This window comes from Alosa alosa, chromosome 9, assembly GCF_017589495.1.
Source record: "Alosa alosa isolate M-15738 ecotype Scorff River chromosome 9, AALO_Geno_1.1, whole genome shotgun sequence".
NCBI classification, from domain to species: domain Eukaryota; kingdom Metazoa; phylum Chordata; class Actinopteri; order Clupeiformes; family Clupeidae; genus Alosa; species Alosa alosa.
This window is the reverse complement of record NC_063197.1, coordinates 16,746,404-16,814,435: the sequence shown is the minus strand read 5'-3', so window position 1 is coordinate 16,814,435 and position 68,032 is coordinate 16,746,404. Positions and strand designations below refer to the sequence as shown.

The 68,032-nt window shown below is 41.9% G+C and overlaps 4 protein-coding genes across 6 annotated transcripts; 1 reads left to right on the top strand and 3 right to left on the bottom strand.

Annotated features, from left to right (window-relative positions):
- Nucleotides 1-8,246: 8,246 nt before the first annotated feature.
- On the bottom strand, nt 8,247-30,487 carry LOC125300743 (low-density lipoprotein receptor-related protein 8-like). Of its 2 annotated transcripts, none has more exons than XM_048252875.1 (13): nt 30,404-30,487; nt 28,406-28,687; nt 27,591-27,710; nt 27,013-27,138; nt 26,650-26,821; nt 20,756-20,971; nt 18,690-18,808; nt 16,480-16,619; nt 11,790-11,931; nt 10,582-10,695; nt 10,160-10,234; nt 9,340-9,485; nt 8,247-9,081 (listed from the first exon to the last, which is right to left on the bottom strand). In XM_048252875.1, exons 2-13 carry the CDS (start codon nt 28,548-28,550, stop codon nt 9,070-9,072), a joined length of 1,527 nt encoding a protein of 508 aa, XP_048108832.1. In that variant the 5' UTR covers nt 28,551-28,687; nt 30,404-30,487; the 3' UTR covers nt 8,247-9,069. The 2 variants fall into 2 exon arrangements, with proteins under 2 accessions (XP_048108832.1, XP_048108831.1); XM_048252874.1 differs by lacking the exon at nt 30,404-30,487 and adding an exon at nt 30,164-30,374.
- An 89-nt stretch (nt 30,488-30,576) lies between these two features.
- ndufa7 (NADH:ubiquinone oxidoreductase subunit A7) lies at nt 30,577-36,221 on the bottom strand. Its single transcript, XM_048252876.1, has 4 exons — nt 36,011-36,221; nt 35,667-35,716; nt 33,703-33,840; nt 30,577-30,747 (listed from the first exon to the last, which is right to left on the bottom strand). The coding sequence occupies exons 1-4, from the start codon at nt 36,059-36,061 to the stop codon at nt 30,657-30,659; spliced, it is 330 nt and encodes a 109-aa protein (XP_048108833.1). The 5' UTR covers nt 36,062-36,221; the 3' UTR covers nt 30,577-30,656.
- Nucleotides 36,222-36,423: 202 nt separating this feature from the next.
- On the top strand, nt 36,424-37,766 carry LOC125300742 (40S ribosomal protein S28). Its single transcript, XM_048252873.1, has 4 exons — nt 36,424-36,509; nt 37,182-37,229; nt 37,348-37,473; nt 37,664-37,766. Exons 1-3 carry the CDS (start codon nt 36,471-36,473, stop codon nt 37,468-37,470), a joined length of 210 nt encoding a protein of 69 aa, XP_048108830.1. The 5' UTR covers nt 36,424-36,470; the 3' UTR covers nt 37,471-37,473; nt 37,664-37,766.
- Nucleotides 37,767-39,927: 2,161 nt separating this feature from the next.
- Nucleotides 39,928-59,749, bottom strand: kank3 (KN motif and ankyrin repeat domains 3). Of its 2 annotated transcripts, none has more exons than XM_048253251.1 (11): nt 59,622-59,749; nt 51,718-51,803; nt 49,372-51,267; nt 48,793-48,895; nt 47,380-47,598; nt 47,146-47,236; nt 46,672-46,891; nt 44,131-44,273; nt 42,610-42,810; nt 40,907-41,005; nt 39,928-40,383 (listed from the first exon to the last, which is right to left on the bottom strand). In XM_048253251.1, exons 2-11 carry the CDS (start codon nt 51,752-51,754, stop codon nt 40,324-40,326), a joined length of 3,069 nt encoding a protein of 1,022 aa, XP_048109208.1. In that variant the 5' UTR covers nt 51,755-51,803; nt 59,622-59,749; the 3' UTR covers nt 39,928-40,323. The 2 variants fall into 2 exon arrangements, with proteins under 2 accessions (XP_048109208.1, XP_048109207.1); XM_048253250.1 differs by lacking the exon at nt 59,622-59,749 and adding an exon at nt 56,591-56,703.
- Nucleotides 59,750-68,032: the final 8,283 nt, after the last annotated feature.

Genomic DNA, 68,032 nt, shown 5'->3' with positions numbered 1-68,032 from the left:
TAGCTTGATTGGCTGGGTTGTTAGGACATTTTGGCTTTATGTGTCCCTCCTGCCCACACTGATAACAAACTGGGACTTTGGGGCTGCTAGATCTGAAAACAGGGCTCTGTTTGGACGGACCACCCCTATCACTCACAGACTTACCCTCACTGCTGTTCTTGGGTGGCTGAGGCTGCCGGTGGGGCCTATATGCGTCTCTGTTCCCTCTCCACTGGTTGTATGTCCAGGGCTGGGCTTTACACCGGGCCGCCACAAAGATGTCAGCCAGAGAGGCAGCATCCGCCGCAGACACGGGGTCCCGTTCCTTTATCCACACTTGGAGATCGGGGGAAAGCATGCAAAGGAACTGTTCCAGTATGATTACCCCTGCGATCTCCTCCTTGGTGCGTCGTTGGGGCTGGACCCATCTCTGGTACAGGTCTCGCAGTCGAACATACAATTCCTTCGGTGTCTCATCCTCACCCACCTCGGAACTCCGAAACTGCATCCTGTAAGTCTCCTGGTTAATATCATACTTCTCTAATATGGCCTCTTTCATTCGATCATAATTGAGTGAATCATCCTGGTCCGTGTTAACATCATATAATTGAGGGGGATGGGTATACAGAGGATCCTGGGGAGTTTGAGCAGGTGGGGGTGTTGGGGTGGGGATGGTGATGGGAGATTGGGGGGTTTGGGTGGCCTGGGGAATTTGATAGGGTGGGGACGTGATTGAGTGTAGGTGGTGATGAGAAAACAAGAAAGATGGGGTTGAATATTGGGGGTTGTGCATATCTCTGTTTCAGCCTGTGCAGAGTGTTTTGGTTTAGCTGAGTTGTTGATGTCATCTGCTTGTTCTGTTTGTATGGCTACAGAGCGCTTATCAGAGGCTCGGCTCAAGGTTGGCAGAAAAAAATGTTGGGTGCAGGAGAGAGGTGATAGTTTTCAGTTAAGATCTTGGCCCCAGTCCAACTCAGCTCTGTGCTATCTGGACTGAAATATTCCCTGCAATAAAAGGTTAAAATTGTCAATAAAATTCATCCCAACTGAAAAGCATGTTTTTGCGAGCCAGGTGTTTAAACTGAATAGTCTGGTAAATATAAAGCTTCTCTCTACTGGGAGTGTGCCACTGACGAAAATTTGTATTCTAAGCTCATATAGGGCAGAGAAAAGTTACTTGAAATCTTCTTTGACATACAGCTGTTCTAAATGCCATTTGCTCCAACGTGCACAATGATGCGCTTGATAGTTGCATATTTTGACACCAGTTCTGCAATCTTGTTTTTTGTGTCAGACACTGAAGCATTTGAGAAACAACATACAATCATCCTTTCTCTATTTAAAAGTTTCACAGCAGAGTCACCTAGAACAAGGTTTGTGGGATAAATAGGTTCCGGGTGCTGCCTTTTGCCTGTGCCCATCTTCATATTGTGGTTTGATCGCTGCCTGCTTTGGGTCTGTTCCCTCGGAAATTCCTCTTTCAAGTCCTGGAGGCATTCAAATCTGTTCCATAGTTTTAAGGGCTGTGGGTTTCCCTTAGGACAACAAGCCCTGTAGTAGTTTGGTGATCTGTCTGTATTTCTGATACAAGGCCTGAAGAACATCTGCATTTCCAGTAGTTGCTGTACTCACTTCATGAGATGCCTCTTGTAGTTCATCTGTCTTTGGTGGAAAGGCATCAATCTTTGATTCCAAAGTAGAAATCCTCTGTTCTAGCTCAGTACATTTTTGGCATGATCTCCTGGGTCTCTGGCCGGAGGAGCGCATTTTGTTTTGATCCAACTTCAAGGTGACTTGCCATTCAAATTCTGCGCATTTACTTGGCTGGCTCATGTAAAGTACAAAAACTAACCACTAACTTTTCAGATTTATATGTACTGGTTTCACCCTTGCTAATCTAGTTTGTAAATGAAATAAAAGACTGAAAAAGAGTGAAAATTGCTAAAGGGGTAGGTGAAGCAGGAGCAGTGTGAAATGCGTCCTACTCGCTTGAGTAGGAGTAAAAAAGGTATAGAGATATTATTTATTATATTCATGGGCTTAGTTGAACTGAAATAAAACTGTTCCTATCTGAGCTTGGAATAGCCTACACATTTTCATCAGTGGCTCACTCCCTGCAGAGGGAAGCTTTGTATTTACCAGACTATTAAATTTAAACACACCTGGCTCACAAAAACATGCTTTTTAGTTGGGATTAATTTTATTGACAATTTTAACCTTTTCTGGAATTGCAGGGAATATTTCAGACCAAATAGCACAGAGCTGAGTTGGACAGGGACCAAGATCTTAACCAAAAATATCACCTCTCTCTCCTGCACCCAACCTTTTTTCTGCTAACTTTGAGCCAAGCCTCTGCTAAGCGTTCAGCAGCCATACAAACAGAACAAGTTGATAACATCAACAACTCTGCTAAACCAGAACACTCTTCACAAGCTGAAACAGAGATACGCCCAAAACCCAACCCCACCCCTGGAGATACATAAAGAACCTGCTCAACAATGCCCAGCCATGTCCACATGACTTAAAGTCAGTCACTGACGTCAAACTCCCCAGAATCGGAACAGTAGGCTAGATGACAGTACATACACAAACATGGAAAAGGTGAAGAGGCAGACAGACTATGCAGAGAAGTCGATCTCTCCTCTACCCTTAAATGAAGCACTGAACAGTTCAGTGGCCCTGGGGACAAATGACTTCCTCACTCTGTGCATGAGCGAAGTCTCCAGCTGATCAAGCTCTTCTGATTTGTAATAGTGCTGTGGAGTGGATGACATAGATAGCACCTATCAAAGCTGCTGAGAGGCTATCAGAAAGGAAGGGTCATGTTGCAACACCAGAACCAATACCCCTCCCCACCTCTGTCGACTCCTTGCCACCACAAAAGGCGTTTTCCCACCGACAGGATTTTTGCAGTTCCTAGAAGATAACATTCATAGAACCCTTTTTTTCTTGTGTTCCAATCCGACCAATGTGGGGATTATTAATTTCTTCTGACCGCAGTTCCTGTAACTCCGCAGCTCCTACTCCAGGGCAGGGTCTTTTCCCTTCTCCGTTTTCCGCATAGGGACCCTTGTGACCTAGGTTATGTTGATTGGTCCAACTTATACAGTACCCTCCAGAATTATTGGCACCTCTGCTAAAGTTGACTAAAAACCGGTATAAAAAACATCTGTTGGTGATTTACTGTAATCTCACAATGAAAAAAATAGGAAAAATCCAACCTTGAAGGGAAGCAAATTTATTTTGAGAAAAAGGAAAATCTCAAAGAAATAAACATTTTTAACTAAAACACGTTGCTCACAATTATTGGCATCCCTGTTTGTAACATTCATGGCTGAAGTGCCCTTGAGCAAGGCACCTAACCCCTCACTTGCTCCCCAAGCACAGCAGCACTGTGTCGGGATTAGTGTGTGCTTCACCACACTGTGTGCTGAGTGTGTTTCACTAATTCACAGATTGGGGTAAATGCAGAGACCAAATTTCCCTCACGAGATCAAAAGAGTATATATACTTATATATATATCAGTCAACATTTGGTGATTTTACATAATTTGAATACCTATATGCACACATTAAGTCTTCTCCTCAGATTTTATTACTGATTTATAGGCCCCCAAAACATTCAGCTAAAGTCTTCCTTGAAGAACTAGGTAAACTGCTGTCATTTGCATAGTTTGACTGTCTTATCATATCAGGGGAGGCCTATGCTTTGAGTATTTTTCACGCTTAAGTGTCAACGTGGTAGGTCAAATACCTGGCAGATGAGGTTCAACTAAACTAAACCTATACATGATATCACACATCATGTGAACGAGCGGAATCTAAGCTTTCCAATGATATTAGCGCCAAGTTGCTGTGATAAATGGTTCGCGAGAAGATTATCATTGAACCGACGTGCAATTTAGGCTAATCATATTTGCATTTTGCACACAGTGCACACCCATTACTCTCGGTTGTAATATCTCACTAACCCTTCACACAACATGTGGCAAACCTAATATCACAAAACACAGCAAACCGTACCGAATACGAGGATATAAAGCATGCCTCTGTTTTTGAAATTGCAACACATTTCTACATAGCCTCATGTGGGTGAAATTATAATGTATTCTAATGTAAACTATTTGTCAGTAGGCCTACATACATTTTTGTAAATTGCTCAGTAGATTATCCCACTATCATGGTTCTTATATTGTCAGGTTCCAGCCAATCCCACTTACACAGATAAATAAATATATTTATATTGCCGTGCTTTATAGTGACATTAATGCAAAAATATAAAGAAAATCAAATAAGGAGACACAAATATTAATATAAAGCTTGACATAAGCCATATGCAAACATTCACATCATGCAGATATGGGTACATCCTGAAAAAGGAATAGCCTGTAGGCTATGGCCATTACAATGACCAATATATTATCTTAAATGAACTAGCTGAAAAACACAGGTGACCACTTCTGCATAATTTCATGGAGTGCTGAACATTTCTGAACTGTGAAATGGACCATATGTTTTTGTGGTTGTGAACTTATTGCAATATCACCATAACTATTCCACCTGTGTATGCATGGTTATAATTCTGAAGTGCAAAATAGCTTAGGCTACAGCACAAATATTTCCATAAAAATAAGCAAGTCTGACCTCTGAATTTATTTTTAAAAGTGCACCAGATTGATGCATTTAAAAGTTAAAATATACAAACATTTCTTAAATTCTTACAAAACACCCACCCACTTTTTAAAATTGTTAGTTTGGACCCCCCCACTATTGCCGTGCAAAATACCAGTGCTGTTTGTACGCCAAATAAATAATAACCTATAGGTTTATGTAAAACTCCCCATTAACAGCATCACGTCACTAACCACAGCTAGACTGCACAATGATAGGCCTTCAAAAGCATGACATTTTCGCTTTAGTTTGATTTAGTTTACTTTATCCGCTTTCATGCGTTCATTGAACGTCCGCAGTGCTGTAATGGAAACCTTATAGCCAAGTAGCCTATACATTCAGTTATTTTTAAATTATGCATGATTTACTTTTTATTAATTTCGTAGGCTGGCTTTATTTTGTTATATAGAAGTATCTAAATAACCTGGTAAAATGTACCAGAATTCAGGAAATTGCATCTAGTCCAAAAAAGAATTCTGGGGGAGGACCCCCCTGAAATGTCCCACCCACTATCAGAATGCCTCCATCGCCCATGGTCCTATTAGGCTAGATCCCTTTGATACCAATGTTAATTTAACTCTGGGACCATGGTCCCTACACCTGAGAACCAATGTACTTTTTTTTTACTGTACGGTATAATGCTGAACGAGCCAAACAAAAATTTCCGACTAGATACAGAGGTAGTCCTTCTCAGGCGAGCGCAGAGCGAAAGCTTCCCAGTGGAAATCAACGCCCTGCAGCATTCTCACCCTGTCCGGCCTACCAGTTGTCTCAGTCCACTCTCACCAGAGTATGACCAGACTCTGGGCCTTATCCGAGTTGGGGGTCGTCTCCGTAAAGCGGAGGATCTGTCTGAGGACACTGTTCATCCTATTGTTCTTGCGCCTGATCACCCCATTACACAGCTGTTGGTGCAAGATTATGATGATCGCTTACTCCATGCAGGCCCTGAGCGAGTCTTCGCAGAGATCAGAAGGACCTATTGGATTCTCAGAGGCCGCCAAGCCATCAAGAAACACCAACGGCAGTGCGTGGAGTGTCGCAAGTGGCGCAGTAAGCCAGTGATACCTAAAATGGCAGACCTCCCAGCGGCTCGACTCAGACTCAACAAGCCCCCATTCTGGTCAACTGGTGTGGACCGTTTCGGTCCATATACGGTCAAGATAGGACGGCGACAGGAGAAACGATGGGGCATTGTGTTCAAGTGTCTCACTACTAGGTGTGTTCATCTTGACCTACTGCCTAGTATGGATACAGATTCATTTCTCTTGTCTCTCCGCCGCTTCATCGCTCGAAGAGGGAAAGACACGGTGCAACTCCAGATTTCTACTGCATTGGTTTCTGTTGATTCCCATTTCCGTTCAGCATTTTGGTTATTTGCACAGCAATTATTTATTGCATAGCAATTATGTATATTGCAGAGTGAATATTGTCGAGTGCTCATTAGACTGTATATTGTGTGCATACATATGTATATATTTATGTATATTTATGTATGCTATATTCTTTATGTACAATTTATATTTATATATTTTGTATTTCTTTATTTACAGAAAACCACACACACACACATACAAACACACCCCCACTTAAACACACAAAGAACACATACCATTGCAAGCAACAAGCACTTTATTCACCTGCTGGAACTGGATTTCAAGAAATCTGTTGAACGAAACCAAAGGTTGCAGCGACTCTCTTACCGGAGTACATAGCCAGTTCGGGTAGCGCCAGCGAATAATGCACACGGACTTCACACTACTATTGTCTGCTCCACATTTTCGTAGTCCAATTCTGCATAGAGATTTAATGATGGTAATGATTTAATGATGAAATGGTGGCACAGGCCTATCGGTTGTACTGACTCCTTCACATTTTCATGACCTAGCCTAATTATATAGATATTGTAATAATTTTTTATATCAGTCTTTGAAAACTGAAAAAAAATGTCAATGTCAAAAAATCATTTTCGAGAATGAGGATTAAATACTGGACATGGATTAAATATTGCTGTTTTTCCTTTGTCTCCCTTACAATTTCATCTGTTCTTACGACTAGTAAACAAAACCATATGATTTACTCAAATGTACAAGAATAGAATAGAATTGAGTTCAGACTTGAGTTCGGTATTTTGGGTCCGGCCCTCCTCAACAGTCCCAGTTTGTCATGTGGCCCCTTAGGGAAATTAGTTGCCCACCCCTGCTATAGGCCTAAAAACAAAAGTAGCCTGAGCAGCAGATCAGCCAGTCCCCCGCTGAAAATGATGAGCCCGAAATTAACTATGACTATAGGGAAAAGTAGAAAGGATAATAGAGTTAACCATATGAATTAAAGTTATTTTATGGAAGAAAGAACAGTAGGCTATGACAGCAGTAGGCTACATGATCAACCTATATGGCTTGTTTTGCTCAGAAGTGGGTGTAGTAAAGGAGCAAATCACCAAACAACAACATGATAGCTGACCCATGCAGAAAAAAACATGTAAACAATACAGTAGTTCAATATGCCTCTTAGTGGAATTGTGGGATACATTTCAAATGCTTTATTTCTTCCTTCCTGTTTTTGTTAACTTATCAACCTATCCTTGTGGAATAGTGGAATATTAGCCTATAATAAAAACTACAGGATAGTAAGAGCTGAAATGTTGCCTTTTTTATCCAATTTCCACCACCACTAAAAAAGTGGGCCGGTCTTGGGCCTGAAACTCCCGGGCTGAAAAGTGGCCCCACTCCGGCCCTGCCCCAGAGCCTCAGTATGTCAGTGATGGTGGTGAAGGGAACATGTCTGCCAATTGATTGCGGTTGATAGTGGTTAAGTGTCTGAGGACTTAGCCTGGCTACTTATGCCTATTTATTTTCGTTTTGCATATTTTTCATGCATGTTTGGCACTGTAAATATTTGCACGATTTTAAGAAAAGAGAAAAAAGAAGAAAAAAAAAATAAACAAAGCCTTTCGTTGAAATCTGTTTGATCTCCTCCATCTTCTCCACTGCTGTGGCTATCCTGCCACATTATCCCTGAAGTTGAATGTATGCAGCTTTGTTAATACATCAACAATGGGCATTTTTCAGCAGTTTATTTCAGTAAACAACTACAGCACAATTGCTTTATCTCACATCCTGAAAAATACTCATATACTACAAAATCTTTGATCAAAACCATTAAATAATACTATAACAATAAATATAACACTTTGTTTTCAAATGAAACAATCACATGCTGCAATCCTCTCCAGTCTGAAGGGTAACAATCTGACATCTCACAATTTCCATTCTATTCCATTTGTTGTAGCTTTAAAACAATCATTCCCGATTGTACAACTGAGAATTACAATGAAACCAATTTTTTTGTATTTGAGTATTAATAACCAGCCAAACAAGAAAAGTAGAAATCACCAACAGAAAAAAAAGTGCAAAATAAATTATAGCTCTACTCAATGTACAATCATTGCTCATAACCTTTTCCAGCAGGAAGTACAGTATTCACACCAGAGTACTGAAAAAAAAAAAAAAAAATATTAATAATATATATATATATATATATATATATATATATATATATATATATATATATATATATATATTTAATCATATTACTTTCAATAAATCAGCTAATTCCAGCCATTCAGGATATCTGAATAGGAAAACTTGTATAGCCATCAACTTAACAGTACCAGAGATAAACAAATTAGAGTAGTTAAGGCCAGAAAAAAGTGTGTTGCAAATACTGGAAAAACAGAGAACCACTTCGCCAACTAATTAGGTTAAAGCATAATAACTTAACTTCATGGCCATGTTGCCAAGTAATGGGCAGCTTGGTCCAAGTTGGATTAATCCTTAAATCAGGAAGTCACTCAAGCATGTGCTTACAGTATAGGGTGACTCAACACAGATTCTTTGTCAAGTAATTATTCACGAATGATTAGGCCAACTATTTGTACCAAATGGTGGCCCAACATTGAAATTTCTTCCTGGAAAGTTTTTAGAAAAAGAAGAAGGAAGTTAAACCTCTCTCACACACACACAGAGAGAAAGGCAATTAAACAAACATAATTCCTTAGTCCAAATAATCTGCTGATTAAAACTCTGACATTGAGTTAAATAACCTGTTCTAAATCCCCATTTAATCTGTCACTTCACCCTCACCCTCACCCTCACCCTCACCCTCCCACCTTCCCTTCCCTCCCCTCCCGCCAGAACTCATCTCTCAGGAATTACAGGTTGTGCAAGGGGCTGGCACCAGCACCATCACCCAGTGCTGCTCACTGGCCCCACAGCAGCACAGGGACTTGGTAGCCTTTAATAGTTAAGACAGGAGAGGACATGGCAGGAGAGGATGACTGGATGACGCTGACTCTTCTCAAATCACCCGACTCCTCGTCTTCAAGCAAGCACCTTCCGTCCCATCACCTCCGCAGGCTTAAGCAGTCTCCTGGGGGGGGGGGGGGGGGTTACACGGCAGCCATCTCAGTTGCCTATTAAGCCGGCTAATTAAGAGACTGTGGTGTCAACTCAGGTGAGGTGACAAGGCAGGTCAAGGCAGGTAGAGGACCATGTGCTGGCCTGCCTGCTAGGATGCAAGTGCAGTTGTGGTATGTGTGTGTGTGTGTGTGTGTGTGTGTGTGTGTGTGTGTGTGTGTGTGTGTGTGTGTGTGTGTGTGTGTGTGAGCGGGGGGTGGGGGGGACTCACGTTGAGGAGATGGCCATTAAGAGGGGCAGCAGGCATCAGGGGGTCACGGGACTCTCCGAGGAAGTCGTCAGCATGGAGGCTGGGGCTTCTTTGGGTGGAGCTGCTCCACCACCACAGCAGCCACACCAGCAGCAGGCTGAGCAGCACTACGTGACAGGAGAGAAGGGTGGAGGTTCAGGGAAAAAAGCTGATTGTTATTTCTAAGAAGACATGCAGGAGTCCCAAAGGGTCAAGTCCAATCTGGCCACTGCATAACTTAAAGGGTAGTTAGCACTTGACAGCGGTCATTATTTTTTTTCAGAGATCCTTTAGTCGAAAATAATGACCGCTAGAACTTTGGGAAATCCCATTCAAGTCAATGGAGCGTTCTACTTGCATTGTAAAGAGCCAGGTAATAACAGAAAATATAATAAGAAAAACAAAATAAATATGGATATTTAGTATGAACCATATAGATAGATATGTACAGTATGTGCAGCTATGTGCGACTAATAAGAATACATGTGTTAAATAGCCTGCGTAATTTCGTGCAAATATTACATCCAAAAAAAAATCGGATTTGGTGTGTACCTAAAGTTTTACTCTTGGTGACATTTTTTTTTGGTCACTATAAGTTAAAGCCAAACATGTTGGCTTTTAGAAACAGTACATCCTATGATTGTATAGGTTACAAGTATGTTTACCTCCTGCTTAGATAACAAGAAGCATAAACTCACTCATGTGCTTTCATTGTGATTTCATTGTGCATTCTGATACGAAGAAAGGTCCTGAACTGGGGAGCATAACAAACTGCTGAAGTCAGGCTGTATGTAAAACTTACCGATAAGTGACACTATCCATGCGAAGCTGGCCTCAGAAAGGTCCGACTTCAGCGGAGGCTGGTATGATGAAATCTCTGTAACACAGAGCAATTTCTTGAATTTCCCCTTGAGGATCAATAAAGTATCTATCTATCTATCTATCTATCTATCTATCTATCTATCTGTAACACAGTCAAAAGCAGCCTCTCACTGATCTGGATGGCAATGCATTACAATGCTCTCTAGATAACATACTGGAGGACTCCAACCCTGTGAACCCTATTATTTTTAATTAGATTGTTATTCTCTCCCTATCCCTCCATGTTTTTCGCCTTTTTGTCAATTGTTAAGAACTGGTTCCTGGTAAAAATATCAGCGTTGGACAGATATGTACACACATTCCAAGAGATAAAAGAAAGAAAAGAGAAGGAATGCATTTTACTTGGAGGATCTGTAGGAGACAAACAGGTGTAACCGGGCATTGCCTTCTCGGAGAAGAATTCCAGCACACACCCAGATGGACACACCTTCTCTAGGAAGCCACACGCTGCCTCACCTATAAGTTTATCAAAGCAGAACACAGAACCACACACAACGTAAATCTGGCAGACAAAACAATTGTGAATTCCATCATCAAAAGGTCTAACAGCAAAAAGGGCTGAACGCGAGTCAACAAACATGGATGGAAACTGCTGATCAAACACACACGCAACACACCTGCAGTACAACACATACACAGAAAGAGATAGTTATCGATGCATTTCTAAACCCCTATCACATATCAATGCATTGACTTAATAGCAAACGATGCAGTTGCATCAATGCGACTCATTAAGCATTGATGCATGTTTATTTTCGCACCAACATTTCTCCACATTTTCTCTCTTGCCATCCTAAACTGTAGATGCCGGTATGCAGGCTTGTTGTAAGTTATTTTCATGTAATTACCGCTGCAAACATATAATTACCGCTGTCAATGGCAACGGGTTTTGTGCTTCTGATTTAAGTCTTTCATATCACTCCGCAAGTAGTCCGGTCACTTCTTGCATTGGAACTTCATTCAAAAGTGAAAGCAGACAGTTGTGTTTTTAGAACTGTGTTCTAAAACATTTTTTGATTCAAGATCAGCCACAACGAAACGGTAACAATAAATGTTGAGAGATATCGTGGAGTTTATTATTTTGTTTTGGCAAGTAGCCGTATAATAAGCGGGATAATGTATAGAACACCGGTCATTATCTGAAACTGGCGCATCAGGGTCCTGTTCGCCCTGTCGGGACTTTTTAGATAATGACCGGCGTTCTATACATTTTCCCTTACTTAAATTCGAATGCATCTAGCTAGTGACAGGAAGTTTTAGGGGGAAAAGAACAAACTGTGTAGCCTACCTCATTCCAGAGTCAATGTTCAGTATTTGAACTATAATTTAGCCTATAATATTTGTCATTTTGTAATACATAAAAATTAACCAAAATCTATAATTTCCTATCAACAAAAGACCCCAGTATTGAATCGAATCACTGCAAATTTTTAAGTATAGAAAAGAATCAAATCGTTGGCTTAAAGAATCAATATCACACACACACGCACACACACACGAGACAGACAGACAGACACAGAGCAGCCAAAGGACAGGACTAAAACACCCACCATGCGGCTGCAGGACGGGGTGTACCACAGCTAACCCTCCCGGCGAGGACGTCTGGCCTAGGAGCACCAGAGTGGAGCTGCCATCGTGCTTGCTGGCACGGTTCACGGTGCCGCTGGCCTGGTCAGACCAGAACACATGCCCCTGTGACAGAACAGAACCTTCATCATCAGCAGCAGAACTCGACTCAGAGGCTTTACATGTTGTCTACATCAGTGGTTTTTAAACTTTATGTCTTGCAACCCCCAAAAAAACATTGGCCAAGTCTCGCGACCCCCTTCACTCCAACTGTCAAACATTTGTTTCACTTAGGAAAATGTTGCGAGATAGACATTGGTGACAGAGGCAGCTAGGCTATGTCAACACCAAAGGTACTGTCAATGGCAGCCTTTAACAATGTGATGTATTATTATGACCGCCCGCAGCTTAGCGGGCGGTCATATAGGTTTAGTCAGATTTTTTTTTTTTTTTTTTAAGCATGCCCAAATTTCCGTCAATGATTCCCGGACACTGAAAGACCGGGTACACCTAAACTTGGTGGACATGTAACCCCACATGGATAGCATGGAACCATCGTTTTTCGTTTTGATCTGTAGCCCCCCACTGAATTGGACCCCCAAAGGAGGGTAGGGCAGACACAGTTTTCTGTGAATATCTCAAAAACCGTGGGGTTTAGGAGGACCATTTTTTTTTTATGTTGATCTCAAGGGGCCATGTCAACCCATTCCATAACCACTCATTTCATGTATAGCCACCTAGTTAAACACAAAAAAAAAAAATGAGGTGGTGTAATTTAAGGTATCTGTGACCTAACAGTCAAAACTGCACGAAATTGGAAGTGTAGGATCATTATGACACCCTCTGTATGCACGCCAAGTTTTGTGGAATTCCGCTCATGGGGGCCACACAATAAATTAATTTATGTTACTATACACACCAACTGGCCTGTAGGTGGCCGGAGACAGTTTTCTGTGAATATCTCGAGAACCGTGGGGCCTAGGAGGTCCACCTTTTTCTGTATGTTGGTCTTAAGGGGCATGTCAACCCATCCCATTACCACTTATTTCATGTATAAGCCCACCTAGTTAAAAATTAAAAAGCAAAAATTAGGTGTTTTCATCTCAATATCTCTGGCTGACAAGGTCAAAACTGCACGAAATTAAAAGTGTAGGATCATTATGACACCCTCTGAATGCATGCCAAGTTTTGTGTACTTTCGTTCATGGGGGCCTTACAATAAAATAATTTATGTGTACATTTAGTGACGCATAACACCAACAAGGATTCCCGGACACTGAAAGACCGGGGTACACAAAACTTGGTGAGCATGTACCCCACATGGATAGCATGGAACCGTCATTTTTCGTTTTCATCTGCAGCCCCCGCTGGACTGGACCCCCGAAGGAGGGTAGGGCAGACACAGTTCTCTGTGAATCTTTTATGGTATGTTGGTCTCAAGGGCCCACATCAACCTGGCTCATAATCACTCATTTGTGATTTGCCCCGGTAAAAAATGAAAATCAGTAGGATTAAAAGAAAGCCAAAATAAATATTCATCACCATCATCATGGCTGCATTTTCAGTATTGGCGAGAAGTAGTCGCTTGTCCACTAGATGGCGCATCGTTGCAGTGAGGCGTAATTTTGTTGGAAGTTAAAAGTGGGTTGGAAAAAAAACAATGGGCCTTCATACAAGGACTGTAATTTACCGCAGCTTAACATCTAATAAGGATAGGGCGATGTTCACATGAAGTGTAATTCCCATTTCTTCTTGAAGCCGAAATAAATCTGAGGATGTTTATCGGACATGCTTGGTTTTTACTGCAGGTACGTTAATCTTGTAATATCAATAAGGACCTAGGTAATGTTACCGTTAAGCGTTGGTTGAGTGATGGAGGCATTTGATTTATTGCATTTGTAGAAAACTATAAATGCGGTTATACCAAACAAATGTATAGCAGCACTGTTTGTATCTTTTGACTGTCATTTATTGCACGTGCTACAAAATCATTCTGTGCAATGGAAGATTTACCAACGTTACACCGGTCTGATACAGTTTTGCCTATACATCGTGAGACTGAGGCGCCTGTTTATTTTGTTTTAAGTGCGTGCAGGGTGTGAGAGGGGAATCGATGTGCTTTGACTACAGCTTGGTAGTTGTAGTCTGTGAAATTAAAAAAGCACGGTGTTGTGAAGTATCCAAACAATGACACCTTCATTTCATTATGGCTGCTTTAGCAAAACACCTTAAGCTACTGTGTAGTGGGTCCCATTTAGAAGTGGCTACTTCATTCGCACTTTCCTTGACTCATGGAGCTGCGTGAATGTTATTACAACTTTTAAGCCCGCGATATGACAGTTTAAGTCCCGCTTGATACTGTAAGGCGTAAAGCCATTGGTTTCCAAAGGAGATTTTATTTGTGTCGCCAGCATAGCCTATTGACAATTTATGTTGTCAATAGGCCTACCTTATAATCCTACCTGTAGCTTAGGGAAGTTAGGGAAGAACTTTCTATTAGGATCTAGTTTGTTAGTTACCGTTTTGTCATAACTCCCTGATGCATTTTTGCATTTAGAATAGCCAGAGCGTGTATATCTCAATCGGAAAATTAAACAATATCGGGTGCCTATGGACTAGGCTGGGTGAACCCAGCCTGATCTGCCCGCTATTTATTTTTTGATTTCTTAAAAGATTGAGCTTGGTCTGATGAAAGCCAGACTAGCCATGGACCTCAGTTAAACAATGCAAGGGAACATGAATCAGCCTATATTTGCACTAACAATAACGGACAAAAGCTCTTCAACTTTGGCCCGTTAAAATGTGTGACGCATTTCATCAAGGCCCATTTGGACATGTCAGTTATTTGCACCACTGGTTAGATGTAAAACAGCATTTCGTTTCAGACTAGGCTACTGTTACTTAATTTGTGCATTAACAATAACGTTTCAGACTACTGTTACTTAATTTGTGCATTGACAATAAAGTATTACATGAACTAAAGATGACTAAAATCTTATGTAGAAGAAGAAACATTCACAAAAAATCCATCCATCCAAAAATGACCTTTGTTTTTTTTTTATAGCTGTTGAAAACGGCATGGAACTGACAGAGATGTTTTTGTTTATAAATACATAAAAAATAAATAAATAAATAAATAAATAAATAACATTATGCTGATACCTTTTGCTTTTCCCAAATACAATGTAGCCTACAGGTGTAAGTGACCTTTCATCAATCCAGTTGCAATGGATGAACTGTGATGAACTGCCCTACTTGTGATTGTTTAGAGATTTTAAAGGTTTTATAACAATTCTACATCTTCTTTGGCTATTCTACAATCTATTCACCTTTTCAGCACCAGTAGGGTACTTTCTGTGCAGCCGCACACACACACTCAGGCATGCCAAACAAGCATACACAAAAAGTTTCAAGAGTGGGGATGGAGTAAAATATGGAGACAAATTGAAGTGTGATTTATTTTCGCGGAACGGATGTACAGGACTGAGCGGCGGTCATATTTTGTACCGCTATGCGGTACATCTAGTTTTTCAATGGATAACTAGCACTCATTGAATGTATAACTGGCTCTGCCTTTGTTCTGTCACTGGTAAGCTCAGGTTAAGCGCCGGTTAAGATTTGCATAAACAAAGCATCCCCTTTGCATAAACAAGGCATCCACAAAGCATCCACATAAACATTACGGAAACACTGAGTTGTAAGCCTACATCAAGGGCTACTGAATATCCCAGATCCTGTAGAACACGTTTTTCAACAGTGTTATTTTGGTTACGTTGACATATCAACCAGAAAGGCTATGCTAGCCTACAAAAAAGATGAATCCTCCTTTTGAATGTATGTGTTCCTCTTTCCATTTACGCTTAGCGTCAGGGTTTTCCTGATTGCAACAGTATTATTACACCTGGCTAAAGAAACAAAGTGCTTCTTTTTGGGCTAGATTGCTCTCCATGACGGTAAAATTATTTTAATTTAAACATTGCACCCTAACTATTGGGTTGCAAAGTTCATATCAACTTATGAAAAGCATTTTCATTTACCAGAAATATAGGCTATTTAAAAAAAAAAAAAAACTCTAAATCCAAGGAGAAGTGAGAACATCAGTTGAGCAGCTACGAGCCGCACAAGAGGAGGCAAAGAGCCACAGGTTTGCCACCCCTGCTATAAAAGGCACATTCATTCAGGTACATGCACCTAAGGGTGAGGGCCTCCTTCATTATGCGCACCGCACCTAGGTGCCGACATGAGTGCGCTGACACTTACTATCACCTGCACAGGCACACAAGTGCTGATATCTTTAACTTATAAGCACTCACTACACAATGGATTTCATGGAGCGTCACTCCCAAAAATATGACTAATCTACACAGCAGTGGCGAAAGGGTGTGCAGGGTTGTATTGAAAACGATGTACTCACCGAAAGCAGTGTGTGCACACTAATGTTGGTGCCTATGTGCAAGGGCCTTTAGTTGATCAGTCAGTTTTAGCACGATGACGTCTGTTTTTGACATTTAGCTTGCAACAAGAAAAACAATGAAAGCCCTGTTTGCCCTGTTGTGCCAGGCTATAGTACTGCAGGGGTGATTCTCTTACCACAGAGCAAGTGACAGAAGACAGGAATTTGCAATGATATTAACAATTACATCATGTACAACGGGGGGTGGAGACATCGAGTACCTCGAACACAGCCAGTCCAAACGGTCGGTCCAGGTACCCGTTGGACTCCAGCACGGTCTTACGCTGCCTGCCGTCGAAGTTGACCCGTGATAATGAATGTCTCCCAGCATCGGCCCAGTACAGGAGCTTGCGCGGGAGATCTACACACACACACACACACACACACAAACTTTTCAAACATGTCCATTATTGATCAGTTTTTTATTATTGACCAGTTTTATTGACCAGTTTTGCCAGTCAATTATACATATATTTGCCAGTCAATTGTACAATAACTGCATTCAACAATATAATTGCAAAACAAACATCTAAAAGTACAGTCAACATTCTTAGCCAATCCTGATGAGTGACGTTATTAACTTACAAACCTGTGCAAAAACTGATATCTAACCAAGTGTTATAATCTTATATTAAAGATAGAAAGATCTAGTTGGCATTGTTTTTAGAGTAAAGATACTTCCTTTGAGCTTTCTCATTCAGTTATTTGACTTTAAGTTGAACTATGCAGGTTTTTAGCTTAATTTACCTTAACATTACAGCTTCGGAGTCATTGGAATGGTTATATGACTTTTTCGGGTTGAGGTTTTCACATGGATCTCTGATGACAAACTTGTCCTGAACATATCGAAAACCAAGAGCATTGCATTTGGAACAAAACACTCATTAAGCTCTAAACCCCAGCTGAATCTGGTACTGAACAATGTTGCTGTTGAGCAAGTACAAGAAACAAAGCTGCTGGGTGTAACTTTAGACTGTAAATTATCATGGTCAAGACATATAGATTTACTGGCGCAAAAGATGGGGAGGAATATATCTGTAGTCAAAAGATGCTCTTCTTTTTTAACACCTCATCTGACCATACAGGTCCATCCAGACCCTTGTACTGTCACACCTAGACTACTGCTCGGTGGTCTGGTCAGGTACCACAAAAATGAATCTAGGGAAGCTTCAACGGGTACAAAATAGAGCAGCTAGGCTTGCCCTTAAATGCACTCAGAGAGCCAACATCAATAACATGCATGACCAACTCTCCTGGCTAACAGTTGATGTGAGGTTGAAAGCATCCCTTCTTTCTTTCATAAAAAAACATTAATACATTAAACAAACCCGACTGTTTGTTTAGGCAGCTTACACTTAGCGCTAATGTGCACACATACCCTACCAGACATGCCACTAGTGGTAACTACATAATTCCAACAATCAAAACAAACTCAAAGCAACGCACAGTACTATGTAGAGCTATGGTTGAATGGAACTCCCTTCCAGATCAGATATCAAAATTTTCAGAATAAAGCTAGGTTCAAAACACAAGTAAAGCGACACCTCATGGCTGATTGCACTGAATCCTAGTATGTACTAATGAATTTTACTTTTGTTTACTCATTTATTCTTTTCCCTTTTTGTCATCTTATCTTTTGTTGTTGTTGTCTGTTTTTGTGTGTTAATGGTTTAGTTATTCATTCTTTCCTGTCTTTCTTTTGTTTGTTTTCATATCTGTTGTCTTATATGTTGATCTTTTGTTTGTTTTATGGAGTGTGTGGACCCCAGGAAAAGTATCTATTTATTTCCTGCTTTTATATCTGTTGTCTTGTATGTTGGTTTCTTGTTTGTTATATGTTGTGTGTGAACCCCAGGAAGAGTAGCTGATGTTTTCTGCATCAGCTAATGGGGATCCAAATAAAATAAAATAAAATCATAGCGCCTGTGAGCGGAAAAACCACCCTTGCAACTTTGGGCCGGCGGCGGTAACAAATTGCTTTACTGCATTTAAAATACACATACACGCAAGGCACCGGCTAGAACAAGGTAGCGATAGAGTTTCTCAGACATTCGTCATGACAGAGCCAGCGAAAAAGAAGAAAAAAGAATACTGAGAAAACAGCGAAGAAATTGCTAATACTGCATAGAAGTCAGAATCTTAAATTAAGACATAAAACACGTAAATTTATCTGCCCATGGGATAAGTAAATGTATCTTAATTTAAGATAAATTTACTTATCCCATGGACAGATCATTCTTAATTTAAGAAGATTTTGACTTACTTTGAGCTTTCTCATAAAATTATTTGACTTAAAATAAGTATCTTTATACTAAAAACATTTTTTGTAACATTTTATGTTAATATAAGATAACACTTCACTAGATGTCAGCTTTTGCAATGTATGATTATGTGCAGTAACACACAGAAAGAAGACATTGTTTTCACTGACCTACAGCAATGGCTACTGGGCTTTGTAACACAGAGGTGACCAGGGTTGTCCTCCCGCGTCCATCTAGCGATGCACGCTCAATCCTGGGAGTGGTACCGGCATCGGCCCAGAACAGCAGCCTAGCAAACACAAACAGCAGTGCATAACTATACAGAGATAGATAACCAAGAGATTGATAGGACAAAAGTGACATGATGTTCAGGAGACAATCTGGCTTCTAATTCTGTTTACATTTGACCTGTGGTGCCTGTTTGCATACGACAGAGAAAATTGGGTGGGAGAAAAAAGGCTGAGTGCGGTTGCAAACATAGACTACAACAAACTTGGTCCAGGATGGACTAGATAAAACAAACTTTCACCAATTCATTTGGACAGAGGTAATAGCTGATAGTATATTTTTACTACCAAGACTTAATCAGGACGATGAAAGGTCAAGATCCAGGCTTTATTCTTTTCAATGAGGGGCCAGTGCCCCTCAAGGGAGAAAAGTACATGTTTGTTTCACCCCATCATGGATTTCACCAGATTCTCAGTATTATCTGACTTCTCTGAACTCTCTGACTTCTCTGACTATACAGAAACAGTCTGACTATACAGAAACAGTCTAACATGAGGAGAGATATCATATATATCAGAAATATCACTTGTAGAATGTTCCAAACATTCTCACAATCAAATCATTACAATCCTTGTACTGAGACTATTACAATGATACCAAACATGAATACATTTACAGTTAATAACACAAACATATAATTCCGCTAAAGTTAACTATAAGGTCTTTGTTTAACCCAAAGACAGAACAGAGGAGATTGACAGATGGTAGGAGCCAGTGGGGAGCATTTCACACCTACATCTGCATTGAGAAAGAGAATACCCTCTAAATGTAAATGTGGCTAAGCCTCCACCAAGTCTGGGGCAAGAAACAGTCATATAAAATTATTTCCTTCATAGCTCACTGTTGCTATATCTGGATATTTATAGGACTTATAGGTCCAAATGGAAGCCAGAGAAGGACAGAGATCAGGAAATGAGTTAGCCTGGAAGCCAGTCCGAATTTAACCCTGCCCACAAAATTTGAGGTCGTGAAATTCTGGTCTGGAGTCGCTCTATTGAGAAGACTCTATGAAAACTTGAGAATTGTGCGGACCAATCCAATTGTCCGGGCAGGCTTTATACAATGGAGACAAGCAACGGTGCCTATTCATTCATGTGACCTGAGTGCACTTCGCATGATTTTGTTTACAGCAAAAAGCTTGTCACTAGACGTTTATGTCGCTATCGTGGCTGTTGCACAAAATAGTCTAGCCTATTGACAGCCCAATAACTTTAAAAAAGCAAATAAAAAACAGCATTTGCCAAGAAGAAGGATGTGTTGGTCATTATCACTGGGATTCAAGGTAGGCTATTTCATTGGTCTGATTGGTTAGGTCTTTTCAATTGGGTGCAGAGGCATTTTTCCCCTGTATTGGTTAAAACACGCCCCATAATCACGTCCCAATGCTCTGATTCCAGACTCAAATTCTGAAAAGAATTTTGAGTATGGCTACGTCAGGCTAGAAACACAAAGAAAAGCAACCCCTTCAATAGGAGATATCAAAAGCCAATAATTTCAGAATGGGACAAAACAACAGGGAAACCTCACCACAAAATCACAAGGAGTCTTTCTGAGGTTTATAGCAGTGTTCTAATGACATCTAATCTCGCTCTCTTCTATTCATATAGAGTTTGTATAGCAACGGCCATTTTAGCGGAACGCTGCAACTTACTAATGCCCGTGCAAACAGTCGTATTAAGTTGTTTTACATCCACTGGGTAAAACAGACATAGTTATATAAGCATAGAGATCCTTTCCATGTTGGCCAGCAGTTGTGAGTACGTGTTGAGCCTGTCAGTAGTGAAAAAAAGAGGTCTATTTGAAGTAAGTCTTGCCTACCCCATTGGATTTCTATTTGTACAGTAGCCGCCGATATCGCTATTCCCATAATTCTCAGCGGCTTTACGACACAATCCCAAACTCTATATAAACTTCTATCTATACAGCACTCTGGCAGCCTCATACCTACCCTTCCAGTGGCTCCACTGCTACTCCAGTCGGTTTGGACAGGCCTTCCACCAAAAGACGCCGCTGGGACCCATCCAGAGTGGCCACATTCACAGAATGTGTGTTGGTGTTGGTCCAGTAGAGCAGATGGTGGATCCAGTCCACAGCCAAACCCAGAATGGTGCCCTGGCTCCGCAACAGCAACACAGACTCATGAGCATTTCCCTCCAGTGACGTCCTAGAAGAGACCACACCCGGCACCCGCATTTTAATTTTAAAGTATGAAAATTGACACAACAACAAAACAACATTAAATGAAAACTGACAAACTACACACACACAAAGCAAAAACTGTACCTACTGCATTATTTAGTTGTGTGATTTAACCCCAAGGCAGCAGGTAAAATATGTAATGTACAAATTACAATTTGAAGAGGACTGAAGACCAGTAAAAAGTAATTAGTTACAGTTACTAGTTACTTCTTCCAAAAAGTAACTAAATTACTTACTCAGTTACAAATTATAAAAGTAACTAGTTTCTTCAGAAAGTAACTATTGCGTTACTTTCAAGTACATTTTTAAATGCTCAAATGTGACCCCACCTCCACCCCTCTTTAACGGACCATAAAATACATGTGCATGTTCAATAGGATAAATCTGAATATTATAATATAATGGACACTTAATACAATATATTATTAACAGAAACAATGTATACAAATCTAAACTATTTTAATGTTGCTATGGGACAAAGTGAGACTAGCCTCCAATCAAATGCCATGTATGTAGATATGTAGATAGGCCCTATATAGTGGATCAATGCAAATAACACAATAGATGTTTTGGAACTTTTGATATTTATTCCCCCTCAAGTAGGCTATATTAGGCATCTATATAGTTCGATAACGTCTACACGGTAGGGCTACCCCTCCTCTGACCGGTATTTTGGCAACTAGTGCCCTGAATGAGTCTAACTCGACCGTATATAAATGGCAGCATATCCTCCACCACATACCTGGCCACCAGTTTGACCAGGGGGGTATTCCATCAACCTCGCTAAAGGCCAAACCTGGCTTATTTCGATAAGTCTCGCTAATTTCAGTGAGAATTCCGTTACATTAATGAGGTTAACGTGAATCCCAGCTTGGTAACCATGGGAATTTATGCCACAGAACTAACCTGCTCCGTAGCAGCAGAGCCCGTTTACGGAGAGCCGGATCACTCCCTATTAACTCCATTGTACCTGCAATCTGTTGTAGTTCCGCTAGGGGCGATCACGAATAAGTGCAAAAACAATGGGGGTCTATGGAGCTAGACGGCTAAATGTGTCTCTTTCACCTGGTTGTCGTTGAAAAATCGAAGATTTGATTGTGGTTTCTGCAAGCTTAATATGGATTATAGGTCAAAAGTTGAATGAACGAGTACTTACGTCCTTTTGATTTCTTACAGGTTGGGTCATTGTTGCCCACAACACACTAGCTTTCTGCTAATGAATGACGTCATTGGCGCATTTGAAAGGCTTTTTAGATCAAATAAGTGACTCAAAAAATATAAATCTCAGCGGCCTGTATTTTCTCTGCCCCCTCTTTCGCATGCAACATTCACATTTCTGGGCAAACAATTACATCCAGAGAAAAGTGGATTTGAGGGGTATAGCTCCATAGACCTCCATTCATTCTGCACTTATTCATGAGCACCCTCATGTGGAACCAGAAAAGGAACTGCAACCAGTTCAGAAACCGGAAGTTTCCAGAGAGTGGCGGTTCTCCCCTTATTAGACATTGTCTTGTAGCAGGTTAACCAAAGATTGTTAAGGCGGAGCAAGATATTTCATCAGGAGCCACTTCCGGGAACCCGGATCGCACGAGGGGGTCAAAATCCCCCTTTATGCAGAGCAGAGGCAGCGACTGCTCCATTGAAGTCTATGGGCATGGACTTTATATCAGGTGTGCGCCGGTTATTTATGCCGCTGCTGTTGGCCGGTTGCAACGTACGCTCATCAATACGTCATCGACACGCCTCTTTATGCAAACAGGATTCGATCCCCATTTCGTGCCCATAGACATGAACTACGACGAAGTATCTTGCTCCGCCTTAACAATCTTTGGGTTAACCTTCAAGCTAAATCAAAGATTGTTAAGGTGGAGCAAGATATTTCATCAGGAGCCACTTCCAGGAACCCGGATCGCACGAGGGGGGGTCAAAATCCCCCTTTATGCAGAGCAGAGGCAGCGACTGCTCCATTGAAGTCTATGGGCATAGCTCAGAATTTTACCACATATGCTAAGGTCTTGGTTCTATAGAGTTAAGAATGTGAATTTTGGGCACGTTTTTATGATCCTCAAACCCTTCTGAAAATTTCAGGTACATTTTTAGCATTTTTGAGCATTCCAGTCTGGAGAAAATCGACTTTATATCAGGTGTGCGCCGGTTATTTATGCCGCTGCTGTTGGCCGGTTGCAACGTACGCTTATCAATACGTCATCGACATGCCTCTTTCTGCAGACAGGATTCGATCCCCATTTCGCGCTCATACACGGGTTTCCCGTTTACCAACAAAACTAGATGCGCACGCAGCCGTGAGGCAGAAGACGCTTGGTGGCCGTCCACAACGTTATAAACTTAACCTAAATAGTCAGCTGCTGTAAGCTACAATCGAATTTTATTGTATACCCCTGTTGTCTCAATGATAATAACATCTCATTTCAGACTATATTTCAAAGTTTGCCGTTCATTTGCATTATTAATATAACATCATATTTTGTCATTTTTGGCGAAGACATGCATTCCGTTAGGGATATTGAACATATTTAACATTCTCTAACCATCGTGATTTCGAATTGGTGCAGTTTTCAGCACAAAAACTCATTTTATTCTTTTGCATTGCTCTATACAAGGGTTTCCCGTTTACCAACAAAACTAAATGCGCGCGCAGCCGTGAGGCAAAAGACGCTTGGTGGCCGTCCACAACGTTTTAAACTTAACCTAAATAGTCGGCTGCTGTAAGCTACAATCGGATTTTTTTGTATACCCCTGTTGTCTCAATGATAATAACATCTCATTTCAGACTATATTTCAAAGTTTGATGTTCATTTGGATTATTAATATGACATCGTATTTTGTCATTTTTGGCGAAGACATGCATTCCGTTAGGGATATTGAACATATTTAACATTCTCTAGCCATCGTGATTTCGAATTGGTGCAGTTTTCAGCACAAAAACTCATTTTATTCTTTTGCATTGCTCTATGCTGTTCTATGGTGCTTTCTGCCTCTTGGTTGCGCATGCATGTTTTCGTGACGTTCCATAGAAATCCATGTATGCTGTTCTATGGTGCTTTCTGCCTCTTGGTTGCGCACGCATGTTTTCGTGACGTTGCATAGAAATCCATGTATAGACATGAACTACAACGAAGTATCTTGCTCCGCCTTAACAATCTTTGGCTAAATTAAGCTGTGTTGCAAAAAAAAAACAAGCAGTCGGAAAACGAGTCCAAAAAGATGGTTCCGTCAACCTGTGCTCTCGTCACCTGTAGCCTACAACTTCAAAAATAGAAGTAGGCCTATAGAAATGTTTTTTCCCGACAGTGCACCAAGCATGGATTTACACATTCACTACCTCCAAAGAATGTATGAAGATTATACGATTAAAAATGTTTTAACTTCACATGCGTCTGGTTCTAGGAATCGTGCTACTCTGCTTCACTTACGTTCAGTGGTGGTGTAACGTGCAGCGAGACGGTATAGGAAAGGAATTACATTCTTGCTTGTTCGCTTCCCATTAAGGCTACATTGTTTATCACCTTGATAATGGCATTTTTAGTTATAATCTTTGATGAAAGAAATATGTCTACTGCTGATAAAGGGTCGTGCACATTTGGTAGGCTGTTCAGTGACAGCTTTGCCAGTGGGCTATATTATATCTGATGCAAGCCAAAGAATAATTTTTCTGTAGCCTAGGCAGCTAATAATTAAAACTGCTTCATGTGTCGACGATTGTTCATGAATGTCAAATCAACTGTGTGCTACTGTAGTCGATTTCTATGACTTAAAGGATGCATGTATGTTTTTTTTATAAACTTTGATATTACTGCAATTATTATGAGACTTCAAGGCCTGTACACATCTTAAGCAGACCAGACCAGGTGTCAAAGAGTGGGGTGAATGAGTGCACAGTGACACTGGGCCTAGACGGTCAAGAGCAAGAGGATGAGGTGAAACAGAAAAAAACAGAATCAGACAGTTTTGCATATAATTTTTATGCATGATATGACAAGGGGTCCCACCAATATCCATAACCTTGGTGGATGCTGATAGGCCAACAGGTGTTTTTCGAGGGAGGCGAGAAGGCCCAACTTCAAGGTTAAGGAGTATAAAAAGATAAGCCGCAGCCATTTTGATTTCAGATCTCATCGGGGGCGCCAGCTGATGACATCTCACATCACCCTATTGCTTGACACCTGGTCTGGACATCGTTTAGGCTGGACTATCACTGCAATACGGTGAATAAAGATCAACAGTCTTCAGAGATCTCCTGTCTGCATTGTCTCCTTCGGACGCTTTGTTCCAGAGTGCTAATTAGTAAGTAGTTAAGTGATAAATTGTTCAGTGGATTCGGAAGTGGACCGGTTTTTCCACGACACTACACAGATCAAAAACTAGGCATAAATTGAATTGAAAGCCATTGAAATTTAGATAATTTTATTTCAAACACTTTGGGACTTATGGGAGTTATATAAGAATGTAGGCTATAGATAGTTTTGAATATATGGCAAAGTTGTTTTTGAGTTTATACTATTTATTCATTCACTCGTTTTGTTCAAGCATAGACTGTAGGCTATAGTCTATGTGTTCAAGAGTGAAGCCAATCAAACTCGCAATTGATTTCAAACAATTAGCATTGTTGTTTTAAATGTATGCTTTCATTATTCTCCAATTTCTGTAGGCAATCTATTTTTTTCTCTTGATGTTAAATTTGATTAGCCTGGCGAGCCAGACCCACATTAAAATGTAGGGTCTGGGCACTCACCGTTCGCAGTGCTCAGTCCGAGGGGCGGGATAATCAGTAGGACAGCGGCAGCGCTATGAGTCCCATGCGTTTCCGACCAGCGGAGCTAGTTGGCTAGTTCAAACGTTTGCCAACATAATAAAAGCTTAACTCGTGTCACACTGTTCGCCAGCAGCAACATCCATCTTATTTGTTTTCAAGTAGCAGGGAATTCAAGCCAAACCGTTGCAACTCTGCCATCAATAATTATGTTAAGCCCACCTAACGACTCTATACACGATTTCAATGGCCTGATTTAGTTTCGATTTCTGGAGCTCACAAGCCAACGGAGAGTTGCTAGACTAGCCCTGGCAGCCGCTAGGGGTGCGTCTAGATTTCTAGGCTAAAATTTGATGACTTTCGATGAAAATCCTGTAGATGGCTCTTGCCTATCGAACAGAAATCATCTAGTATTGTCTTAATTTTACGACATATATCGTCTTTTCGTCAATCTACTGTTTTGGTCTACTTTTCTACCTCGTGCAAGAGCAGAGATGAAGCTGAACTAAACCAGAGAATGTCTAATAAAAATATAATACTCAAAAGGACATCAAAAGAAATCAAAAGGACATAAGTACTCGTTCATTCAACTTTGTGTTATTAATCTTATATTACGATCAAACAATTTGTTTGATCGTAATATAAGATTAATAACACTTGGTTAGATTTTATTTTTTGCAGTAAATACATATACAAAGGCGCTGCACAGAGACTCATTAGAACAAAGGAAAAGATATGGTGTGTACACAGATGTACACACATAGCCTACAAGGTTTGGCCCACTCTTACGCATGACAACACAAGAAGATGGGGTGGGAGGGGCAGGAGGGGATGGGTTCTAAGATTTCTTAGCTTTCTCAATGTCATACCTGTAAATGGTGCCTTGCTCGGAACTGGCCCAGTAGATGGTCCGGTTTGCAACAAGCATGGCCACTGGGCCTGGAGTGGTGGAGGATGCTGTGACCTGACGGTACTCCTCACCCAATGTGTCCACGGAACGCAGGCCAGTCAAACTGCTAAATGCAATGACAGCCTTATCTCCTGTGCAAACACACAGACAATCAAACAATTCTGAGAGGAGTCCTAAACAGAGAGGAGTCAAACTAATCCCTAAATCCTGGTACCAGGAACTACAGAAGACAAGGAAATATTTTGTGCCAATGTGTGTCCATTTGTATTGGAGTAGATGCAAACAGTCACTTATCAGTCACCTCCCTTATGGCAGCTCTTACCTATGACTGTGCATTGTCCAGTGTGGGGACCCATTATGTAACCTTTATGACAATCACAGCTCAAGGTGCCATTCACACGGATACAAATCTGACTGCAGACATCGTTGCTAAGGCACTCATCAATTTCTGAGGAAAGGGATTTGCATTAAATTTACATTTATTAAAAGGAGACACATTTATCCAAGCAACTTACAAAATGATATTCAAGCTACAATTTAGACAATATCTTAGGTAATAAATACTACAATGCAGAGACCTTAATTGTCATTATTACATTTTCCTCTGACAAGTATCTATGTACACCAAAATTATCCAGAGAGACTACTTTGAATACCATTCTACAGACTGAAAAATTCTATGGTAGTAGATGTTTCCCCATGATTTGTTGATTACTTCCTTCAGTGAGACCTATGTGTACACTGTATACAAATGGGCAATGCTACCACCTCCTGGACACACATATAATTCTCTTCCACTTAAAATACATACGAGTTTAACACTAGAACATGTTTACTCCTAATACAGCATGCCCGTTTCTCTACTCGAAGAGAACAAAAGTGGCAGAGAGGAGGCCTCACCCTCACACTGGGTATCCCCCACTAGCATCATGCCTGGGGGGCAGTCACACAAGACACCCATGGGCTGGTCCAGGCACAGGTGAGAGCAGCCCCCGTTGTTTTCCTCACACTCATTCTTATCTGAAGGAGACAGAGAGGTGCATTTCATGCAGATCACTGGGCATTAGCATTTCAAGTGACTTTCTCATCAAGTACCGGTACTCAGTCTTCAGTCACATTACCACAATAGCAGTCAATTCTTCAGTCATTAAAATCAAAGGCCTACAACTTGATGTCATTACGTCATCACTAGTATAAGACTGTTTTAACTGTTTGTTTGTTTGTTTTGTTTTTTTTTTGGGGTCGGTTCTCTTTAGAGTCATACATCAGCAGTTAAAGGTGCGATATGTACAACATTTATTGTAATAAATCATAAAATGACCATCAGAGATTAAAGCAACATATTATTTTCAAATAATGGCTTCACTGACAACAATGGTACAGCCAGGATATTCACAATTCAGACTTTAATTTTCAGCCTGCAAATACTGTTTATGTTTTGAGTTTGTGTTTTGGCCTGTTGCGCCACTCTCCGCCAATTTCACACAGCTAGTAGCATTTCGACCTTTGCATTGCCAGATTAATTACTTAATGCTCTCAAATGTTTTGATTTTTGGACTGCAATGCCAGTTTTAAACACTACGTGTCCTTCTTACATATCGCACCTTTAACTATAATTACTCACGTCCATCAGAAACAACTCTTTAAGACCGACTTTGTAGTTAAGTAAAGCAGGCACATAGACATGGACAGACAGGTTAAAGCTCATGTCCTACCACAGTCTTGCTCGTCACTCCTATCTGCACAGTCTTCCGAGTGGTCGCAGCGGAAGGCATGCGGGATGCACTCTCCATCCCCACAGCTGAACTCTGAGGGGCCACAGGGGGCTTGAGGAGAAGGAGTGGGGGCTCTAGGGACCATTAAGTACGGCCGGTCTTGCTTACAGGAGACCTCGTCGCTCCCATCGCCACAATCATCCACCTTGTCACAGAGGAAGACAGAGGATACACAGCGCCGGTTGGCGCAGGCATACTCGTCCCGCTTGCACTTCGGCAAACCTGTGCAGTTCAAGGCCAGAAGTGAGTGCAATTCTTTCAAGGGGGTAGTGTCAACACCGATCATTTGTGAAGGTCTTTATCCATAATTGCAAATTAAATTATGCATTGATAATCAGTTTCACCAATCTACTACAATTACACTCCTACTCTTCAACTCAGGTAATGACATTCATGGTTAAATTAAGTACTCTTTTGATCCCGTGAGGGAAATTCTGGTCTTTATCCCAATCTGTGAATTAGTGAAACACACTCAGCACACAGTGAGGTGAAGCACACACTAATCCTGGCGCAGTGAGCTGCCTGCTACAACAGCGGCGCTTGGGGAGCAGTGCTGGGTTAGGTGCCTTGCTCAAGGGCAGTTCAGCCATTCCTACTGGTCAGGGTTCGAACCGGCAACCCTCCGGTTACAAGTCCGAAGCGCTAACCAGTAGGCCATAAACTCTGCAATAATTGTTCTTCAGGGCATCAGTGCTTTAGGGTGCAGGCCCTATAATACACCCTGTGCATGGTCTGCCTCAACAAGTGAAAATGTCTGTGTCTGTACCTTACCCCCTTTGACACATAGGCTCAAGAAAAAACACACTGTTTAAGTGTCTTTTGCACACACATTATGGTGAACACAAAGACAATCTGTCCTATGGGTTTACATCTTCAGTTCTTCTACCCACACATTAATACACGTCATTAATATGAGTCAAGAAACCGTAAAACTTGTATAATACATAAAGGGTTGATTTTTCAACGTCAATCAGGTGAAAGAGAAAATGTTAAATCTTTAACTTTGAGCCATTGTTTTGCTTTATCTCCCTCTACCGGTCTACCGGTGAGCAGTTCACGTGTTAGTTACGACTGCACACAAAAGTTTGCACTTAGCAGAACCTCGAAAATAGAGGAAAATATGAATTAAAAGCGTCTTGCTTTTCAACCACGTGCACGGCGTGCATCATTTTACAGAATTTGTTCTCTAGTCATTTGGCTGCCAGCACCTGTATGAATTCAACTGTCAACTTATCGCCGCCCGTCAGTAATTTCGGAGGTCGATGCGATAAATTACAAGCAATATAAAACATATAAGGAAAACGACGGAAAGGGAAAGGACGGAATTTGCCATGTACTAAATAAAAGCCACGCCATTAACGTTAAATAAGTAAGATGCAAGCGTGTGTGAGGTAGCACGCCATTCAAGGACATGCTATTGAGCTAGCTATCAGCTAAATGTTTACATTAAGTGTGCATCCCTACCTGATACTAACTATCTTGATTTTACCATAATATTAAACCAACCAGGGCAGTAGGTTTTTATACATGCAAACGGTTTCTTTCAGGCGGTCAGTGAGTTTTAACGCTCGAGCAGAACAAGCTACTAACTGTTATGCGGTCGTGATGAATTAATAATTGTGAAACGAAATATTCCCTTCCCATGCGGAAACAGTGTAAAACACACGCGCAGCTCTTTCCCTGTAGTAGATTCCTTACCACTGCAAACAGTCCAAAATAAAATATGAATCAGGATGATGGTAGCACCAAGGTGTCCCATGCTTCACTCACTGTACAAGTTTGGCACTCGCGACGGCGCGTGTATGTGACGTAACGTTGAGTTTGAGGCGGATCCAGTCAGTAGATGGTCTACTAAACAGTGAACTCTGGTTAACTCGCTGAGTCATGATGAAAATTGTCCAGGTGAATTTTATGTAATTACACTCCTTTGTGCCTCACCTTTGGTTTAATCTCTGCTGAGATGAGGCAAATCCCCTGGCAGAATTGTCACCAGGTAATTCATTGCATTCCCGGGGGTTAAAAAATGGTGATTCCAACTGTTTGTGATGATATTAAATTGGTGTTATATCACATTCAAAAAGGTTGGCAATGAATGGAAAAATATAACTGAACACATTTATAGACTTTATTGGTATCTTACAGTGGAATAGGATAACTTTACAGGAACACAAACAACTGCAGGGTCAGGCCATTACAGATATGGCTGGTCTTTTGACAATTCCAAATCTTTCAGTGGAGGTCCAGGTGTTACTGGTTGCTTTGTGGCCACAGCAGTGGCCTCCCTGCAAAAGTGCAAAAAGAGGAAAATAAGAGCAGTCACATAAGTTCAACATGATAATAAAATACTTAAGGACAATTCAAGTTTCCTTAATTTACTTTAAGAGCAGTGATTGATGATAGACTTCAAACGATATTACGATATTTCATGGTATTTTTTGGTGAGAACGATATAAATGACAATATTTATACTGACACAAGTCACATCAGATTACAGTTGTAGGCCGTGCTGAAACATAACACACAACAGATGAAACAAATAAAAAAAGATCTTGATCATGAATCTTCTTCCCCACCTACAGTTTGAACTCCGCAGTCAGACATGTTTTTTCTTGTTCTTACATGTGAGCTGCCCACCTTACACCACATACGTAAAACTAGGTCATAAAGATCACGTTAATAAGTTCTCATCATGGGAAATAACTACTGATATTTCAATATCGATACGATATGGCACATCCCTACTTGATACTTTTTAAAAAAAATAAAAAGTACTGACAATGAGGTACCAAGTTGTACTGAGGCCAATTTATGAAAGAGGAGCCAGTTGGGGTAATTTTAGCTGGAATACTGTGGTTAGCACTCTAATTTATATATTACCTCCTCTAGGGAAAAAGTCTGTTAATTCTCTCTTGATACCAACACATCTATTTGTGTAACTCCAGTTATGTGATATTTTAAAAGTCTAAGTGCCAAATCGGAAGCGTGATATGCATGTTCATTTAAATATATCTGAATCGAACGATGCTATCTTGACAATGGTAAAAACTGTCTATGTGCCATGTGCATTGTTCAAAAGGGTTGTTCTTATGTTTCTTAATTAGTCATGGGTGTGTTTTGGTATGATATCGGTCATTCTCTTTAAGGGCAAGAAGCGCAACATTAAACAGCGTGTTGGTATTTTGAGGACGAGTGAGTGCATCTCTTCAAAAGGATACCAAGACTGATACCAAAATTCCACTAAAGCTTGCTTTACTAAACATGTGTGTGACAAGCAGAGTATAGCCTACAAAGTATAAGTATATTATAAGTATATATTCTCTTTTGATCCCGTGAGGGAAATTTGGTCTCTGCATTTATCCCAATCCGTGAATTAGTGAAACACACTCAGCACACAGTGAACACACAGTGAGGTGAAGCACACACTAATCCCGGCGCAGTGAGCTGCCTGCTACAACAGCGGCGCTCGGGGAGCAGTGAGGGGTTAGGTGCCTTGCTCAAGGGCACTTCAGCCGTTCCTACTGGTCGGGGTTCGAACCGGTAACCCTCCGGTTACAAGTCCATATTGGAATTGCATCTCTCGCCTAGTATTTAAACTCATGGGAACTGCAGTTAAAATTAGTTTTTGGTTGGATATTCAATATGCGGCCGGTTTCACCCAGTCGAATATCGAACCCGAAACCAAATTCACCAGTCTCATAAGCAACGACAAAACAGTTTTACATTTAGTTATTTACTTTCACTATTAACTGACAAGAGGTTACAATCAGAACATAGACTGCAAAAAGTAACAATTGCCTTAATAATATTAAACTGACTAAATAAAAAACCTAAGGATATTCATCCAAGCAGACACGATACCAGGGACTCATTGTTAACTCATTGAATACCAAGCTGTTTTCGGGAGCTTTGTCCTAGAGAGCCAGCAATCTGGACCATTGTTGATGATTTTTGTACAGCCACAGGATATTCTGTGTTATAGCTATGAACACACACAATAGCTTGATTAAAAGGTGAGACTTTAAGCTCTCGGTGGGTGCAAACCGTGTATTTCTACACACCTCTGTTCCTGAGAAATCCCAAGCTAAACAGTGGCTAGTTTTCATCAAAATCGCAGTTTTTTTTCTAGAAATGGAGATATAACGTCTTTCATGAAATATGAAGTGTTGCCTGTTACTTACTTGTGTAAACTTTCCGGGAAGTGATCAGCGAGACCTGGCGAGACTGCCACCTAGTGATAGACCCACGAAAATGGCCTGGTTTTGACCTGACGTGCATGCATCACTGATTCGACCCAAAGCGGCAACTGAGTTATGATAAAATGTCCAGATAAAATGTCCAGATTGTGCGTTTTCATAAGTTTTTCATCGTCATATATTTCATTTCCATTCATCACAGAGTTCCCAAAATCACATATAAGGTGTGTTAGAGTGTCTAGTTTCGTAATTTAAAAAAAAAGCTAAAAACGTAATATTACGTTTTTGGCACTCAACGCATGGGAAGGAAAAGGCACTTAATGAGTTAAGGGCTGCTTGCATTTCATGAAAGGGCGCCTTGTGCTTTACATGCACCTTTTACTTCAGACCAGGTTTTTTCTTGATCAGTGGCGATATCATTTTTAGTGGCATTAAAATAGTTATTTTTGGATCATGTGCCTGACCACACCTATTTTTTTCAGTGACACACTCGCTCGTGGGTGCAATGTCTTGAATTTCCCCTTGAGGATCAATAAAGTATCTATCTATCTATCTATCTATCTATCTGTTCAATTGACAACTGGTAAACGGAAGCGTATGGTTAAAAATCCATCATTGCCATCAAGATAGAACATGACTTGCGTCGCATTTGGCGCCAAAATGCACCGGATGTAAGATGGAGATCAGTCGTAAACAAAAAAGTCAGTGTGTTCCTAGTTGAGATCTATAAAAAGTTGATAGAATGCTCCAAGTAAATGTATGAAAAACAACCATTTTTACCACTACTTTCAACATTCTCAACAAGGGATGTAGATATTTCAACTATTGTGATGTTATAGGTTAATCTCTTAATTACTAACTAAAACTAAAAACTAAGAAGTATACAGGGAGTATAGAAGACATGAGGCAATGTAAATTAATTTGGTACTGGGTTTTCATTTGAATCACATAGTGGAACAACCTGCTGATGCAAATCACTGAGAACTACAGACATCACACAGTATATCACCGTTTGCCAAAAGGCTAGCATAGTTACACACTTACGTGCCAGCTGCCAGAGCTTTATGTGGGGACATCACGATAGTAGGAGGAAGTGCCTCCCTGCGTCCATCTCTGGTACAATAGTAGTTGAATGCAAACTTATGGCTGGGGCCTACTGGCAGTTTGGGTGGTGGTTGAGTCCTGCAAAATATGGTATTTATTTGTAATTTTGGATTCCATCATAAACTCATCAGTCTACAGAGCCTGTCAGCTCTTGGTTGTTTGCAACCTGCACAACTAATACTTAATGATTACGAATTAAGTAATCAGTGTGTCAGTGGTAGGCAAATAGTGTTAATTTCGTCAGACGAGACGAGAGGAAATATGTTCGTCAACAACCTTTTTTTCATGACTAAGACGAGACGATGACGAGACGGCAGTAATGTCCTGAAACACTGACTAAGACTATCTTAAGATGCATTATTGTTGACGAAAAAAGACTAGACTAAAATGTTTTGCATGAAATAAAAACTAAGATAAAATCTCTCTTCATTTTCGTCTACAAAATGAGAGGACAGAATATCTAGCTGTTACGTTTTCAAAATATTCCGAATGAGTTCATACGCAGCTTTCCTGTAGGCTAGTCTACGTGCTGTTGCTGCAACCCTGTGGCTGCAACACGAAACTACATGGAACAAGAACACTGGAGATTTCTGCCAGAGTTAGCAAGCTAACTACCTAAGCTTTATGCCACAATGCTACATACCCAGAAGTTGAAGCTTCTCTCATACAAATTAACATCCCCAGAATGTCCATACGAAAAATGTTCATCATGTAATGTCAACTATTTAACTAGTTAGACTGATGATGCAAAGTTTGCTAGCAAGTAAGCTAATATGGAAAGTTAAGCTAGCAAGTTAGCTATGGCTAAGACGGAGAGTCTGTTTGGGGAATGTGTTGTGTTTAAGATATCGCCATCTAGCGAGAAGGAGTAAAACATTAATACTTTGGCCTATGACAGTGTTTCTCAAACCTTTTCAGTTTCAGGACCACTTAACTAACCCTATCTAAAAAAAAAAAAGATTAGACCTACTTCAACAGTAGCCTATAATTAGTCTACACAATAGGCCTACTGAACCACCTTGCTTATTGTCTTTGTACTTTGCTTATTGTGTGGATTCATACTGTATGATTTAAACTGGCATATCTTAGTTGCAGAACTGTTTTTACATACAAGTTGGTTCAATATTGCAAACAACTCATCTATATTATATTTTACCACGTCTGCTCGCGGACTACTTGGGATACCTTATGGACCACCAGTGATCCCCGGACCACACTTTGAGAAACACTGGTCTCTTAATATGACAGTGGTCCAGTCAAATCTTTTACTGTCTATGGTCAAATCCCAGCCGAGCTATAACTGTAGCTCGACTTACCTGTGCATGTAAACATACTGACTGACAAAAAATCAGAATGAGTAATTATAACAGACGAGTAGCCCTGTGGACACACAATATTGTTGGAAAATTGAGATGTGTGAAACACTATTTGACTCAAATGGTAATCAGAAATAATTTGTTATAAAAAAAAGACTAAAATGTGTTGACTAAAACTGACTAAGACTAAGATACTTTTAGTTTTCTTTTGACTAAAACTAGACTAAAATGATTTGAGACTTTTAGTCAACTAAAACTTGACTAACAAAAATGATATTTGAATGACTAAATATGACAAAGACTAAAAAGGACATTTCGTCACAAGACTAAGACTAAGACTAAATTAAAAATAGGTGACAAAATTAACACTATAGGCAAATAAGACTTTCTTCACACACACATATTTCACTAACGTTACTACTCATCTAAGGTTATGGATTAACAGTGAAAGACGAATTAAGTAATCAGTGTGTCAGTGGTAGGCACACTGATTACTTAATTCGTCTTTCACTGTTAATCCATAACCTTAGATGAGTAGTAACGTTAGTGAAATATGTGTCTTTGCACAATGACGCTTTTGGAACCTACCTCTTTGCAATTTCACCGTAACGCAGCTGGAGCTTTGATTGGAGGTCATGCTGTTGAAAGGATAGGATACACTTAACGTCTAATGTCATCTCTTTGAGTTGCAATAAAAGATAGTTGCAATAAAAGTACTATAAGTTATGTTGCACAGTCCAGAACCGTGACAGATCGCTGCTACACAAGAAACACATTGGCTGATTAGCACTGTAACGTAACCATTCCTGTGAATTTGCTACCATCATAGCAAGCTAGGGAACACCTTAGCTGCTACTAAATTATGAAAATATATTCATCTACTAACCCACAACGACATTTCTGTAGTGAGAAATTCAGTAAGGACAACTTACCCCCGACAACCAGTTCCTAAGTCTCTGTATTATTTTAGTGGCCTGCGCCATTGCTGTTGTGAAGGACAGCGTATAGTGGACCGAGTATTATTCGACGGTCTGGTCTAAGATCAGGATGAAGCTTCAATCATAGATTGAAGAACACATTGACAACCACAAAGACTGATCCCAGAACAGACCTCAGACAGTAAACAGTCAACCTCCTTGTGGAAGAGCAAACAACTGCGCAGGCGTGTTTTTACGGAAAGGGAAATAGACCTTTGGAATTATGGGAAATTATTTTAAAATATATATAAATCAAAACAACAGAATAAATCAAGAAAACAGACAAAGGAAACCAGTTTTATAACATTTTCATTAATTTAAAAATTTTTGAAACAGAATTATAACACAGGTTTACTAAGGCTATATAAGCCTCGCGACGTATCACGTGACCCTCTTTCTCTCTCGCTACGCCAACATGGATGCCAGTCGCGTGCAACCGATAAAACTCGCAAGAGTAAGTATTTATTGTACATTTGATTTATTTTCGGCGTAATATCGTAGTGTGGACTAATATTGAACTCCCAAGTAACCTTTCTACGATAATCTAAGAATATTTTTAGACTTTCTTGAAATGACTGTTGCCTTAAGCTGGGCTAACGTTAACCATGCAGTATGACAAGAAAACACGTTGTGCCGTGGGTCCGACAAATTTCAATGTAATGTTATAACATTTTCAAGAAGGAAATATAACAGGACTGTTCTGGCGTGCATGTTAGTATTCAGTGTCTTCGCATTTAAGTAATGTAACTCTGGTTATTTAAGGTAGTTCTCTGAAACAGAACTGTTACGTTAGCATTACTACAGGCTAGTTGACCAGCTAAGCTAATCTCTATTTGGCCTCAGTTATACGGACCGATACTCATTGTAGACGCAGGGCAAGGTTTCTTACGGATCCTGGGGCTCAAATGTCACAATGTATTGTATTCTATTTCTATGAATTCTGTAATGGCTGAATCGAGTATGGTCTGCTTATTGTGAACAGATTAAAGTCATGTAATAACATGCAACTTCAGGAAAGATGGAAAACATGCAGAGTCCAAGAAATAGGCCCTCAAGTTGAAGCATGGACTTAAACTAAATCAGAGCAAATTTTATGTCCTGATTGTCATGTTTACAATTTCCCTAGGTAACAAAGGTTCTGGGAAGAACTGGTTCCCAGGGACAGTGTACCCAGGTAAGAGTGATCAGATTAATAAGAATGTTTGTGTCTTGGTGACTTGGAAAGTGTGTTAAAATGTATGGAATGTTTTTACTGCCGTCAAAGAATACATACATTTCTATTGATTATGTAGGTGCGGGTCGAGTTCATGGATGACAGCAACCGATCAATCATCCGTAACGTCAAGGGCCCAGTCAGAGAGGGTGATGTGCTGACCCTCCTTGAGTCTGAGAGAGAAGCAAGGAGACTACGATAGAAGGTAAAAGCTTGGCCAAAAAGTCACTTGTACATTACATTTACACATTCTGGACAGCAAGATTGATTGTTGACTAAATTAGCTTAAACCCCTTTATGAAGTGTAAGAGAAGCCTCTTTACCTTTAAATTAGGTCATTCCATTTAGATGTTCAGAGATTTTAGTATTAACAAGTTTTTATTTGTTTTGTTCAGCTCCTGTTGGTATGGAGGCGATCTTGCAGTGGAAACGACAAGACTTCCCATGTCAACAAACCATCTGATCTGCACAGTTTGGGAATAAATTGTTGAAAAGAAATTCTGACTATACCTGTTCATTTTCTGTTTAGCCACTGAGTAAATATAAAATGTTCAGGTCAAAATGTGTATGTGTATATACACTCGAGGTATATGTGAGGCATGCATATGTAATAATCTTAATTTAGTGATGGGAATACTAATCCAAAAGCAAGACTGGTGACCAGAGAATGATGGCGAGACAGGTTGTTTAGAATCCTAAAGTTTCAGGTACTTACCTAATTCTGAAACAATATCTTGTGCATAGACAAACTGTCAAGCATGGTGGAGGTCATGTTATGGCCTGTGGATGCATTGATGGTGGTGAATTGGGAAATCTATCCAGATTAATGCTGCGATCCAGTTATCTAAAGGGCTGTTACGAGTAGTAAGATGACCGAAAAACAAGAAGTTACGTAAAATTATGGCATGTCACACCCCAGTATCCCAGTGATTAGGTTTATCCCGGTATTGATCATATTAATATCCTTGTATACATGATTAATACTAGTATTCCAGTTACCAACAAAGTTCTATTAGCACACCATATCCTGTTTTCTAAGGCAATTGTATATAAGTATATATACTCTTTTGATCCCGTGAGGGAAATTTGGTCTGCATTTCTCAATCTGTGAATTAGTGAAACACACTCAGCACACAGTAAGGTGAAGCACACACTAATCCCGGCGCAGTGAGCTGCCTGCAACAAAAGTGGCGCTCGGGGAGCAATCAGGGGTTAGGTGCCTTGTTCAAGGGCACTTCAGCCGTGCCTACTGGTTGGGATTCGAACCGGCAACCCTCTGAAGCGCTAACCAGTAGCCCACGGCTTCACCATTGTGCGTTTGCATTAGAAACCAGGATAAGGTGTATACATGGAACAGTATCCCGGTTTGATATGGTGTTGGCGTGCACAAATAGAAAACTGGGATACTTCAAAATCCCGATCACAACCAGGATACTGAAGTGCATGTAAACGCATGTCATACCCTCGAGTGGCACTTGATTGGAGCCAATTTCCTCCTGCAAGGACCGTGACTCATAGCAATGCCAAACTGCAAGAATTACACTGCCTGGCCAGAAAAGGCATGCATTAATATTTCCAGGGGATACATTATCTTGACATGCATACATATCCCATTTGCTTTGCCATGTTCTTACAACCTTATGCACCATCACATTTATTTCCATACGGAGTTTCATTCATTTCTGGCTAATATTTTGTATGACAATAAGAAAGTCAAACTACTGTGCGAAGGCTTCTCCAGAACAATTCAAAACACTTTCCATGGGTTCAATGTGATTTATGTGTGAAAATGATTCTTCATGCCCCCTCAATTTTTTTTCATAATTTGAGGCAAACGAGACTTGAAATTGCCGTCCTGTACGGTGTACATATTAGGACATCCTCAGATCAGGTGTCAGACATCAGATGAAAATGCATCAGGTCTCAACCTCTGTCAAGTTTACGTAATTACACAGTGATGTCTCAGACATCAGATGAAAAACTGTCAGAGTTGGGTAGCAGATGGAAAGGCATCTGGTCTCAGGAAAACCTCTATTATGAAACTACATCCAGAGGCTTGTACAGTAGTTACTATACACGAGTACACATCCTTCCAAACCCTGACATACCCATCACTCTGGAATAGTAAATCTAGAGTTGACAGACCACATGACCTTTCCCCATCACTCCAAAGTCTAATCTTTATGTTCCTTAGCAAATTGTACCCTTTCTAATTAGCCTGATTAATATGTGTAAATTAAACAGCTGTAAAGTTCCAATACTAAAAGGTCTGGGCACATTGTGAATGTAAGTGTGTTGTAACCCACTCATCATGCATAGTACCTATTGTGTGAGCTGGAGGCAGTGTTATGATCTGGGGTGGCTGCTTCCATCTTTCCTTCTCTGATGGCAGGATTAATTTGCCTCAAGTTGTGAAAGAGTAGTTCAGGAAGGAAGAGATGAATTTGGCACCACAGAGTTCTGACATAAACCCCATTGAAAGTGTTTGGGATATGTCGAAGACTATGCCGATCAGGCCAAGTCCCCTTTTCGAGTCCCCTCGAAAGTTGGATAGTGTATGTGAGGAGGAGGCAAGTCAGCTGGTACTATGTCTATAATGGAGAGGAATGGAAGTCACCCCAGCCTTTTGAATGGCAGTGTATTTTGATGCATATTACAATTTCCATACGTAAATAAATGTTTATTTTTACATAAAATAAAGACAATGCCATATATTGCATAAGAAGTTAGTGCAGTTGCATTACTTTTGTTTTTGGTATGAAAAATTCAGGAGTGTAACAACAAGAACAAAACGCAAATCCGAGCTTGATCAGATTGACCACATCGGACAAGAGAATGACTTTAGTATCAGCACACAGTTATGGTTAGTAGTGAATACTCTTACAACAGTTAATAGCTGATATTCTTTTCAGGTTGTAGTGCATAGATACACATCATAGTATAAATATATATATATTTATATGTATTTTATAGACAGTGACAGTTTTCCAGTCGAGCAGGCCTGTACTAAACAAGCCAGAGTCCAGTTATCTTTAGTCTTCAGCATCACAGGCCATTATTCTGCAGGCCAGGGTTTCTGTGGACTAGTTGGGCTTCTGTTGGCTTTGTTCACCCCCTGAGGAGAAGATACATGTCAGATAAAAAAATAAGCTCAACACATTCCCTAATATGATTCTGAGGACAGAATAGAAACTTGTATTATAATTCATTTATCTTTGTTCTTGTAGTGTATTCGGCATTGTAACCTACTTCTCCCATGTTCATAAACACTACATACCAATAAAACATGTAACATAATAGCTTTGTAACCATTCACACTGTTCTGCCTCCCTAAAATGGAGTGAATAGCATAGTTCATCATTTTCTCCCAATAAGTCATCTGTGCACTAGAGGTCACTATGTCCAAAGTGGAGAGTCCACTAGGAGCTCTGGACAAACATCTGCAAAGAAGCACCACACCCTAGCTTTCCAACACTAGCGTTGGGGGTTGGTGGGGGGGGATTTGAGTGCACACACTCTCCTGATCAGGAAATTGGCTGTTCTGAAAGCTGTATGGGACGCCGCTATCAGTGACGCACAACTTTGGCAGCCGGCGAGTGCCGTATCCGAGCAGTTGCTTCCGCCTCCAGATCACTTACAGCTGCTTGGGTCTTGGAGTAGTTCATGTGGGCGTAGAGCAGCACTGCTATGTCATTATGGGATGCCTCCAGGGCGATGGAGAGCGCGTTGCTGCCATCCTGCAGAGGGGGAGTGAGAAAAGGGAGGATCGGTTCATTAAGTTAGAAGAAAACAGTGAGGGGAAAAAGACATTACAGTATGAAAGGAGAAGATATCCATTAAGGGCATTGCACGACAACACACATCCACTAGGAGATTCAGGCAGCACAGAGTGATTTCAGAGACTGGTGTAACCAACTGGTACTGGCAGAAAGGGGGAAGGTCGGGAGGGAGTCTCCCCACATAGTTTCCCATGCACACCAGCTCGAACCAGCTGTGTGCCGTCAAGCCAAATCCCTGTGAAATGGCAGAAGAGTGGTTGTCGAAGATGTGAGCATGAGAGCGGCTTTGGCGGTCATGAAAATAAATATGACTGATTGTGATCTTTGCCCTTCATAACTTCACTCAACATAAAGTAGAGTACCCATTGTGGCTCAGGGGCTTTCCCTGTGGCTGGTTCATTTAGTGGTTTGTTGTATAGAGGAACATCCATTTTTCATATACTGTTTGTAATCCGAGTTCGCTATAAAAACCATTCTGAATGGCTTTGGGGAATCTTGCGTGAGTTTCAGACGGTAAATCCCATCATGTCACTGGGGAAAAATACAAAATGAGATCTTTCTGTTTATTTTATTTTAGTGTGGCTGTTATTCTATCCACAGTCCAAACAGACAGTGGAGCAAACCTGATACAGAACTTCCGTTGCAGGCAATACCACCAACAGAAAATATTTGCCATGGTGTGCAAAAGATGATGTCATTGTTAGTCAGACTCCTGGCAAATTAATGTTGATGGAAAAGGAGTGCCACTGTTCCATCCCAGTCTCATAGCAATGCACTACAGTGAAGACGTTAAGGCTGTCCAGCAGAAAGTGACCTAGACTACTAATGCTTTTTCAAATCACTGTAATGAGAAATCCTGTGGTTTCAGTTATTTTCTTACTATACTCTACTGCAGCGGCTGCAACAATCTTACCAGAATCTGCCACAGCATAAAAATCTGTTTTTTATTTTTATTGCAGACCCTAAAAATTCAAGCATGTGACACATCAGAGCATTTGTAATTTATAGTGTAGGGAGGGGAATAACCAGGGACTCATTCTGTAGTGCAGTGCAAAGATCTGTGATATAATGGAAACTGCACCGATTCTTTACTTGCGTATAGGATTTCAGCTGAAAAAATATCTACAGTGGCAGAGCTGGCCCTTGAACATGCAATCTATGGAAGAGCATTCGGGTCACTTAAAATATGTTTTTTTTTTTTTTTTTTCAAAGTTTCTGAGAATAACAATTCTGATATAAATTCTGGGATTAAAGTAAATACTCAGCGGGAGGGATTTTCTGGGATTTCTTTCCTGATTTTTTTGTAAGAAACTCTAGAAAATACATTCCCCACCCACGCCACCTCCATACTATAGGTGGTCACTCCAAAAGTGGCCCTTTTCCATACTCTTCCCACTCTTACGACACAGTTCCCGTTCTGCTTGTTCTTAGTTTCTAATGTCATTTGAAGTCTCGCCACTAAATTAGCTCAACTAAAATTAGCACATAGGGGTATGTATATAAACGCTTCATGCTGTGTGCTATTTACGGGCAGATGGTGTGAGTGGAGGACCAGCACTCACGTTATCCACCACAGAAATGTCACAGTCTGCCTGGTCCAGAAGCAGAGCGACGATCTCGGCCCGGCCGTGTTCACTGGCGCACATGAGGGCAGTGGATCCCTCGTCGTCCTGCACGTTCACACTCGCGCCACACTCGAGCAGGGCGTGCACCATCTCCTGCCGCCCGTGGCTGACCGCCAGCATAAGCGCTGTCTGACCAGCCTGAATACACCCCAAAGCAAGAAGAGTACATTGAAATTACCCACAGTGATTACAGAAAGAGATCCCATGATGCGGTCACATGAACTAATTAGCATATTTGTCACCTATAAGCCATTTAGGCAGTTTTGTACTCATGTTTCTGATCAAAATCATATGTTCATTTATCATTGACAAACACAACTGACTCTAGTTAGCATGAACGCACTTCTTTGTTTGAGTTGATATGTGTGAATGTGTTTTACATCCTGCAATTTAGCTTGTGAACTTGTGGCCTTCAAACTCTAATGTGCTCTCCGGAAAAAAAACTCAACTGTAATTCTTAACAAGGTAAGGGATGAATAAAGACCGTTTTACAGGAAAACCTGTTGACAATCACATGATGAATAAAAAAAAAATACTCAATAGAGCCTCTTTTACAAAAGGTCATTTTGGTTCAAAGAGGATAAAGACAGAAAAGGTAATCTGTCCTAAAATCTCTGTATGACATCCAACACACAAGCATGTGATGTGAATCAGCAGATGATTTGATCCAACAAACTCATTGGCCAAGGCCTTTTATAATGATAATAATGACTTGATCAAGGTTTCCCAGAGCATTGTAACCATGTTACAATAGCCCATTCCTTTCACAAATATGATCCCCATTTTACCTTTTTTACTATTAAAATAAAATTCAATCTGGGATCCAATCTTTTTCACTGTCATTATGTTAATTGTGTCATTTCAATATAAAACCCAGTCAGTGTGTGTTTCCAAGACAACTAGAGCTTCACAATGGCCACTTGCATCAGGCCAAAAATGCATTTGACTGACCGTGTTTTGTACTTCTAAATCACCAGTTCTCAAATGGCTGCACCACAAGGTTTGTCTGGAGAAATGCAGAGCGGCACTAGCCTAGAAATCTAGATGCATCCTAGCGGCAGCAAATGTAATTTGCAGCCAGGGTAGTCTAGCAACTCTCCGTTGGCTTGTGAGCTGGAAAAATCAAACTTCGATCAGGCCAATCGCATCCTGTATAGAGTCAGTGGGTGGGCTTAACATAATGACGACAGAATTGCGACGGTTCTGCATGAATTCCCTGCTACTTGAAAACAAAGAAGATGGATGCTGCTGCTGGCGAACAGCGCGACTCAAGTTAAGCTTTTCTTAAGTTGGCAGAAGTTTGATCAACTAGCCAACTAGCTCCACTGGTGGGAAAACGCATGGGGCTCATGAGTGGTAGCGCCATCCTATTGCGTGCAGAGGGAATTCTCGGATTGAGCACTGGCAATGATGAGTTCCCAGACCCTACATCTAGATCAGGCTAGAACGGCACCTCACCTGGCTGGCTTTGGCATTCACGTTGCCCTGGCTGAAGAGCTTCTTCACCACCTCCATGTCATCCTCCTCCTTTACGGCAGACAGCGCGGCCAACATGATGGCAGTGTAGCCCGCTTTGTTCTGCTGATCTACACAGCAAACACCTGCACACACAATCCAATTTCATTGTCAGTGATAGGCGATGATTACAATATCAGGAGCACACATGGTTTCAACAAATCACTCCTGATATTCCCATAACTGTAATATATGCCTAATCATGCAATGTTTAACACTGCAGGTAATAAGAGGTATCCTGTACGTAATCCAATCAAGGTACAGTGTTATCAAGGATAATAAGGAATCATTACAATAAATGCATGATGTAACTATTACATATGTTTATTATGGACCCTTTCAAGAGAGTTCCATTATCAGCATCATAGTTGGCCCCACAAGGCTTCCTTTTTAACATTCCATATGTTATCTTAATGCAGAGGAAGTAGATTGGGGCCCAAATAGAACGTTCAAGCATTGTTTTTGTTTTTATTGTTGAAAGGGTCTATACGGCTCCTCACAATGCTAGTAGAACGCTCCATTGACTTGAATGGGATTTCCCAAAGTTCTAGCAGTAAATAAATTCATGTAATTACCACTGCAAACATATAATTACCGCTGTCAATGGCAACGGGTTTTGTGCTTCTGATACGTCTTTCATATCACTACGCAAGGACTGGAACTTCATTCAAATGTGAAAGCAGACGGTTGATCAGCTGTGTTCTAAAGAATGTTTGATTCAAGTTCAGCAGCCTGTGTTGTTGAACTATTTGTTTCTCAGCAAATGCCACGATGAACGGTAACAAATAGGCTAGGTTATGTAGGCTAAAGTCATATCATGGGGAGTTTATTATTTCGTTTTGGCAAGTAGCCGTATAATAAGCGGGATAATGTATAGAACGCCGGTCATTACTGTGAAAACTAGATGTACCGCAGAGTGGTACAAAATATGACCGCCGCCCAGTCCAGCACATTGTTTCCACAAAAATAAATCACGCTGAAAGGCCTATATGATTCTAACTGTCTCACTAAATTGCATTATCCACACTCAATTCTCACTGGTATCTGCTAGAGTACCAAAACATGATTAGTTCATAGATTTCACATTCTTGAATTGTGTGCATGTGTGCGTGTACACGTTTATGTTTATGTGTGTGGGTGTGTGTGTGTGTGTGTGCGAGCTTGTGTGTTTGCCTGCGTATGTGTGTTTGTGCATACATGCATGCGTGCATATGTCTACTGTGTGAGTATGTGTCATACGTATGATTACTGTGAATGTATGTGTGTGCGTGTGTATCTGTTTATGCACATGTGTGCACATGGAATGGGTTAACATGACCCCTGGAGGCAAACATATCGGAAAAAATTGGTCATCCTAGGCCCCACGGTTCTCAAGATATTCACAGAAAACTGTGTGTGCCCTACCCTCCTTCGGGGTCCAGTACAGCTGGGGGCTACAGATCAAAACGAAAAACGATGGTTTCATGCTATCCATGTGGGTTACATGCCCACCAAGTTTAGCGGTACCCGGTCTTTCAGTGTCCCGAATCCTTGTTGGTGTCACGGTCACTAAATGTGCACATAAATTATTTTATTGTAAGGCCCCCCATGAACGAAAAGTTCACAAAACTTGGCATGCATTTGAGGGTGTCATAATGATCCTACACTTTCAATTTCGTGCAGTTTTGACCATGTCAGCCAGAGATATTGTGATGAAAACACCAAATTTTTTTGCTTTTTTAATTTTTAACTAGGTGGCGCTATACATGAAATAAGTGGTAATGGGATGGGTTGACATGCCCCCTTAAGACCAATATACAAAAAAAAGGTGGACTTCCTAGGCCCTACGGTTCTCGAGATATTCACAGAAAACGGTCTCCGGCCACCTACAGGCCAGTTGGTGTATAGTAACATAAATGAATTTATTGTGTGCCCCCCCCATGAACGGAATTCCACGAAACTTGGCGTGCATTCAGAGGGTGTCATAATGATCCTACACTTCCAATTTCGTGCAGTTTTGACTATGTTAGGTCACAGATACCTGCGATTATAACACCTCATTTTTTACTTTTTGTGTTTAACTAGGTGGCTTATACATGAAATGAGTGGTTATGGAATGGGTTGACATGGCCCCTGAGATCAACATACAAAAAAAAAAAATGGTCCTCCTAAACCTTACGGTTCTCGAGATATTCACAGAAAACTGTGTTTGCCCTACCCTCCTTTCGGGGGGTGCAGTCCAGCGGGGGAGCTACAGATCAAAACGAAAAACGATGGTTCCATGCTATCCATATGGGGTTACATGCCCACCAAGTTTCGTGTAATAATAAGTCCCTTTCAGGGCGGAACAAGACCCCTCCGCTGCGCGTCGGGGTCCGGTTTGCCCTGTCGGGACTTATTTTCCCAGTAATGACCGGCGTTCTATACATTATCCCTTACATAACATGTTCTATTCAGACACTTAAGAGTACACCATGTGGAATGGAAGTCACCCTCCACACTGACCTGTGTCCAGCAACAGGCCCACCACACTGAAGTTGGAGTGTGAGACGCTGTAGTGTAGGGCTGTGTTGCCGTTGCCATCAGTCATGTTGACCACATGCTCCAGCAGGACAGGAGACACCTCAGAGAAGGCCATGATGTAGTTGGAGACCCGCGTGGGCTGAGCCGTCTTCGCACTGGACACTCTGAACCACTCCAGCTGCACTGTGTGAGTGCTGGACAGCTGCAGGACACAAGCAGAGAGAGCGACAGAGACGAAAAGAGCAAGATGTTAATAAGATTGTTAAAATAAAGAACATGTGAGAAAAATGCATAGAACACAGAGGAAAAATAATCTGGCATCTAAGAATGTTGTTCTTCACTTTATAAAGTCTGTGCAGTCAACCATAAACATGTCGACCTGCTGTGGCTCCTTGGCAGGCCTATATCTGATGAATAGTTTACAGTTGTAAAGTCGGATGAAGTATAGCTTCTCACCACTTCTTTGCTTTTCATGGCTTTGGCATCATCATTGAGGTGATTTTTCAGAATAAGACAAGCTTCACGCATCTTCATACTCAGTTCAAACCTGACAGAAAAACATGACGATCATCATATTACAAACAGCGTTGCTATAAACAAACAGACACATGAGGATAAGAATGTGACGGCTGCAGTGACATTCGGCTTGTGTCAGCATGTGGAATCAGCAGCCCCGTCGGTCAGCCTTACTTCTCCTTGACCGTCTCCTGCTGTCCCCCCGACCCGGTCGGCCCCTCATCACTGTCGCTCTCATCCAAGTTGATGTTCCTCTCCTCGTCCGAGGTCTCCTGAAGCGCGGCCTCCTCTTCCCCGCTGCTGGAGCAATCCTCCTCTCCACTCCCGTCAGATGAGCTCCCTTCCTCATCATCCTCATCTTCATCCTCCTCCTCACTTGACGTTGACTCATATCTTTGAAGGGAGCACATTTACTTTTTTTAACATTCTGATGCTTAATTTACTTAAATCTAATCCACATGAAACAATGATGTCAGACTTATTTCCCCCACAATGTCAGTTAAAACAGAGAGGCTAGTCTCATCAAGCTAGACGAGAACAGTAGCCTGTGTTTGGCTAACCTAAGCATTTTTCCCATTCTCAGGCCATGAATTGCATAATGGAAAGATTAATTCATTCAAGACTCAAAGAGTCTGAAACTGGCTAAATTAATCAGCACAAATATTTCAAACAGCCTCGTAGCCAAGACACTTTTATAGCTGTTGGTCTAAAACTCAGTAATAGCACTGTGATAACATGGTCCATGAAGAGTAGGATGAGAACACTGTCTTCAGCCTGCTCAAAAGTTGATGAACCATTCAACAGGGTAAAATATGAACTATGATCCGTAGCATGTCAAGATGATACTGCACAGAAGTCAAGATGAGACTCGTGTGCTGCTAATGGTGTGTAAAAGTAACACTTGTTTACATTGAAAGTTTTCACAGCTGTGGCGTGTCAGAAAGCGTTTGTCAGCCGAAGCCAGCTGTTCATCCTCCATTCTTGTGTGTTTGATGGGAAGGTTTGATCTCGCTGGCCACATCAAAAAAGATGATGAAAGATTCCTTCAGCCCTACGGTGAAGATCTCCACTGCTGCTGCTCTTGGCTCCGGCTGCTCTCATTGTACTCTCACTTTGTGGTTTTCTCTCCCCCACTGACAGCTGCAGACAGCCCTCACCACAACACTCCTCTCCTACTTGTAGTAGTCACATTCTGTTATCTCATCTCTGGAGTCACTCTATTGACTATCTTAGTGAAAAAAAACAACAACCTAGTGAAAGTTTTGACATCGGTTTTGACCATTTTGACCCCAAACACTATCAGTTCCTACAACCTACCGGTACTGTTCAGTCTTAGAGCACTTGAGGTGTCAAACAAATCACATTATTTGTCAGTCACATTGGAATAAAATGGCAGCCAAGTGAAAAGCGGTTATATAATTCTAAGATTGCTGTAGCAGCGCTAGCCTAGACCTCTGTTTTGATTGTGTGCATCAGTCTAGTCTATTATTAACTGAGAGTAATCTCCACTGACAGCGCTGCTGAGGTGCGCTAAAGTCAGCTCAGGGCATCATATCCTGAGTGGTGTGCGCCCATTCTGGTTCTCACCCTCCGTTCAGAATGCCCACAAACTGCAGGCTCTTCTTGCCTGTGCTGCGGGTCTCACTCGAGCTACTCCCATCCTTCCTCTTCATGATAGATTTCAGAGTGCCTGGGACCACCAATGACAAAAGGAAAATGTAACATTAGGTCACACACACACACACACACACACACACACACACACACTTTAATGACCAATCCCATAAAGATGCAGAGACTTGTGCAGCTGTTCATGCAAAATAAGAATCTTTGAATGACATTTGAGTTCTAAGCCTGACATGTGAGCAGACACACCTCAGATAATTAAATAGCTTGAATTAGAATATAAGAAAAGAATGACTAGGTTGTAAAAGCATGGGTGTGGACCCACCCATGAATGAGTAATATTTGGTTGCTCAGATAAAAGCATTCAAACTACAGATGGCTAATTCTTCAATTGCACGCAAATAGTGTATGTGCCATTTTGACACAGATGAGAACTCCACACATTATGTGGTCACCTTTTATGATGAATCCTGGAAGACTGACATCCTAAGTTTTCTCGATGTACACATGACAAAGTGACTCCACTCTAGAGAAACTCACCCACAGGGCTGGGAGTAGCCGGCGCAGCGTCCACTTCCTCTGCCACTCTCCTCTCTGCCTCGCTGACGCCCAGGCCCTCAGCGATGGCCACTTGTCTTCTCTTTTGGGGTTCCTCCTTGCGCTTCTCCTCCTCTGGGCTCTCCCACTGGCACCCAGTGCTCACCATCTCCACCTTAGCCACCTCCTCTTTCACCTCCTTGACCTCCACCACCTCCACCTCCTCAGTCTGAACACTCTGGTGAATCGGTGCGGGTGCTCCCTCCCTGCCCACGCCTGCCTCGGCCACCTCGGGACGGCAGCTCACCCCGACACTGAGCAGCGTCTTCGGGGGCTCGGCGGGTGGGGCGTCAGTGCCGGCGTGGACAGTCTGCGCCTGCGCCTGGACGCCTCGATCCAGCGTGACCCGCGAGAGGCGCTCGTTTTCGCGGGCGCGCAGCACCTCCAGGTCCTGGTCAGCCTGGCCTAGCCGCTCCTCCAGCACACGCACCGACTCCTGCTGGAGTTTGACGGTGTCCTGCAGGGTGTCGATCTCCCTCTCCGCCTCGCTGGTCAGCCCCAGTAGGGACTCCATCACCCAGACGGACGCGTCCTCAGTGGATGGTGCTGCCTGGACACCTTCGTCGCGCGTGGTACTCTGTGGCGCCGTCCCGACACCCTTCTCGGTGACCTCGCACCTTGCGTCCACTGCTGCATCTTTCATGGCCTGTCTGTAATAAAACACCCCCTCACTCAGGGGCAGATCACTGCCCACGGCCACAGACACCATCTGTACGGGAACAGGCGCCACTTTCTCCGGCGTCGGCTGCCGGCTTATCTCCTCCTTGCTTGCCTTCTCAATGGCTTTGCGGAGCTCGGACACCTTGGAGGGCCGCCCGTGAGTCGGCGAGAGCGGCGGGAGTCCTTGGTCCGTCCCGGCACCGGGCTCGGCGGGAGCCGTCTGCGCGTCGGCCGCTGTGACGGCCAGCGCCTCGTCCTTCTTCTTGAGCGCCTGGAGCAGCTGGTCCTTCTCGGCGCGCAGCTTGGCCACCTCCCTCTCCAGCGCGGGGACACCCTTCACGCGCTCCTCCATCTCCTTGAGCTGCCGCAGAGCCGCCGCCATCTGCTCCCGCACCGTCTGCAGCTGGAGGGGGGGCACTGGGCCCGAGGCGGAGGCCGCTGCGGAGGCCGGGGTGCTCCTGCCGGAGGTGTGAGGGCTGGCGCGCGGCCAGCCACTAGGGCAGGGGCTCGGCGAGGCCGAGGAGAAGGGGTTCTGCTGGATACCACCGTCCGATGATGGGGCTGATGAGGATGCCGGTGGTAAGGCTGGTGTTGCTGTCTGGGAGCCCAGGGAGCTGGAGGAGCCTGTCCACCCCGCCTCTCTCAGGGCCCCCTTCGGAGGGTCAGCGAGCTGGAGGACCCTGGTGCCGTTCTGGAGCTGGCTCTGCTCCTGCTGGAGCCGCAGGCTGGTCTCCAAGAGGGTGCGCTCCACGCGAGGGTTGCGGGTCGGGGGAGGCGGGGGCACCTTGGCGCCAGCCGAGAGCGGCGGGCTGAGGACCGACACAGGCGAGAGGATGTGCGATGACTCGCCGGGCGCCGAGCCGATGCGATTCCGTGGCGGAGGAGGCGGTGGCACACGCCCGCTGCAGTCATCGCTGGCCGAGGAAGACAGCGACTCGGTGGATGTCCAGCCGCTGGCACGGCCTCCGACCCCGGGGCTGCGCTGGGAGAGCTTCCCAGTGCGCGTCCCTCCACGGCGGCCACTCACGGGTGTACGCCTAAAGCTGTGGCCACTCTCGATCTCCTCCACATACTTGAGGAAGTCCAAGTCCAGCTGGAAGCCATATGGCGTCTGGACGGAGTAGGAGCCAGCCTGGTCGCTCTCCTCCTGGGACCCATACAGAAAAGGTGCACCCAGATCTACAGGGGAGAAGAGTTGGGGTCATCAGAACTCATAAGCAACATGCCAGTAATATCCCTTTTGGTCCAATATGGAAAAGAGCTATAACAGTGGGCCTTAACCCCACTCCCCAAGGCCACCTAGCAGGGCCAAATTCAGTCCAGCTCTGCTCTCTGTGCTTCCAGATGTAGTGAGAGTGGAAAAATCTGTTTTCTCTGGAACTCTGTATGAAACTGCTATGACACACCAACTGGATGTATTAACAGAACTAGAATCAGAACAGAGCTTAATCTAAATATTTAATCAGACATTTTTCATAACACATATGAGTATTGTGCTAGTGATTGTCTTTTATAACATTTACACATATTATTAATTTGATAACATATTATTAATTTGACTTTACTGTACTAAATGAAATCCTGACATGTACATGACATAGTTATTATAAGATAGTTAGTTACACTCACCAGGCAGCTTTGAGTTGACCTGCACAGACTGAGTCATCTTGGCCGGACAAGGTCCTCCACTGCAGCCTCAGGAGTCAACTCACCACCTGCACACGGGGAGAGAAGTCCAAGACAACGTGCACTTGTGAGATGGGATTTTCCCTTCAACATTCCCAGAGCTCAGTGAGAACACAAAGCCTGCAATAAGCTGCAACATTTGTGATTATATGTGTAAGCAACACGTATATTTTTGTGCCCTTATGTGAGGAGTGATCCGATGACCGAGTGCGAGTGAGCGCATCCATTTCCTTGGTGGTCGTCTTGTTTTTGGATGGGATTCAAGGGGATTAACCATGACATCACATACGTGTCATGTGTGTGTTTGAACGCTCCACAGAGGATAAAGAGCAGCCGCAGCCCCACGGAAAACAAGACAAGGAAATGAGGCATCAAAACAAGAACGCTCTATAACATGAACCCCATCCTAAAGCCGTCCCAAACAGATATCCGTTTCTGTGTCGTCAGGCCAGTTCATACCCTATATTTTTTTTTCTGAAAACATTCCATGAAAGGGGCAAACAGAGAGACAGAGAGAGCATAAAAGAGAGAGACTAATAGACACATATGGAGTTATGAAGATCTGTTTTCACAGAGCCTTGGGCACATTCCATCTTTCTCCTCTCGTAAATATCCTACTAGCATGACCAGGCAAGGACTTGCTTATGATTCAGTGGAAGTGTCTAACAAAGCAATGTCTAACTCCTGTCAGCCAGTCCTGTACTCAATACCTTGAATACACAGACTGTCAAGGAAAAGAGAAAGAAAAAACAAATCACTGGAAGGAATTTGGACAGATCTCAGATCAGATTGTCATTGCCAAAGGAAGATGTCCATCATAAACCCATCCACCTCCCCACCCCAACTCTCTCCCCCCACCACTCTGCAGGCTGCATTGCTCACCATCATTCCCCCTGTCACAGACAGATGCAAACCACTGACCTGCATTGGCGGTCAGATATGCAGAGCTCTCAGGCAGAGTGATCAGAGGGAGGGGGTTGGTGGTCCTGGCAAGCGTCAGGGCCTGTCAAAGAGTGAACAGCAGGCCTCACTTCCCGTCGCTAACCCCCTTGGGAGCTAAATATAAAAAGAGGTCCTCCTTCCCAGATCGCAGCCACAGCTCCGGGTGAAGTTTTTGGGACCCGGCCCAGCATACCCTTCAACCAGCCTCCGGTTTCCCAACACCCCTTTTACAGCTCACACCTTTGATTAGAGGAGAGGGAGCGGCAGCAGCAGCAGCAGCAGCAACAACAGCAAGTCACACATCCCCTCTCCTCTCCCTCTTCAACACCACAGAGGCGCGGAGTAGAGGAAGGTGGGGATGTGTGAGGGGAGAGGGGTGAGGGTTTTGGGGGAGAGAATGAAAACATAGGCTCAATGTTTTTTCCAGAACCTGATGACAAGCACCAAATTACAGGGAGGCAGGGAGTGAGAGATGTGTGTGGGGTGGGAATGTGTGTGTGGGGGGGTGGGGGTGGGGGGGCACATTCCTCTGTGCCCCTTCTACTTGTACTTAACAGAGCCACAGGGATGTGAGGAGCACAGAAAAAAAACAAACAGACAGCGCTCTGTCGTCCAGCCACGGCATCACAAGCTCTTGTTGTCCCAGGAGGCTAGTGGACCGGGGGCTTCTTTATTTCTGTTAACAAGACAATTTATTTCCCAAAATTCAATTAGTCTACTAAACGTCTTTTTTCTTTCATTGACTGATCACGGCAGTCTCCTGTTTAATAAAAGCCTGGAGTCTGAGGACTTGGTTGGCAGAGCGGCTCTGTCCGTCGTCAGGAGGCAGTTCTGTCCAGCCATTGGCTTGGAGCGATAGCCATGTTTTGGAAATACGACCTCCATCCTCCACCTCCCATTTCCCTTCAAGGGAAACAGGGGGGGTCCATGATTCACAACGCAGACGACACCCCACTCACAGGTTACTGAGGGTCAATCTGCACAGAGTTGCATTGCAATTGCAACCCATTGCAAATCTCCCCAAACACCCCCCTCCCCCTGCCTTGCATGGCTGTAAAAGCAGTCATGGCGTGAGGCATGTTGTTTGTACAAGTCCTCCACTAGCAAACCAGCAAAAAAAAACTTGGGGACGAAAGCAAAGATGCCTTCACCTAAGCCAACAGAAGACACACAGCCAGTTTGAACATGTTAGGACTCAGGAGTCCAGCTTATATGTGTTGTGTGTGTGTGTGTGTGTGTGTGTGTGTGTGTGTGTGTGTGTGTGATCCCCCCCCCACCAACGCACATTCTATCAGCTGGAAGGACAAATCTGTTGTTTCCTGAGGGGAAACTGGCTTTGCACAGCCCTGCTCCCCCAGGGAGACCTCCCATTGTCTCGCATTAGGAAGCCCCAGGCCACTCCAGAAGGAAGAAGCCATCACCCCGCCAAAGCTGCTTCCTGCGGCCCGCAGGAAAAGCAACACAAGCGGCCGAAGAGCTGAGCAAACACACTCGCCACCCCCCGCACGTATAAACACTCCCATCAACACACACTCATGCACAAGTACAAAGGCACCAAGTGGGTGAGAAGAAACCACCGGACAAACGCAGGCCATCTAGATTTATTCATGACCTTACTGCCACAAGAACATCCACAAATGCACACAACACACACACGCACACACAGACAGTTATTTAAAACATGACATTAAATAAGTGTCACTAAGTGAGAGCATAAACTCATACAAACAACTTTATGGACATTTGCTCAGCCACCACTGAAGAAGTATCTGATCCTAAACGCAAAAAAGCCCAACAACCAAATAAAAGAATGCGCCAGAAACATCCTTGAAAACAACTTTAAGGACAACTTAAGACAGTCACGATCACATGCGTCTGTGCAATTCCCCTGGGTCTTGTCACAACAATGAAACACATTGAGAGCCCTATAATGAGCCTTTATGCCACATCTATGGTTACGCCGTCCACAAGTCTTCTGGAGCCTCCTTGTTTCGGCCTGCCACCCCCCACCCCCACCCCACTCCCTCCCCACTCCCGTCCTCTGTCCCCAGTTCAACATGCGACAGTTTAGAGTGAATGAAAGGAGGAGTGGGGGGTGGGGGCCATATGCTTCAGTGGTGTCAGAGGCACACGGTTACAAAACGCTCTTTGATATGACTTCCCAGGCAGTTAGAGGCAGTGACTGGAATCCCAGCAGCCCTCACTGGGCACGAACATGGAAATGAGCCTGATGAATGAATGCCCTCCCACTCTGTCTCAGGCGAGAACATCCAAATGACGAGAACTACTTTGTCAACTCCTTTTAGTTAAGTCAAGAACTTGAGAGAACAATCTCAAAAGGCTACTACATGACAAAATAGAATTTATTTATTTAATATTTATTGGTATCACCATGGACCAGGGCTGTTTTTGTTTAAACATTACAGAGGCCAGCCAAACAAACAAAAAAAACAAGAGCAAATCTGCTTCCTGAGGACAACATGGAATGGTAACTGAGCCAGCAGACTTCTGATTGGCATCCAATTCTTAGCAGGATGATGATGGGGCCCTAACTGTCACAACTCTGTCAACTGTGATGAGAAAAATTACAGACCCAGGTACAGAATGCATCCTTGTGTGTTACATGAAGAAACGTAACAACCTGATGGTGGACCCAACAGATGTTTAAGCCATTTAAACACATGGATGGGCCACATGGCTGGCATACCTCTGTTGAAAGTAACCAGTGATCCCCTTACATCTGGATATGTACTTCAAAAAGCAGCAGGGCAGGCACTGCACATTTCCTGACAAAGGCCTCCATCAAGACAAGCAAGCAAATGCGGAACAAACTGCATACCAGACGAAATATACACAACAAGCGCCTGTGTCCTGTGTGTGTACTAAAACGTTACACATCAACTCAAGGATCAGCTCATGTTTGATTAGCCCGCCCCTCAGTCAGGAAACCAGGTGTCAGCTGTGTGGCCCGCCATCTTTACCTCCAATTCCCAACATTTTGTCCAATTCCTAAAATTTTAAGTCAGAACAACGTTCCTGTCAGACAGTACTCTGATTCATGATCCATCCACAAAGGGAGACAAAGAATAGAAATGCCAACAACGAATTCTGGAATTATAGAAATATTCTTGGGGACTTTTTTTTCCTTCTTCCTCTCGACCGTCAGCTGCACTCTACGCCTGATCCAGTTTTTTATATGCAGACCAAAAAGGAGAAAAGAGCTATTTTAAAAAGCCAACCAGCAGAGCTTTATATGGTTTACAAAAACAGTGACAAACTGGTAAAAACATCGTCAGAGTCTATCCAAACAGTTACACAGCAGCACACTGAATGGCAAATATGGCTAAAAAAATAATACTGAAGGTTACCGAGAAGCTAAAGCATCTGAGCTCCATGCTTATACCAAGGAATTCGGGGGAGATAGTATTAAAGTGCAGTGAGCGTTTCTAAAAGTAGCCCGACAAGATTGTTTCTTCCTGTGAGAACCAGCTGATTACACTTTAAGGGTACATAAACAGCATCCCGAGGCGAGGATTCAATTAGTAGCTACTCCTTTGTGAGATGTGTTTGGCTGGGCATAGTGGTGTGTGGGTATTTTTGGGTTTATCATCTCTCATTTAGCATAGGCATTTATCTCCTCCTGTTTCATATACACAGCAGTCATTCCATGGAGTAAAATTAGAGAGTGACAGAGACTGTTTCTATATCAAACGCATCCTGCCACTAAAGATCTCCCCCTCTCCCCCCACCCACCACCACCACATATACAGCCTTTACAACCACTCTCTTATAAAAATATACTTGTCAAACAGGCAGATTGTTTTATCACCCAACACAACCACTTATCTAGCTGAGAGGACTGTAAAACCGTTACCTCCACATCTGCGCTTTGGATAGGGAAAGAGCTGATACCAGCGCATCTGATCCACTTTGAGTGGGTTGACAAAGGCTCTGCAAGGTACCTGCGTCTGGTCTTCGTGCCCCCTATTCCCCCTGTGCCCCCTATTTCCTGATGTGTTTTTTTGTGTGTGTGTGTGTGTGTGTGTGTGTCTCTCTCTCTCTCTCTAAATATATGTTAGATCTATTTTTGAATTTACCCAACACGGGTAGCCATACCAATGTCTAAAGTTGCAGTGGCTGACCCCATCCTCCTGGTGAATTCTGTCCATTTGTTGCGTAATCTCTGTGACTTCTTTAGGCCCAAAGCTTTTTTTACTTTTCTTTGGGGCAACTCTTTTGTCTTTGACCTCTCATTGTTGCTGATCTGCTGTGAGCTGGAGGCCGGGGTCATGGCCACAACCAGATGGAGAGGCAAGAGTTCAAGTGTGATGATGCAATCCCCAGAAGTGCCAAGTAAGAATCAGACAGCAGAGATAGTAATGCAGTGACAATTTCATCTCATCGTAATATTTTTTTTAATCCTCAACAAGCAGTCATAAATGGGCAGCCGTGGCCTACTGGTTAGTGCTTCGGACTTGTGACCTGAGGGTTGCCGGTTCGAACCCCGAACAGTAGGCACGGCTGAAGTGCCCTTGAGCAAGGCACCTAACCACTAACTGCTCCCCGAGCACCGCTGTTGCAGGCAGCTCACTGCGCAGGGATTAGTGTGTGCTTCACCTCACTTTGTGCTCACTGTGTGCTGAGTGTGTTTCACTAATTCACGGATTGGGATAAATGCAGAGACCAAATTTCCCTCACGGGATCAAAAAAGTATATATACTTACTATACTTAAATGCACAGTGGCACACAGGACAGCTGTTAAGACAAAGCCAAAGAAGAATAGTCCTGTTTTTATTTGCATTTCTTAACTTAATTTTGTTTCTGGGCAAATGCATATGCACAGTTACTTGACCAGTACCAAGGAATGCTAATCACACGATTTCCATTATCCACCCCTGCAACAAAAAAACAAAAAAACAGCATCTACAGTAAACTTCCAACCCACTGCAGAGACCTAACTAAACAGTGTCATGCTGTGTCTTAATAGTAGGCAAATGTAATGTGCTCTTTGTTCTAGCCAACAGGTTGTATTAATGTTCCATATTCTAATCGCTGCACACTACATTCAGCAATATAAGAGCCCAACTGCATTATAACCTCTATCCTGTCCGCTCATCTTCGGCTCACTTCAGCTGTTGTCTCAAAATGCAGCTCTCAGTGATAATCTGTGAGCCTCAACAATTACCCTACACTCCAATAAACAGAAATTCCCATAAATTCCACCCTCTGGTTTAGGGGAAATTTCATTATGTTAACATGCCCCCATTGTTGTTTGTGTGGCACTGTGGTGAAAAACCTATTCTTTGTTGAGCACTCTTTTCTCCCTCAGTTTTCAGAGATACACAAGCCAAAGAGTCGTGGATAATGTGAAGAAGCTCAAGAGCTAATGGACCATAAATAGAATCACAAGACTAGAAGCATGTGAATGTTTGGAGAGGGAGTGAAGGTGATGCCCAGATGCTTATGCCCAGACGTGTAAACAACAGGGCAGGCCAGTCAATCTGGGAGAGCTTTTAACACCCCAGTCCAAGTTCGTTTGAGGCGTTTGTTTGTTTGTTTGTGGTTTCTTGTGAAGGGGACTTTCTGAAGATATGATTTCAGCACAGGAAATCACAAAAAAGGGAAAGTGAGTGCATAAAGGAATAATAGAATTAGCCTGAAGGCAAATCAAATTTCAGTAATTCTGTCAGGCAATCCTGATTGAACAACGCTACTGCACAGTGCCTATTGCAAATGAAGTTGACTGTTACTGTAAAATGATAATTTCTTTGAGAAAGTTTTGCTCTTGATCATAATCAGTGTTGAAGGCAATTCTTCCTCGTGGAATGGGGGAGGGGCTTAGAGAAGGTGATACTTGACCAGGTAGACAATTGTTATTTTTGCGTGGATGTCTCCTCAGAAGCTCTTTTTGTTTTCACTTTGAATTACATTATTCATGATGAAATCACCGCGCATTTTGCGTAAGGTAAATAACATAGAGGCTTACATAGGAGAGACACTATTCCCAGCAGAACATTGACTAATCCGTGTTCGCTTTCTAGCAGGATGCAAAATGTGCGCTACGTGGATGTAGGCTATCACATCATAGTAAATCTCAAAATGACAAACAGAAATTTGTCCAAGATAGTCTGACTAGAATACCAATAAACACATGTGGATTACTTCGCAAAACCAAAACAAAATTGTCCATTAACAGCAAAAAGCTGTCATGAAAGGATTTAAAAACTGAAAACATATTGTATGTCCTTAGGGCGGTATTCTGGAAGCTTGCCCGGTAGAAAAGTCAGCTAATCCTTCTCCAAAACACAACAAGCTATCTAGATAGGCCAAGATCAATCAAAGTAACAATTGATGTCAGCCCATACATTTCTTTCCTCATTTTCGATGTGATTTTAAGTATTTTATAGGGGTTGAAATAAAATGAAATTAGTGTCACCCCGCATTTTTCGAGTAGTTTTCAGCAGGCACGCCTTCTTACGTGACAAAGTAATAACCAGATTTACAGTGGACTATTACTTGAATGACTAAAATAATAAATAGTAACTTTAACTCTGTAGCATTTTCTCATTGTGATTAAGCATGATAGTCCGGTAGTAACAACAGATAGCTAAAATCGAAGTGAAGCCCCCCTGGCAATATGAGACTGATTTCAGAAAGCGCAAGATGGATAGGCTAGTCTATGTAACTGGCTAAGTGATACTGTCGCGTTACAAGTTTAGCGTCAGTGGTGACAGTTACATTCAATGCACTACTCTTAGAATGGTAAATTAAGTTCCAATCAGATCAAAGTCTTTTAAATCGTAAATGCAGGCTAAGTTTCAGTCGCTACAGACAGACCTGGTTAATCTGTTAACGTTCTCTTATAACCTAATGTAGAGTTGCGTAGAACGGTGATCTGACCTACCTTTGCTGGACTGATGCTGAACTTCTGGACGCCAGAAAACTTCTTACAAACAAAAAAAACTTCTTTAGAGGCAAAAGATAAGAGAGTGGAAGAAAACACCAACTCTGGCGCTTTCTCATTCATCAAACGTATATGGTATAACAGACATTTGGATTATCCAATCAACAAGCGTACTCTGTAACCAATAAATATCGAGAGCTCGAGGAGAGGGTCCGCCCATTTTAAGTAGGATTTGTCACTCTCGGACTGATAACGTGGTGTCATAGGTGTCATGCCAAGTTAGTAAACAGTGGCAGGGCCTACACTTCGTTAACCAAACCTGTATAATAATCTTATGTTTCTGTAATGTCGCATGGCTGGTTACTTTCATATTAATTTCAATAAATTGCGTGAATTAAGTAGGCTAGCCTAATTACTTAATTAAAACACACGATTAATGTGACTCTGCCATAGGCTATTTTTGTATTCACAAAATTGGTATGAATTCTTCAAACGCCATTAGCCATGTGACAAACGAATGGCAAAAATGACACAGGATTTGAGGAATAAAACATTCCTTACTAACTAGAACAAGATTGCAACACATTTTCCCAATTTTCCATGCAGGCATTTTTCCTGGATAAAATGTGTAACGGGAGGCCTATATCTTTAAAACGTTTTATAATTATGCCAAGTGCAACTCATGCAGTTCAGAGCGTGTGGGCACACGTTGGTTATAAGAGGCTTTTACAAGCTTTGTTTGGAAAACAAAGTAGTCTAGTCGAAGACTGCCTTTGTTTTTGTCGTGTTGGTTCTTTATTTAAAGAGTATGTCCTTTTTGTCAGATGTTGATAATAGCCTAGAGCAACACTGTTACTCAGTATAACAATGTCTCTAATTTATTTATTTTTTACATGAATCCAAAATTAATTTTCTCCATGCCCATCATTGCAAGCAAAGCTACCGTGGAGTTTAAAGGAGCAGTTATTTATATGAACAGCAGAGGGCGCCACTGCAAAAAGAATCAGACCATCACTACAGCTACAGGTGTAGATTGGCAAAAGTTAGTGTCCCTTGTTTCCCACCAATAATTTGAATTTGTTGAAGGTTAAACGTGAAAGGGTTGTTTAGAGTACAAATGCAAAACTGTAAGCTATATTAATACACATTAATTAATCCTTCTTATAGTTGTGTATTGATTCTAGGTTATACATAATACCGATTGTAGCCTATTGCCTGTGTCACTTATGTCCTAAAAGGTTAATACCTATGTCCGGTGATATTGTAAGAATGCTACACACTGCAGGCTTATACAGATTGCATGTAATATCCACCACTAGTTGAGATGTGACCAGCCTGTTTGATGAGGGTCAAGTAATAGTCTAGCGCACTATGTTCCAGAATTGGATTTTGCAGGAGTTTAATATTAATTTTGATATATTTGGCAGATTTTGATAGTACAGATGTAAAATGTCAAAAAATGTTTTGTCTTCAAACTTTTATTGTCAGTGGACGTTTCAGATCAGAATAAGTTACTGGCTATGTTCTGCTATGACAACAACACTGATCTGTGCTGTCCTAGAAAAGCAATATATAAATAAACATGCCTTATCTTGCCAATCCTTACAACAAACACATTATGCAATACCCTGGTGTTAATTAGCTGATGTCCACTGTTGGGAATATATAGAAATTATTATTATTATTATTATTATTAGTAGTAGTAGTAGTAGTAGTAGTAGTAGTATTAATAAATAATAAAGGGATTAAGTGTTGACAAATCGTTTAACTGTGAATGTATTATTTATTGAATTTAATAGATAGATACTGTAATGATCCCCAAGGGGAAATTTAATTAACTTAAGAAACTTAATTGTAATATCAATAATATCAACATTTAATTTTACCAGAAAAACTAGTTGGATTCTCTTGATTATAGCCAAGTTTAATTAGTTTGATTAGTTTGATTGATATGACCTAAATTACATAATACAATATTATGTTTTTGAATATTAAGTAAAATTGAAGATGTCTGCTTTTGCAAACAAACGTTTGATGTGTAAACAACAGACCCTGAGCATGGGATTTGTTTTCATTCACAGAGAGTATGAAGTTAGAGAAGAGCATCAGCTCCTGTTTCACCATGGCCCGGTGTCACTCTAGCCCCCATTACACTTTCCCTTGAAACTAACGATGCCATGCCTCCCAATTCCCCACTACAGAGTTTGCCCTCCTGTGATTTGCACAGTAGTGGAAGGGTCCTACATTACCTTGTGACCCCTTGTTATAGTTTTGTAGCGCATTCACTTCATTTTTAGGCTCTTGTGGTGCTTGAAACTAAAGGCATTTGACACATGCATGTCTTCAGACATTTCACACATGTATCATGTTAGTGCATGAACTTGGACGTGGTCAAAAAGTACACCTGAACGCAGGCAATGTTTGGAATAATCTGTTCAGATTTGCACAAGATTTGGTATGATATAAAGGTCTAATCATACCAGACAAAGTTCACTTGTGTCTGGCTGTAACGTGTTGGATGAAATGAGATTTCCATGCAGTGTTTTGAGGGACTTTGGTTGGTTGAAAACTTGTGTCTTTAGACAACTGTTTATTTGATGTACAATTCAATAAAGGCATCATCAGCTCCACAGCGCCCCTATACTGTGCACATTGCCATTGCAATATGATGTATAAGTATCTAGGAAACTTTTAAGTGATCACAATTGATCAAAATTATTGTTATTTCTTGACTTTAAACATGAAATAGGCCCTTTGAGTGTTATGACATCACAAAATTGTGAAAAGGAAGGTAGAAATTTCACGACGAAGTTGAATGACAATACCTATCCAAATTCTATCAATTAAGCAAAAAAGAAAATCAATTTTAACATAACAATCCAGCAATACACAAGGCACTTGAGTATGAGATGATGTCTCGCCCACAAACAAAGATTTGGCAGAGAGCACCACATACTCAACATGCAGTGTATATAAGTAGAGGGAAGGAGACACCATGGTAAACATGGCACATGCTTTCAATTGCACCTCTACCCCCATACTCGCACTTCAACAATTCAGAGGGTGTCATGAGGGTGTCAACAAATCATTTTCAGCAAGCCGCTATTCATACAGGGGACCCCCGACACTATCACACAGCAACAAAATTCTTGCTTCTCTTCCAACACCAAGCAAGTGACTGCATCTGCAAATTACTCTAGTCTTCTACCTATGATCTTTGCTGGAAAACAATTTTACAATTAACTCTTCATCTTTACTTTCATCCATGCCATGTTATGTCAGGTGGGTCACATTTGTGCATAATCAGCATCTAAACTGACCCAATGTCTTTTTTTGAAAGTATAGTGAACTTGATATACTACACTCTTGGTACACACTGTATATAGGGCTCCTATAGCAGCCATTAACAACACAGCTGCAGCATGACTGAAAAAAAGGTCGTCCCCCTGGACCATATGGGGTCAGGGTCGCGTCAAGATAGACACCCCTGCTGAGACCCCCACTGAAGGTGCTCTCCAGGATGTAAACAAGTCCTGTTACTTTGCAGCACCTATTGGTTTCAAAGTCACAGTTACTCATTTAGAGATAACACAGTTTAAGTGACACACTGCTATACCTCTCACAGGGGTGCAAAAGTCATATATGGCTACCCTCTGACAAGTGAAAGGGTTCAATGAGCAGGATAATATTTCTGTTACTTCTAGTGACCCTCTTGCAAAGTATTTCAAAGAAATCTGTAATTAAGAATCAGTACTGTAGTTTTCACAGACCTAAGCTTGGAAACTAAACCTATAGAGGAATCTGGGGCAGGAACAGGTGGACAGTCTGGAGCGCGGTGGCCAGCCACATCTACCGGGGCAAGCACGGCCATAACACCTAAGTCACCCAACCCATGCAGTAATGTATGTTTGTTGTTTAAAAGCTGGGTTTAATTGGCATACCCTATATGTCATTCACATCACCCTTTTACTATGATGTCCTTTGTGTAGATGGTGCATAGGTGATAATTAATCTGTTTGCACAGAGTTATCACTGAGAGGGATAATGGGTAACTCTGACGGTCGGGTGCTGGTTGGCACCTTTTATTTGCCGTCTGGAGATGAAGGGTGAGAGCACTGTGTATAAGAAGCATTTTAGAGCCAACAGTTGGGTGTTGTCTAGGCCTCAAGGACTGTTTTTATTCTACTAATGCACAAAAATATTTTGAATGATTTTTTTTCTCTCTTGTTATTCAGATGCAGAAGGCCAACAACAAACACAGTTCATGCTGTGAGCTGCCAGAAGGCAGAAGGTCTTGATTTTGAAAGGACTTTGTTTTGCACACAGTCCCTAGCCTCTAAGGTTTCTTATTTCTAAATTTAAAATGCTTCTTCCATTTTTCTGATTCCATAAAGAGGGTCAGTTGTGCAGTTGACAGTTGTGTCATGGTGTGTGTATATGTGTGTGTGTGTGTGTGTGTGTGTGTGTGTGTGTGTGTGTGTGTGTGTGTGTGTGTGTGTTCACATCCGCATGTTTCTGTCTGTTAGTGAAGGCCACCGTGCACCTGCAAACATCTCATTTCATGCCACAACACAACCCTTGACCTGCATAGAACTCAGGATATCTAAAGTGAGTCGTTGAATACAAATCATGTTTATTATTTTAGGCCAGAGTGGCGATAACAGCCTATGAATAAACTTGGAAGGCCATCTACAGACATAACACAACAGTGCTCTCTCCTTCATGAACTAACGTAAAAGCCAACAGACCTGATGACTCTGCAGACAAATTTGACTATGATGTACACAATGACACGAAAATGCGGCAACAACAGAAATAGTAATTCCTCAATGTATCTAACTACACAATGGCATACTATCATAACTGACTCATGCTGTTTTTGTCTTCTTGCACATAGAAAATGTGAGTTTTATATATAAAAGGAGTGGTGTGACTATGTGGGGATCATCAGCCTGGCAAGACTCTAGACATCCACAAAAGTCGAGTTCAGTCGAGACATGAGAAAAGACCCTCCCTCATCATTTCAAAACCTTTTTTTGGCATGAGGGTTATTTGGTAAATTTGGTTTAAGAAAATAAGCAGCGAAATCATGGTGAGCCTCCTCATCTCTAGATCTCATGAGGTAGCCTCTGCAGTTTGTTAGATTTAGTGTTCTGTTGCAGCAACAGGAAGATACTTTTTCTACATACATGTTTGATACTTTCAACTTTCAACTACTGGTTCCCTGCACACAAACAGTGCCTCAGCCAAAAACAAACGCCCCAGAAACAACATGGAAGACCATCTAATCTAATCAAGAGGATGCTCCCAAGGACACAGTCCCTCTCCAGTCCCACCCTCTTGAGTTATTGAGCGAGTGTCTGCTATCATGGACAGAGATCAATATCCAACCTTGGGGATGTCAGTCCAAGGATCTATTATTTCATTGTATACACAAGGTTTTTTAGTGTAGAGCAGAGGAATATAATTGACCATGAGTGGCGGCAGATGAGTCTAGGTTTTAAGTAACAATATGGAATGTGTTTACACTACAGGGGAATCAACAGGCAGGGATAAGCTCTTCATTTGACACCAGGCCACCCTGCTAGTTCTGCAGTAAGGCCTCTTCCTGTAACTCTGGCATGATGCCTCTTACATAACAGCACCTTCACCAGTGGTAAAGTCTTAAGTCAGTTGTAATGTTTTTCAAATGAACCAAACCTCTAAAACCTTGTTTTTTTATGACAAACTGTTTGTGCATTTGGTGGTTGGTTATCCTTCCTGACCAAATATTCCTATTCTAATATATGCTCACTTAACCAGAATATTCTACACGAATATAACATGATTTGGATGTAACTGAGACGGAAGTGTCGTCCATGACTAAATGCAATATGTTAGGAAACCTCCACAGCACAAACAATTCAGTCATATTCAATACAAATCCTCAGGTGATCAAATCTAACCAGCCTATTAATTTGCATCAGACATATACAGGTCCATCTCAAAAAATTGGAATATCATGGAAAAGTACATTTTTTCCTGTGATTTATTTTAAAAAAATGAATATTTCACATATTGTAGATCTTTTAAATATAACATGAAATATTTCAAGCCATTTTTTGTTTTAATCTTGATGCTTACGGCTTACAGCTTAAAATCAAAATTAGTATCTCAAAATATTAGAATAAAGCAGTAATAATACAGAAATGTCGACCTTTTGAAAATAAATTAACTAATCTGACTAATCTGAAATAGTTAATTTATGCACTCAAAACTTGTTGGTCGGGCTCCTTTTGCACAGATTACTGTATCAATTTGGCATAGTATGGAAGCATCCTTGTGGCACTGCTGGTGGAAGCCAGGTTGCTTTGATAGTGGTCTTAAGGTCGTCTGTATGGTTGGGTCTAGTGTCTCATTTCTATAGACCCTTTCATCAATAAAAACAAAAACAATGCTTGAACGTTCTATTTGGGCCCCAATCTACTTCCTCTACATTAAGATAACATATGGAATGTTAAAAAGGAAGTCTTGTGGGGCCAACTAATGATGCTGATAATGGAACTCTCTTGAAAGGGTCCATATGAAGTAATGAGCACCATCTGTAAACAGTGGAAAATTCTCAAGTAACTTCAAAACTCCATATCCGACGACGCGCACAACAAAATGATTAGCACCATCACAACCCAAAAGCTCAGTACACAAACATGCCAGCTGAATGTATACACAGGTGGGAGGGCAATGTGAGAACATTCTGGAACAAGAAACAAAAGGAAAGTCACTCCATATGACACCAGGCCAACGGCACTCCGGGGGCTGCCTCAAACCAGCAGGGCCGTGAGCTATGAGTCAGTCACGTTACGCAACGAATCAGTCTGCACGTCTTAAATAGGATACTTTCGATTTCTCTTCTGAGTCAAGTTCATTAAACTCTAAAATAGCTTGTTTCATCTATTACGCAGGATGCCAGCACAACTGTCTGTCCAGGGTCCACCATCTGCTGAAACCCTCTGGAAAGGTACCTAGGTTCCCTTTCACCCACATCCAAGAGCAGTCAAAAAAGCTTGGGAGACAGCCAAGCCAGCTGCTCGCCACAATGCCCTCACTCATACGATGTTTGCTCCAAAGCCAGTCAGACTGAGGGAAATCAGTGGCTTCCCATAAAAGGCAATACATACCTTGAACACTCTACCCTATACAGTTACAGTTTTTTTCTTATTAATCTACAGCAGTTACTGTAGGACAAGGTTGAACTTGTATACTTGAAATACTTAAAATGAAAAGAAAAGAATGCGGCCTAGAAATAAAGAGTCAAAGGGAATGTGTCTAGGCAAGTGGGACACCATATCTTCGAGTTGTTAGTGTCTAGGCAAGTGGGACACCATATCTTAGAGTTGTTAGTTGTTTATGTTTATTTTTTTTCACTCGTGACCTTAGCCATTCAGAGAAAAGTTCATGGATGGGTTTTTAAATAGCAGGCACTCCACTCTCTTCCGGTCATCTGCACATCTCTAAGGGTGTTGTGAAAACTGACCAAGGCTTCAACACAGTAGAAGCAACATTAATCAATCTTTCATTGCAATAACTGGGCTATTTAGGCTTCCAAAGGCTGCATGCTTCAGCACTGATCCAAGAGTGCACATTCTTTACCTCAGCAAAGACAGATGCAAATGCAAATGCAAGAGATTGTTATCTGAAGAGATAAAGGCGATTTTGGAATTCAACACTCGTTCATACTGTATGTAAGGTTCTGTTGTTTAGCTCACTACTTCTATTATTTGTCTGGCATAATCTTGCTATCTAATCTTTAGAAATAGCGCAACAAAGAACAAAGAAATACTGTACACTGGCATAAATTTCTGCAAGAATCCCAGACAGACAGAGACGGACAAAATGTCCACTGGTGTTCCACACCAAAAATAATTCTTCTCCTTCAGATTGCGGTACCAGGCATTAGTCACTCTCTCTCCATTTATCCTTGTGTCCAAAAACAAAGCCCTTTACAGGAACCAAGGAAGGGAGTCCAACCGTAATTAGCCTCTGTGAGCCTCTGCCTCAGACAGGCAGTGCATGGAGTCTCAAAGTCGTTATGGCGCACAAACGTCATATAAACAAACAAGTACTGTATTGTAGATTTGTATTGTTCACTGTTTGGTTACAGTTGATGGCAAGGACAATAACTCTTTAAATCAAAATAAATAGCTCCTCAAAGTACTGTGGTTACTCTTCACCTCTCTAACTGGAAGGTTAAAGTGGAGATAATGATGGGGAATAGCATGTGCATTTATTTGCCGACTGACTCAGACTTTCCATGACTTGACATGAAACATAGGCCTGTCATCGGATTAATCGATCAGTGTTTCAGGGGAATATGCTGTGGCTGCAGTGGTGTGCAAAGACCACTTTCCTGCAGCCCTTGGTGACCATTTTAC

Bases quoted from the DNA above. Each gene is read 5' to 3' on its own strand.
- LOC125300743 (XM_048252874.1), bottom strand. From the start codon at position 30,224: ATGGGACACCTTGGTGCTACCATCATCCTGATTCATATTTTATTTTGG. The intron at 27,711-28,405 runs GTAGGACATGAG...TGTCTCCTTCAG, and splicing joins GAGTGACGAGCAAGACTGTG to ATAAGAATGAGTGTGAGGAA. The intron at 11,932-16,479 runs GTACTCGATGTC...GTTCTGTCACAG, and splicing joins TTGGACTGGCTGTGTTCGAG to GGGCATGTGTTCTGGTCTGA.
- ndufa7 (XM_048252876.1), bottom strand. From the start codon at position 36,061: ATGGCGCAGGCCACTAAAATAATACAGAGACTTAGGAACTGGTTGTCG. The intron at 35,717-36,010 runs GTAAGTTGTCCT...TCCTTTCAACAG, and splicing joins TTAGGAACTGGTTGTCGGGG to CATGACCTCCAATCAAAGCT. The intron at 33,841-35,666 runs GTAGGTTCCAAA...CATATTTTGCAG, and splicing joins TACGGTGAAATTGCAAAGAG to GACTCAACCACCACCCAAAC.
- LOC125300742 (XM_048252873.1), top strand. From the start codon at position 36,471: ATGGATGCCAGTCGCGTGCAACCGATAAAACTCGCAAGA. The intron at 36,510-37,181 runs GTAAGTATTTAT...CAATTTCCCTAG, and splicing joins AACCGATAAAACTCGCAAGA to GTAACAAAGGTTCTGGGAAG. The intron at 37,230-37,347 runs GTAAGAGTGATC...TTGATTATGTAG, and splicing joins CCCAGGGACAGTGTACCCAG to GTGCGGGTCGAGTTCATGGA.
- kank3 (XM_048253251.1), bottom strand. From the start codon at position 51,754: ATGACTCAGTCTGTGCAGGTCAACTCAAAGCTGCCTG. The intron at 47,599-48,792 runs GTGAGAACCAGA...CTCCCTTCAAAG, and splicing joins GTGGGCATTCTGAACGGAGG to ATATGAGTCAACGTCAAGTG. The intron at 40,384-40,906 runs GTAAGTGATCTG...TCTTCTCCTCAG, and splicing joins ACTCCAAGACCCAAGCAGCT to GGGGTGAACAAAGCCAACAG.